The following is a 72,089-nucleotide window of genomic DNA, read 5'->3' as shown; positions in this document are numbered from 1 at the left end:
CCGCGGGGCTGGAGGAGGGCGGGCTCGCTCCAGTTTCCGCCCAGTGGGCTTCCCGGCGCCTGCGCGTCGCACGCCGTTGCGGCTGAGTCGTGCATGTGCGGAAGCGACCCCTTTGTGAGGTGGGCGTTAAAGGAGCAACCTCTTTATGAGGTGGGCTTGAAGGGAGCAACCTTTTTGCTGCGTTGGCGTGACGGGAGCGACCTCTTTGTGACGTCGGCCCCCGCCGATGCCCCGCGCAGCAGCCATTAGGTCCCGCGCTGGAGGTGCACCGGCCTTCCCGCGGCCTTCTGAGGCCTAAGAGCTCCAAGCCCTGCCCTTCGTGCCCTCTGCTAGGCGCGCGGCCGCAGCCCACAGTGGATACCTCATGGCGACTCAGAGTTGTCTCTTTAGCCTCTCGGCTACATTCTTCACATGACGTTTTCTCGGTAAAATAAGCGGTGTGACTCCCCTCTCCTGACCGGGCTGTGTCCCAGGGCAGAGCCGGCTGAAAACGCCCCACTTGACTGGACAGCACTGCGAGGGCTGCGGTGGGAGCCCCTTTAGCGGGAGCCGCTTTCACAGAAGCTGGAGCGAACCTCAGTGCAGAGATGGTGTGGCCGGGAAGGACTTTCCTTTCCCAGTCCTCCCCTTACATCACAGGGCACAAGAGCCATCAGAAAAGCGTTCAGAGAAATAATAGCTGAAAGCTTTCCAGATGTGGCAAAAGACATACAGCTGCAGATTTAAAAAGCTAAACAAACCTCAATAATCGTAAACCCGAAGAAGTTCATGCCAATCACATCATAATTAAACGTCAAAAACCAAAGACAGAATAGATTTTGAAAGCAGCTGGAGAGAAATCAAATGTTGCTCATGAGGCAACACCAATTCAAGTCAGCTGACCTTTCACCTGAAACTATAGGACGCAGAAGGGAGTGACTATTTTTTAAACTATTGAGGGAAAATAACTGTCAACTGTAGATTCAATATGTGGCAAAATTCCTCCAGGGAGTGAAAAGAATAGGTATTTATCAAACAAAGGAAAACTAAGAAAATTTGTTGTATCTTTAAAGAGTACCTAAAAGAAATTCCCTAAAAGGAAAGGAAATCAACAACAACAAAAGGACTTGGAACTTTAGAAAGAAAAGGAAAACATTAAAGTAGATTTTAGAAATTAGGAAAGATATAGTAAATACCCTTCAAATCATGAGTTTCCAAATTCATATTTGATGGTTAAAGCAAAAATTATATGACTACCTGATACGGTTCTCTATGCAATGAACACACTTAAGTTCTCTATACATAAAAGTGGGAAGAAGAAAAAGACCTGAATGACAGTAAGGTATCTAACTTCACTCAAAGTGGCAAACATTGATACCAATACACTATGAAAGGTTGCATACATGTATTGTAAAACCTAAAGCAACAACTAAGAAAATTACACAATAAATACTACAAATAAGATGGAATCCTAAAAATGTAAGTTACCCACAACTAGGTAAGGAAAGAGAAACAGAAGAATAAGAAACAGAGAAAACAAAAGGAAAGCAAACAATGTCAGATGTATGTCCTAACATATTACTTAAATGTGAACAGTCTAAATATGACAAAAGAGACTGGCAGAGTAGATAAAAACACAGAATCCAACAATATCTTGCCTGTAAGAAACTCTCTTTGAATTCAACACCACAGGTAAGATGAAAGTAGAAGGAAGGAAAGAGTTGTATTATGCAGACATTAATTAAAGTAGGAGTGGCTATATTAATATAAAAATAGTAGACTTCAGAGGAAAGAAAATTGCAAGTCAAAGAGCAACATTAAATAATGTAAAAGGATCAATCAATGAGGAAGACGTTGTGATCCTAAATGTGTATGCTACAGACAACAGAGCCCTAAAATATATGAAGCAAAAACAGAGTTGATAGGAGAGAGAAACAATTCCACAATTATAGGTGGGAAGTTTAACATCTGACTCTCAGCAGCTAATGGAGCTATTAGACGATCAGCAAGAATACAGAAGACTGAGCAAGGCCATCACCCCACAGGATGTAACTGACATATAGAGAACACTCCCACCAACAGCAGCAGAGCACACATTTTCCCAGGGCCATGGAACATTCACCAAGCCATATCCTGGGTGATTAAACAAACAACAACAGTTTAAAATAATTGAAACTATACAGAGTGAATTCTTTAACCATAATGAAATCAAATTAGAAATCAATAAAATAAAAACAATGGAAAATATCCAAATACTTGAAAAATAAAAGACTTTTAAATAATTCATATATCAAAGAGGAAGTCTCAAAGGAAATTTTAAAAATACATAGAATGGGAAGAAAATGAAAATATAACATCTCAAAATATGTGGGAGGAGAAAACTAGTGCTGTGAGGAAATGTATAGCACTAAAAACAGAAAATGTCTCAAATCAATAACCTAAGTAACTACTTCAAGTAACTAGAAGAAAAAAGAGCAAAGGAAGGAAATCATAAAGATGAAAGCAGAAATTAATGACTTTTTTAAAAAATGAAAAGGTAACCAGCAGCTTAACTCTATAATGCGTTTTAAAACTTTTTTCCCATTTATCTTTAGTCTCAAGATGTAACCTTGAAGTAAACTGCAAAAACCTTTTCCTTTAACCTTAAAATAGACTGTATGTCCCTTCCTTTCCCACTGTGTACTCCCTTCACATTCATCTAATTATGCCAGTATCTGTGTGCTTACTTAGGTGTTCAAGGGCTAGTCTTGAGACAGACAGACCGAGCCTAGACACCAAGCAGAATTCCAGAGATTACCTCAAGACAGCTAGTCACCAACCCAGCCATTGTTCAGATGATGTCAGCCCACACTCCAGGTAGATAGAGACCCAAGATAGCCAGTGAAAAAGGACACACACACCTTGCACTCAGCACAACTGCATGCGTCCCATACCAAGTTTATTTTTATAAACCCTTGCCTTCTCCCTATAAATTCAATGTGATTGCTTTGGATGGGAATCCAGCCACTTTCCTATTGCTAGTTTTGGTTAATGAAGTCACTTTCCTTTTACCAGACCTCACTCTTCTTGAGACTCTGCAAGCAGCAAATGGCTGGACCTGCATTCATTTACAAAAATAGAAAAAAATGAATGAGGCAAAACACCGTCTGTTTGAAAGAAAATAAAATGCACAAAGCTCTAGCAACACTGGTCAAAAAAAGACATAAAAATTAAGAATGAAAAAGAGGAAATCACTACAAATCCTTTGGCCATTAGAAGAAAAATAAAGGTTACAGTGAATAGCTTTAAACTCACACAGTCAACAACTCAAAAGAAACAAGTCCTTGAAAACCTAAAACTACCAAACCTCAATCAAGATAAAACAGACAAAAACAGACAATCTGGACAGTTCTGTAATCTTCAAAGAAATCGAATTTGTAAATAAAAGTTTCCACAAAAAGAGATCTCCAAGTCCGGATAGTTGTATTGAAGATTTCTACCATAAATTTAAAGAAGAATTAACACCAATTTTATACATTCACCTACAGAAATAGAAGAAGAAAAACGCTTCCCTACTAAGTTTATGAGGTTAGTGTTACCCTTATAACAAGCCTAGAAAAAACAATACAATTATATCACTCATCAATTTAGAAGCAAATATTCTCAACAAAATATTAAGAAGTTGAATCCAGCAATGTGTACAAAGAATTCTACACCATAACCAAGTGGGGTTTATTCCAGGTATGTAAGGCTGTTTCAACATTTGAAATCAATCAATGTAATCCATCATAAGTTAAATTTAAAAATTTGTATGATCTTAACAATTGACACACAAAAAAGTATTTACCAAGATCTGTGATAATTAAAAAAGAAGAGAAGGGAACTTTCTTGGCGTAATAAAGAGCATCTACAAAAAACCTTCAGCTAATACACTTAGCGTTAAAGGAATGCTTGCTTTTCCTTTAAGATTGGGAACAAAGCAATAATGTCCACTCTTATCACTCTGTTCATCATACTACTGGAAGTTTTAGCCACTGCAATAAAACAAGGAAAATAAATAACATATACCAATAAAAAAGGAAGAAATGAAACTGGACCTGTTTGTAGATAGTATGATTGTCTACATAGATGTAGGAAACTACAAAAAAAGAAAAAGAATCCTAGAACTAATAAGCATGAGGGCGTTCTTAAATTCAGATTAATGCATAAAAATCAACTTTATTTCTGTATGACATTACACATGACAATGAACATGTAGAAACCAAAATTAAATGTAACAATTTACAGTTATTTCATGAAATAGGGATAAGTCTAACAAATTGTGTACAGAATCTGTATGCTGAAAACTTTGAAATGCCAATGAAAGGAATTTTTTAAAGTCCTAAGTAAATAGGGAAACACTGTATTTATGAGTTGGACAACTCAACATAGAAAAGTTGTCAATTATTCCCAAATTGATCTACAGATATTAATTCAATTCCCATCAAAATCCCAGCAAGGGTTTTTGTAGACATAGAAAACCTTATCCCAAAATGTATCTGGAAAGCACTTGACCCTAGAATATCTAAAAAAAAAAAAAAGAAAGAAAAATTCTGGACTAAGAATAGAATGGGAGGAATTATTCTACCTGGTATTAGTTTTACTATGTAATCATAGCAATCAAGACAGTGCAGCATTGACAATGGGATAGACATATTGATAAATGGAACAAAATAGAGAACCCAGAAATAGACCTACACAAATATGCCCAACTGAGTTTTTTATAAAGATACAAACACAATTCAATGGAAGAAGGAAAATATTTTCAACAAACAGTGCTGGAGGAATTTAACATCGATAGGCACAAAAATGAACACAACCTAAGTCTCACAGCTCATAAAAAATTAATCAAAATAGATACAAACATAAATGTGAGACATAAACTTTAAAACTTTTAGAAAAAAAATAGAATCTTTAGGATCTAAGATTTCTTAAACTTTACACCAAAAGCATGATCCATAAAAGGAAAAACTAATGAATTTAACTTTATCAAAGTTTAAATAATTTATTTAGTGAAAGATTCCATTAAGAGAATGAAAAGACAAGCTATAGACTGGGGAAAATGTTTGCAAATGCCACTACCAATGAAGAATTAGTATCTAGAATTTAAAAAAAAAAAAAACTCTTAAAATTTAATAGTAAAAAAATCTGGTAACATGAGCAAAAGACATGCACAGAAATTTTGCTGAAGAGGAGATACAGCTGTGGAAAATAAACACACAAAAAGATGTTCAAAACCACTAGCTATTAGGGAAGTGAAAATTAAAATCATAATGATATATCACTACACATCAGTCAAAATGGCTAAAATTTTAAAGATAGTGACACCAACAAATGTGGGAATGGATATGAAGAATATAGATCATTTATATATCACTGGTGGAAATATAAAATGGTACAGCCAGGCTGAAAAATAGTTTGGCAGTCTCTTAGAAAATTATGTATGCAATTACTATACAACTTAGCAATTGCACTCTCTAGTATTTATTCCAAAGAAAGAAAAACCCATATCTACACAAAATCTGTACATGAATGTTCACAGCAGCTTTATTTGTAATAGGCAAAGACTGGAATCATTTCAGGTATCCTTCAACAGGTGGAAAATTAATACTATGATTCATCCATTCCTTGGAAAACTAGTCGACAACAGAAAAGAACAAAATGTTGATACACACAACTTAGATAAATACCTAGGGAATTATGCTAATTCTTTAAGAAAGCCAATTTCAGCTGGGCATGGTGGCTCACGCCTGTAATCCCAGCACTTTTGGGAGGGCAAGGAAGGCAGAGCACGAGGTCAAGAGTTCGAGACCAGCCTCAACAAGATGGTGAAACCCCATCTCTACTAAAAATACAAAAATTAGCCGGGTGTGGTGGCGTACGCCTGTAGTCCCCAGCTACTCAAAAGGCAGAGGCAGGAGAATCGCTTGAACCCGGGAGGCAGAGGCTACAGTGAGCCGAGATCGTGCCCTTGCACTCTAGCCTGGGCAAGAGACCAAGACTCCATCTCAAAAAATAAATAAATAAATAAAGGAAGGAAGCCAATTTCAAAAGGTTCCGTATTGTATTATTTCCTGTATATAACATTTTTTGAAAGGATGAAACATTAAATATTGAGAAAAGATCGGATGGTTTCTAAGAATTATGGATGATGAGAGAAGGAGTAAGTAACAAGGGAGAGAAAAGTGGAAGAAAGGAAAGGATGATGAATGTGCTTATTTAAGAGTGCAACCCGAGGCCGGGCGCGGTGGCTCAAGCCTGTAATCCCAGCACTTTGGGAGGCCGAGACGGGCGGATCACAAGGTCAGGAGATCGAGACCATCCTGGCTAACACGGCGAAACCCCGTCTCTACTAAAAACACAAAAAATTAGCCGGGCGAGGTGGCGGCGCCTGTGGTCCCAGCTACTCGGGAGGCTGAGGCAGGAGAATGGCGGGAGCCCGGGAGGCGGAGCTTGCAGTGAGCTGAGATCTGGCCACTGCACTCCAGCCTGGGCGACAGAGCGAGACTCCGTCTCAAAAAAAAAAAAAAAAAAAAAAAAAAGAGTGCAACCCGGGCTGGGCGTGGTGGCTCACGCCTGTAACCTCAGCACTTTGGGAGGCCAGGGCAGGCAGATCACTTGAGGTCAGAAGTTCGAGACCAGCCTGGCCAAAATGGTGAAACTCCATCTCTGCTAAAAGTATAAAAATTAGCCACGCATGGTGGCTCACACTTGCAATCCTAGTTACTCAGAAGGCTGAGGCAGAAGGATTGCTCGGACCCAGGAGGCAGAGGTTGAAGTGAGCCTAGATCATGCCACTGTATTCCAGCCTGAGAGATAGAGCAAGACACCATCTCAAAAAAAAAAAAAAAAAAAAAAGTGTAACGCAGGATCCTTGTGATGATGAGTGGTGGAACTGTCCTATTATCTTTACTTCAGTGAAGTAAATATACGTGAACAGGTATATATATACATGAATCTACACATGTGATAAATTTTATAGAACCAAATACCCAAATACACAAAAAATGAAAGCAATAAAATTAGTGGAACCTGAAGAAGAAAGATGTATTGTCTCAATGCCACTTTCCTGGCTATAATATTGTGCTGTAACTTTGCAAGATGTTATCATTGGACAAACTGGGTAAAGCGTACCTGGGATCTTTGTATTATTTCTCTTTTTATTTATTTTTATTTTATTTTATTTTTTGATACAGGATCTCACTCTGTCACCCAGGCTGGAAGGCAGTGGTGTGATCATAGCTCATTGCAGCCTTGGCCTACTGGGTTCAAGCAATGCCCCTGCTTCAGCCTCCCAAGTAGCTGGAATTACAGGCGAGCACCACAACATCTGGCCTTTTTTTTTTTTTTTTTTTTTTGTAGAGATGGGGTCTTACCGTGTTGCCTAGGCTGATCTCCAACTCCTGGGCCCTAGTGATCCTCCTGCTTCGGCCTCCCAAAGTTCTGGGATTACAAGCATGAGCCACCGCACCCAGTCAACTCTTTTAATGGTTTTAATTGTGGTGAAATTTATATAACATAAAAAGTACTATTTTAACCATTTAAAGTGTACATTTGGTGGCATTACAATGTTATGTAACTATCACCACTATGTAATTCCAGAACTTTCTCATCATCCCAAACAGAAATTCTGTACCCATTAAGCAATAACTCCTTTATACCCTAAATCAGGTATAAAGTAGGATCCAGTTTTCCCTTTACCCAGCCTCTAGTAGCCTTTACTCTACTTTCTGTCTCCTTGAATTTACCTATTCTAGATATCTCCTATAAATGCAATTATTCAATATTTGTACTTTCATCTCTGAATTATTTCACTTAGCACAACATTTTCAAGCTTCATGTCATAGCATCTGTCTGAATTTTAGTCCTTTTTTGTGTGTAATGCCACATTTTATTTATTCATCTGTTGATAGACACCTGGATTGTTTCCACCTTTTGGCCATTGTGCACAATGCTACTATGATCACTGGTATACAAGTATGTGTTTGAGTCTCTGTTTTCAATTCTTTGGGGGTATATACCTAAGAGTGGAATTGCTAGATCACATGGTAATTCTATGTTCAGCCTTTTGAGGAACGACTGAACTGTTTTCAAAAGCAGCCACACCATTCTACATCTCCACCAACAATGCTTGAGGTCTCTAATTTCTCCATATTTTTGCCAGTACTCATTATTTTCCAATTTATTGACAATAGCCATCTGAATCAGTATAAAGTGTTACCTCAGTGGGATTTTTATTTGCATTTCTGTGATAACTAGTGATGCCGAATAATTTTTCATGTACTTATTGTCATTTGTTTATCTTCTTGTAGAAATGTCTATTTGAGTCCTTTGCCCATTTTCCAGTTGGATTGTTTGTTTTGTGGTGGTAGTGATCGTTGAGTTGTTGGACTTTTATAGAGACTCTGGATATTAACCCCTTTTAGACGTATGCTTTGCAGCTATTTCCCTATTCTGTAGGTGGTTGTTAAGAAATCATTGCAGAATCCAACAACATGAAGATTTTCATTTGTTTTCTTCTAAATTTTGTATAGTTTTTGCCTGTCAATTTAGGTCTTTAATTCATTTTTAGTTAATTTTTGTAAATAAGGTATAAGATAGAGTCCTGCTTCATTCTTTTGCATGTAGAAATCCAGTTTTTTCAGTACCATTCATTAAAAACACTGGCCTTTCCTGTTGAATGGTCTTGACACCCTATGTCAAAAATTATATGACCACATATGGGAGGGTTTATTTGGGGCTTTATACTCTATTCCATTGTTTTATGCCAGTACTCCACTGTTTTGATTACTGTAGCTTTGTAGTGTGTTTTGAAATCAGAAAATATGAGTTCAACTTTATTATTTTACAAGATTGTTTTGGCTATTGAGGGTCCCTTAAGATTCTTTAAAACCTATTTTAAAATAGGTTTCTATTTTCATAAAAAATGCCATTAATATTTTGATAGAGATTGTATTGAGTTGTTGTTGTTGTTGTTGTTGTTGTTGCTGCTTTTCAGACAGAGTCTCGCTCTGTCACCCAGGCTGGAATGCAGTGCCTGATCTCGGCTCTCTGCAAGCTCCGCCTCCCAGGTTCACGCCATTCTCCTGCCTCAGCCTCCCGAGTAGCTGGGACAACAGGTGCCCGCCACCACGCCTGGTTAATTTTTTGTATTTTTAGTAGAGATGGGGTTTCACCGTGTTAGCCAGGAAGGTCTCGATCTCCTGACCTCGTAATCCTCCCACCTCAGCCTCCCAAAGTGCTGGGATTACAGGCATGAGCCACCACGCCTGGCCGAGATTGTATTGAATTTATAGGTTGCTTAGGGCAGTATTGGCATCTTAATTACATTAAGTCTTCTGATGTATCAACATGGGATGTCTTTCCATTTATTTTGTCATCAATATTTTTTAGTTTTCAATATACAAGGCTTTTGCCTCCTTGGTTAAATTTATTCCCAAGTATTTTGTTCTTTTTGAATATTATTATAAAGGGAATTTATTATTATTATTTTTTGGGGGGATTGTTCATGGCAAGTATTTAGAAATATAATTTGCTTTTATCTGTTGATTTTATATGCTGCAACTTTGCTGAATTCATTTATTAATTCAAGCAATCTTCTGTGTATTCTTTAAGGATTTCTACTTATAACACACTTCAAGAAAGCTACAGACCACTATCCCTTGTGAATATAGATGCAAAAATCTCTAGCAAAATACTACCAGACAAAACTCAGCATATTAAAAGGATTGATTACATAACAGGACCAAGTAGGATTTGTTCCTAGAATGGAAAGATGGTTCAACAATAAAAATTAATGAAGAAAAAGCTACATGATTATCTCAGTTGATGCAGAAAAAGCATATGAAAAACGTTAAAATCTTTTAATGGAACACATACTCAATATAGGAGAAACAGAAAGAAACTTCCTCAAAATGATAGGGCCATAATGAAAACCCACAACTTGTATCATAGGACACAATGAAAGACTGAAAACTTTTTCCCCTTAGGTGAAGAATAAGACAAAGATGTCTGCTTTGGCCACTTCTATTTAGAATCATTCTAGAAGTTCTAACTAGACCAATGAGGCAAGAATAATAAACAATCCAAGTTGAAAAAAGATGGCATTGGCCGGGCGCGGTGGCTCAAGCCTGTAATCCCAGCACTTTGGGAGGCCGAGACGGGCGGATCACGAGGTCAGGAGATCGAGACCATCCTGGCTAACACAATGAAACCCCGTCTCTACTAAAAAATACAAAAAACTAGCCGGGCGAAGTGGCGGGCGCCTGTAGTCCCAGCTACTCGGGAGGCTGAGGCAGGAGAATGGTGTGAACCCGGGAGGCGGAGCTTGCAGTGAGCTGAGATCCGGCCACTGCACTCCAGCCTGGGCAAGAGAGCCAGACTCCGCCTCAAAAAAAAAAAAAAAAAAAAAAAAAAAAAAAAAAAAAAGAAAAAAGATGGCATGAACTCTATTAAATAATTTCTTACAACTGCATGTGAATTTATAATTATTTCAAAATAAAAAATTATTTTTTAAAAAAGGTCTATGGGCCATGTGATCCTCCAGCAAAAACCAAAACAGTCTTTTCTGTTAAAAATAAAATTAATTGGCAGGGTGCGGTGGCTCACACCTGTAATCCCAGCACTTTGGGAAGCCGAGGTGGGCAAATCACAAGGTCAGGAGTTCCAAACCAGCCTGATCAAGATGTTTGTGAAACCCCATCTGTACTAAAAATACAAAAATTAGCCGGGTGTGGTGGCACGCACCTGTAATCCAAGCTACTCAGGAGGCTGAGGCAGGAGAATTGCTTGAACCCAGGAGGCAGAAGTTGCAGTGAGCCAAGATAGAGATCATGCCATTGCATTCCATCCTGGGTGACAGAGCAAGATTCCATCTCAAAAAATAAAAATTAAAAATTAAATTAAATTAATCACACCCATAATCCCAGCACTTCAGGAGGGTGAGGCGGGTAGATTACCTGAGCTCAGGAGTTCGAGACCAGCCTGGGCAATGTGGTGAAACCCCGTCTCTATTAAAACACAAAAATTAGCTGGGCGTGGCAGCATGTGCCTGTAGTCCCAGCTACTTGGGAGGCTGAGGCAGGAGAATTGCTTGAACCCTGGAGGTGGAGGTTGCAGTGAGCTGAGATGGTGCCACTGCACTCCAGCCTGGCGACAGAGTGAGACTCCATCTCAAAAATAAAATTAAATTAAATTAAAGAGGACTGTGGGTTGACAATGGCAAGGTCTGATGATTCATGGGTCAAACTAGCAGGACTTGAGGGGTGGATCAGAATGTCTACCAGGTTAGAAAGGACTGCTTTAAATTACAGACAAAACAATGCACCTTTTTCCTTCCTACCATATGGCTGGTTGTCCTTTCTGAGAACAATAATCCTATCCTAGTTGATAGATTATTTTCTTGATTTGTCCTCTTTATTGGTTTTTATTTGGGGGTCAGCTGAGCCAAGGGGTCAGAAATGCTGCCCTTTGTCCACACCATGCGGCATTCTGGTTTTGGTTTACGTATAGGTTTGAGTTTTTCTAAGCTGGTTGTAGTTCTATTAAACTCTGGTTTATAATACAAATGAGTAAGGCATGGTGGCCCTTGCCTATAATCCCAGCTACTTGGGAGGAGCCAGAGGCAGTAGCCCCCTTAATGCTTTGCTTATGTTAAGCCCCTGAAGTGGTCCTGGGCTCCTTTGTTGTCAGCCCACGTGAGGAATCTGAAGGCAGGGAGGCTCGTGTGAAGGGGCCGCCCCTGGGACCCACTTGCTCATGAGCGCTCTGTGCATTGCCAAGTATTGCAGACTGTGTCCAATCACATGTGTTTACAAGTTTTAGGTAAACTAGTGCCCCCCAAAATGGACATGAATTTTATAACGATTCCTGCAAGAAACTTTATCGCAATTTAAAATAGTGACATGCGAGGCCAATTATGCCATACCTTATTTTCAGAGCTGACATTTTTTATACTCCAAGTACAGAATCTGTCAACCAAATCATACCAAATAATTAGTGAAAACTACAGCAAATTAATCACACCTGGCATGAAGCAGCTCAAGTTAGAAATTGTCATAAAGACAACATGATACATAAATTATGTCCATTTTTGAGGGTGACAAACTTTTTAAACATACAGTGTGGCTTAGGATGTTAGCTAAGAATATTGGTGCATGCACTCATATTTATAAAAAATAAATGTGTATATTTGGAAGTGTTGACAGTTTTTCAGTGATGGAGTAAATGATCGAAGTATATTCAAAACATCCCTTTTTTTTTTTTTTTTTTTTTTTTGAGATGGAGTCTAGCTCTGTCGCCCAGGCTGGAGTGCAGTGGCACGATCTCGGCTCACTGCAACCTCCACCCCTCCAGGTTTAAGCAATTCTCTGCCTCAGCCTCCAGAGTAGCTGGGATTATAGGCGCGTGCCACAATGCCTGGCTAATTTTTTTGTATGTTTAGTGGAGACGGGGTTTCACCATCTTGGCCAGGCTGGTCTTGAACCCCTGACCTCATGATCCACCTGCCTCGGCCTCCCAAAGTGCTGGGATTACAGGCATGAGCCACTGCGCCCGGCCAAAACTTCCGATTTTTAAAATACTTTGTTGATCTCTTCCAAGAGTCCTACTATCTGAGTTTACCAAATAATTCTTGATTAAAAATCAGAATTTAGTTTAGCAGGACATTACTTCTCATTTTCCTTGCCACACCCACCACCTTTATCGCATCCCCTATCTCCCACGTGTTATTAGAGGAAACCAGGCCAATAGGTCTATGAGCCATGATTCCAACGTGACTTCTTTGGCATGATTAAAGGGAGAAGGCCCAGCAGAATTATTCTGTGGTTCATACTCAGAACACATCACACACTCATTGATGTGACCTGGGAGCTGAAGAAAATCACACAGTGCAATCACTGGTTTTTTCTTCCTTTATTGCCATTTTTTCCTTTTTGTTTTTGTTTGTTTTTTAGTTTTGGGATTTTGTGTGTGTGTGTGTGTGTATGTGTATTGTTTTGTTTTTTTTTTACTTTAAGTTCCAGGATATATGTGCAGATTGTGCAGGTTTGTTACATAGGTATACATGTGCCATGGTGATTTGCTGCACCTATCAACCCGTCATCTAGGTTTTAAGTCCCGCATGCATTAGGTATTTGTCCTAATGTTATCCCTCCCCTTGCCTCCGACCCCCCATCAGGCCCCAGTGTGTGTTGTTCCCCTCTCTGTGTCCAGGTGTTCTCATTGTTCAACTCCCACTTATGAGTGAGAACATGCGGTGTTTGGTTTTCTGTTCCTGTGTTAGTTTGCTGAGGATGGTGGCCTGCAGTTTCTTAGTTATTTCTTGTCTTCTGTTAGCTGTTGAATTTGTTTGCTCTCGCTCCCCTAGTTCTTTTAATTGTCATGTTAAGGTGCCAATTTGAGATCTTTCCAGCTTTCTGATGTGGGCATTTAGTGCTATAAATGTCCCTCTTAACACTGCTTTAGCTGTGGCCGACAGATTCTGGTACCTTGTCCGTTTGTTTTCATTGGTTTCAAAGAACTTCCTGATTTCCACCTTAATTTTGTTATTTACCCAGGAGTCATTCAGGAGCAGGGTGTTCAATTTCCAAGTACTTGTGCAGTTTTGAGTTAGTTTCTTAATCCTGAGTTCTAATTTGATTGTACTGTGATCTGAGAGACTGTTATGATTTCAGTTCTTTAGCATTTGCTGAGGAGTGTTTTACTTCCAATTATGTGGTCAATTTTAGAATAAGTGCCATGTGGCAATGAGAAGAATGCATATTCTGTTGATTTGGGGTGGAGAGTTCTGTAGATGTCTATTAGGTCCACTTGCTCCAGAGCTGAGTTCAAGTTCTGAATATCCTTGTTGATTTTCTGTCTCATTGATCAGTCTAATATTGACAGTGGGGTGTTAAAGTCTTCCACTATTATTGTGTGGGAGTGTATGTCTCTTTGTAGGTCTCTTAGAACTTGTTTTATGAATCTGGATGCTCCTGTATTGGGTGCATATATATTTAGGATAGTTAGCTCTTCTTGTTGGGTTGTTCCCTTTACTATTATGTAATGCCCCTCTTTGTCTTTTTTGTTTTTTTATTCTTTGTTGGGTTAAAGTTTGTTTTATCAGAGACTAGGATTCCAACCCCTGCTTTTTTGTGCTTTCTATTTGCTTGGTAAATTTTCCTCCATCTCTTTATTTTGAGCCTATGTGTGTCTTTGCACATGAGATGGGTCTCCTGAATACAGCACACTGACGAGTTTTAACTCTATCCAATTTGCCAGTCTGTGTCTTTTAATTGGGGCATTTAGCTCATTTATGTTTAAGGTTAATATTGTTATGTGTGAATTTGAACCTGTCATCATGATGCTAGCTGGTTATTTTGCACATTAGTTTGACTGAAGCTGCTGTATTTCCTGCAGTTTGTTCATAGTGTCATTGGTCTTTATATTTTGGTATATTTTTGCAGTTGACTGGTACTGGTTTTTCCTTTCCATGTTTAGTGCTTCCTTCAGGAGCTCTTGCAATGCAAGCCTGGTGGTGACAAAATCCCTCAGCATTTGCTTGTCTGTAAAGGATTTTATTTCTCCCTCACTTATGAAACTTAGTTTGACTGAATATGAAATTCCGGGTTGCAAATTCTTTTCTTTAAGAATGTTGAATATCGGCCCCCACTCTCTTCTGGCTTGTAAGGTTTCTGCTGAGAGATCCACTGTTAGTCTGATGGGCTTCCCTTTGTGGGTGACCTGACCTTTCTCTCTGTCTGTCCTTAACATTTTTTCCTTCATTACAACCTTGAAGAATCTGACGATTATGTGTCTTGGGGTTGATCTTCTCATGGAGTATCTTAGTGGTGTTCTGTGTGTTTCCTGAATTTGAATGTTGGCTTGTCTTGCTAGGTTGAGGAAGTTCTGGAAAGCATCCTGAAGTGTGTTTTCCAACTTTGTTCAAGTCTCCCTGTCACTTTCAGGTACCCCTATCAATACACATAGTCCCATATTCCCATATCTTTTCACATAGTCTCATATTTCTTGGAAGCTTTGTTCATTAATTTTCACTCTTTTTTCTCTCATCTTGTCTGCATGCCTTATTTGAGCAAGGTGGTCTTCAGTCTCTAATATCCTTTCTTCTGCCTGATCAATTCAGCTATTGATACTTGTGTATGCTTCACAAAGTTCTCATGATTGTTTTTCAGCTCCATCAGGTCATTTATGTTCCTCTCTAACCTGGTTATTCTACTTAGCAGTTCGTGTAACCTTTTATCAAGGTTTTTAACTTCCTTGTATTGGGTTAGAACATGCTCCTTCAGCTCAGAAGAGTTTATTACCCACCTTCTGAAGCCTACTTCTATCAATTCGTCAATCTCATTCTCTGTCCAGTTTTGCGCTCTTGCTGGAGAGGTTTTGCGATCATTTGGAGGAGAAAAGTTATACTGGCTTTTGGAATTTTCAGTGTTTTTGTGCTGGTTTTCCCTCATCTTCATGGATTCATCTACCTTTGATCTTTGAGGCTGATGACCTTTGGATGGAGTATTGGGGGTGGGAGGCGTCTTTTTTGTTGATGTTGTTGTCATTGCTTTCTGTTTGTTTTTCTTCTAACACTCAGATCCCTCTACTGCAGGTCTACTGCAGTTTGCTGGAGGTCCATTCCAGACCCTGTTCATCTGGGTATCACCAATGGAGGCTACAGAACAGCAAAGATTGCTGCCTGCTCCTTCCTCCGGAAGCTTTGTCCCAGAGGGGCACCAGCCTGGTGCCAGCCGGAGCTCTCCTGTATGAGGCGTCTGTCAGCCCCTGTTGGGAGGTCTCTCCCAGTCAGGAGTCAAAAGGGTCAGGGACCCACTTGTGGAGGCAGGTCTAGTCCCTTAGGAGAGCTGGTGCACTGTGCTGGGAGAATCCTGCTTGTCAGGATCCACCACTGTCTTCAGAGCCGGCAAGCAGGAGAGATTAAGTCCGCTGAAGCTGCAACCACAATCCCCCCTCCCCGAAGGTGCTCTGTCTCGGGGAGATGAGAGTTGTATCTGTAAGCCCCTGACTGGAGCTGCTGCATTTCCTGCAGAGATGTCCTGTGCAGTGAGGAGGAATCTAGAGAAGCAGTCTGGTCACAGCCGCTTTGCCGTGCTGTGGTGAATTCTACCCAGTCCAAACCTCCCAGTCTCCTTAGCACTGTCAGAAGAAAACCGCCTACTAAAGCTTCAGTAATAGTGGATGCCCCTCCCCGCACCAAGCTCAATCGTCCTAGGTTGCCTCCAGACTGCTGTGCTGGCCGTGAGAATTTCAAGCCAGTGGTTCTTAGCTTTCTAGGTTCTGTGGGAGTGGGGCCCCCTGGGGGAGACTGCTTGGTTTCCTGGCTTCAGCCCCCTTTCCAGGGGAGTCTACGGTTCTTCTGTCTTGCTGGAGTTCCAGGCACTGCTGGAGTATGAAAAAAACTCCTGCAGCTAGCTCAGTACCTGCCCAAACAGGCGCCCAGTTTTGTGCTTGAAACCCAGGGCCCTGCTGGTGTAGACTCATAAGGGAGTCTCCTGATCTGCATATTGCAAAACTCTGTGGGAAAAACGCAGTACCCGAGGCAGGTAGCACAGTCCCTCACCACTTCCCTTGGCTGCAGGAGGGAGGTCCTCTGGCTCCTTGTACTTCCTGGGTGGAGCAGTGCCCCACCCTTCTTCTGCTCACCCTTTGTGGGCTGCACCCACTGTCTAACCAGCCCCAGTGAGATGAACTGGGTACCTCAGTTGGAAACGCAGAAATCACCCGCCTTCTGTGTTGGTCTTGCTGGGAGCTGTAGACTGGAGCTGTTCCTATTTGGCCACCTTGGCTCCTCCCCTGTTTTTCAGTTTTTAATGAACTTTCCATTTTAGAGTAGTTTTATATTTACAGAAAGGCTTCAAAGACAGTACAGAGTTCCCACACACCTCACACCCAGTTTTTCCTATAATTAGTATCTTATATTAGTATAGTACGTTTTGCACAATTAACGAGTGAATACAGTTAGGTATTAACTAAAATGCACTCTGTATTCATATATCCTCGGTTGTCCCTGCATGTCCTTTTTCTGTCCCAGGACCCTACATTACATTTTGTCGTCATGTCTCCTTAGGCGCCACTTGGCTGCGACAGTTTCGCAATCTTTCCTTGCTTTTGATGACCCTGCGAGTTGTAAGGAGTACTGATCAGGTATTTTGTTGAGCATCCCTCAGTTGGGATTTATCTGCCGTTTTTCTCATGATTAAACCGGGGTTATAGGTTTTGCAGAGAAAGATCACAGAGGAAAAGTACCATTCTCATCATGTGATATCAAGGGTGTACACTATCAGCTTTACTAACCACTGTTGGTGTTGACCTAGAACACCTGGATACAGCAGCTTCTGTCAGGTTTCCCCACTGTAAAGGTATCCTTTGCTCTCCTTTTCCACAGAGTACTCTTTAGAAGGAAGTCACAACACATAGCCCACATGTACAGGGCTGGGAGTTACCTTCCACCTCTTTGATGGTGGATTCTTCTGCGTGGAAGAGCTGTCCATTGTCTCCCATTTGTTTATTTGTCAATTATTTGTTTATATCATAATGGACACATAGATATTTAGTTTATACTTTGAGTCATAATTCAATACTCTCTTACTTACTTTTGTTCTCAGTTTTCTCCAGCTTTGTCCATTGGAGCTCTGTCAGTTAGCTCCTGTGTGTTTTGACATTTTCCCATCATTGTTGGGGTAATTCAACTATTGCTTTCATTGAACTTCAGTCTGTAATGAAGTCACTGTATCCCAACATTATGTAACAAGGGCATATGTTTCTTCCCAAACTGCAAGTTTAAACTTTTCCGACAAGCAGCGATAGCATCGACTTCACAGCAGTGAGTCATCCAGCAGCAGGTGAATGCAGACAGCACCATCATTTCTTTAGTTGTATTAAAGATCTGCTGTCAGAAGTGAATCTCTCCCCCAAATCAGCCTGGATGTGCAAACCACGAGAATGTCCTATGCCCAGGGACACCTGCACAGCAGAGGAGCGTTTGCAACATGACGCGTTTGCTGCTGGAACCTCCATTGAGGCAAGTGTCTCAGCCACGGCCACAGAGAATGAAAAGTGCCAACTGGTTCACAGAGACAATTACAGATCACTGGATTTCTGGAAATGCAGCAATTCTCACTGCCTCAGCCCAACAGAGGAAGTGCTTGTGAAGCAAATTTGCAAATCCCACCCCATCCTTGCAGGACCACAAATGTTTCCCCATACACTGAATGCAAGTGGTGTTTTATGTAGGGTCAGGAGCTTCCTCTCAGCCTCTGCAGATGCAGAGAGGGTGAGCAGGAGAATGAGAGACTCGGAGTCTTTGGTGCTTTTGAGATTGCTCTGGGGTAAAAGGAAATTTCGCTAGGTCTTCCAGCACTTTTGAAGGCATCCCATTCACTCGGTTAATCTTCAGCACAGTATTCACTGACTACCACTTCATGCCAGGCATGCACGAGAGTGCAGAGAGCCCAGCCTGCAGGGAAGGCTGCCACAGTGCCCTCCACAGAGGGCAGCGCTGTGCTTAAAAATGAACAGATGGACTGCCATGGAAAACAGCATGCATTTCCTCAAAAAGTTAAAAATAGAACTATCATATGATCTAGTAATCCTGCTTCTGGTATATTCCCATAATATTAGAAAGCAAGGTGTCTAAGAGATTTGCACACCCCCGTGTTCATAGCAGCATTATTCACAATACCCGAGGCATGGAAGCAACCCAAGTGTCCATCCACGGAGGAATGGACAGGCAAAGTATGGCGTGCAGTTCCCTGCAGCTGAAGCTCCTGCTGGAGTTACGGCAAAACAGGCGGCAGGGGAATTCCCACAAGGGACTACCCCAAGCCATCCCAAGATGGAGCCAGTTGGGATTTGGTAAAAGAAAAAAAAAGAGCACTAAATGTGAGGGGATGCATCCAAAGCTTTCGTTAGGGGAACTTACACACAGAGGGCTTCAGCATCCTCGGGATGGAGAGTAAGAAAAGAGATGATCTACCGGGTATGTCTGAAAACAGGTGTTTTCGCACACCAGCTTCAACAGCTTTATCACTGATGCCTGAGCAATTCAAGGCACCAGCTTGGGTACAAGCCTACAAGGGAAACACGCAGCTGCCCAGGCCACACAGTGGTCAAGGCCCTCAGTGTTTCTCAGGCAGGACAGAGACAGAAGTGGGGAAAACTGTGGGACCCCACATGCCACATGCATACATACAACAGCATATCATATCATTCAGCCTGAAAAAGGAAGGAGATTCTCATACACACCACGACATGGATGAACCTTGAGGAGATCGTGCTAAGAGAAAGACGCCAGACACAAAAATAAAAATACTGTGTGATCCCACTTAGATGAGATACCTCCAGGAGTCACATTCACAGAGACAAAAAGTAGAATGGTGTGTGCCAGTGGCTGGGGGGAGGAGGGACAGGGAGTCATTGTCTAGTGGGTTCAGAGTTTAAGTTTGGGAAGATTAAAAAGTTTTGGAGGCTGAGCGTAGTGGCTCACACCTGTAATCCCAACACTTTGGGAGGCCAAGTTGGGTGGATCAGGAGGTCAGGAGTTCAAGACCAGCCTGGCCAAGATGGTGAAACCCCATCTTTACTAAAAATACAAAAATTAGCTGGGCGTGGTGGCGGGTGCCTGTAATCCCAGCTACTCAGAAGGCTGAGGCAGGGAATTGCTGGAACCTGGGGTGGAGCTTGCAGTGAGCCGAGATCACGCTGCTGCACTCCAGCCTGGGCAACAGAGCGAGACTCTGTCTCAAGAAAAAAAAAAAAAAGTTTTAGAGAAGGAGAGTGGTGATGGTTACACAACAATGTGAATGTACTTCATGCTCCCGAACTGCACACTTCAAGATGTCAAGATGGCTAAGATGGTAAATGCCCTGTGACATGTATTTCACTACAAGAAAAATGAAGGAAGGAATGGGTGGATGGACAGCTGAATGAGCACCGCTCAGGACCTGTGCCCTCCTGTGGGGCATGCACTGGTCCCGGAAATACCCTCGTTTCTTCTGGAGAAGACCCTGGGGAGTTTGCTGGAGTGGTGGAGGTAGAACTCAGCCACAGAGAAGATGAGGCCTGAGCTGATGAAGAAGGTCCCCCATAAGAGGGAGGCAGCCACACAAGGAGCCCCTGCAAGCAGACGACGGCTGAACAGGCCAAGGAGGATGACAGCCCAAGTTCCTCGCCTGACCTCAGGTGTCAAAATTGGGTGGATGGACGGCTGAGTGAATACATGCACACGTGACTGAATAAACAGGAGAATGAATAACGTGGCATGGGAGAAAGTCCACAGCCTGCAGGATGATGTGTCCCAGCCCAGTGAGAACAGGAGGCCCCAGGAAACCCTCAGGGTGCACCCAGCCTGGCCTGGGCCAGAGATTTTCAAAAGAAAGAGGAAGATTCAGTCCATCTAGTTTTGGTCCCATTCAGAGCAACTCCACCAAACCAGGGAGAGACCAGCAGTACCTGACACAGTGACCACGCTCCGACTCATAGCATTCCTTACAACTGACCCAGGAGCTGGAACCCAGCCTGAGAGCCCAGGCAGCCGTCCCCTCAGGGACCCACACCCCCAACCACCTCTCTCCTCTGGACATCCCCTGGCTTCAGCAAGGAGATGGGTCTCAGTAGCACAAAAACTCACAGGGAAAAGGGAGTGTTATGAGACACGAATGATGTAAGTGTGAAAATACTTTGAGAAAGATCCAACACTCTTAATCATGTAAACCATCATGTGCCATAATCATTTTATTAATATTTAAGTCAGTGGTCGTGCAACTGGTCAAACTCCTCTCTGCTAATTTTTTCCCATTGATTTGTACTGGGGCTAGGATGAAGAAATGAAGTAAAAAGTGTATGAATCCCAGAACTAGCACACACTTGACAGTCACCCCAAACCAGAGGATGCTGTGAAAAATGGCTACCGTGCATTAGCCGTCAGCCCCGATTCCGGGAGTAACTTATGGAAAAAGAAGTGCTGGAACAGAGTATGCAGTAAAGTCTCCTGAAATGAGATAATTCATGCAAAGTACTTAGAGCAGTGCTTGCACATAGTAAGTGCGCAATAAATGCTCGCTATTATTGTCGTAAATATTAAAGTCATTTTTTTACTCTCGAGGGAGCCTCTATTTCCTTATATGACGCTGAGCATTCCTCTGGAGAACAGTAAGTAACGCTTTGCTGTGACTTAGATTTGCTGTCTTCTGCTTTTTTCAGCCGGCATGACTTTTGGCGTTAGGCCAGAGCGGGATTCTAACCCCAGCTCCCTGGCCCACAAGCCCTGCCACCCTGGGGGAGCTGCTTAATAGCAATGAGCATTTACTCCTGGTTTGTGGCAGGGGAGTAAATGCAGGCAGCCCCAGAGCTAAGGTTGCAGTCCGTCACCTGCTTCCTCTGCATGTCCACTGCATTCTCCTCTCTGCCAACCCATCTTCCCAGCTTACCCCTTGTTGCTGCTTCCCGATATTTCCAACCCGTCTGGGTTCTCAGCTCACCCCCACCAGCTCTTCCTGACCATTATTCCTGAGATAGTTTCTCCTTCTGCCTCTCCGCACGTGTCAGAGATTCCTTCTGAGCCTTTGGGTGGGCGCCTTTGGATCATGACTCCCCTGGGTACCAGCGGGACTTGGCTGGGTGCGGGGGTGGCATTTGGCGAGGAACACAGCCATCCAGGGCAGAAGGGCTGTGGCCTCAAGGCAGAGAGCTACATCGAGCTCACTCTTCACTTGCCACAGCCATGTCACTTCTGTTTCCTCTGTCATCGGTGCCCTTCCCTGACTTTCTGCCTTGGAAACTCCCACTTTTCCCTCAATGCCCAGCTCTGATGTGCCTTTCTCTCTGAAATCTCCCTTGAATTCCCCTCCCTGGTTGGTTGAGTGGGTGCATCACCCTCTCTGTCATTCTAGAATTCCTCCCACAAGACACGTGTACTTGTGTCCCCCAGGAAGCTGTGTGCCCTGTCATGGAGGGTACCACATATGTGTCTATCATGTCATACATGATTCCCATCACTCGCTGGCTCCAGGCCGCCCAGCAGAGGCTCCAGTCTTGCTCCACATCAGCACTCCCTAGGGACCGGGAGGCTTTAGGAGAGATGTGAATTCCGGAAATGGCTGGGTGAGGAAACCCCAAGCGTGTGAACAGGAAGGAAATAGCATGAGAACGCTGAGAACACAGCAGGAGAGAGAAACCCAGGAGAAGACAGAATGTTCAGTGCTAAATTAACAGCTCTCCAGCTAAGAGTTAGTGAATGCAGGCTACAAATCAGGCAGCACGCCAGGTACACGGAATTTTTTTAATTGCTTTGTTCTGGAGATATACAAAATATGAAATAGGCCATTTCCTCAAAGGCTCATATAGTCTAATAGATGAAGGCCAAAAGAGAGTATTGGCAAGAACATGGACGATGGCTTAATGGACTCGGGTGGGCTACCCTGGGGCCCAGGTCCTAGCACACAGAGGTCTCTAACCTGCGGCACACATTCGGCCTCACTCCTTGCAGCCTTCTATTTCTCTTCTGACACAGTGGGAGGAGACACTGAGTTCCCTGTCATCATCAAGCTTTGCCCAACTCCCTGAATGATTAGGATAGAACTGGACAGAGAGGTGGGCGTCTGTGCCTCTCTCTTTAGTGCTGTGAGGATCTTCTTGATCTGGCCCTTGCTGAGGCGGTGAGCAGTGTTCCCAGACGCACCTGAGAGCCCGCCTGGAACTTTCCTGGGGCACTGCCCACCCCAACCCAGCAGGGGCCACAGGCTACCCTGTGAGAAGCCTGGGGACAAGCACAAGGTCCTTTCCCCTCCTTTGTTGATTATGGTCCCCAACAATTATTATGGAGTGTGGGTTACTATGGTGATAAACTGGACACATGGAAACTGACTTTAAAAATCACCGTAAGTTGACAAGTGGGACCCAATTAAACTGAAGAGCTTCTGCACAGTAAGACAAACTATCAGCAGAATAAGCAGACGACCCACAGAATGGAAGAAAACATTCAGAAACTCTGCATCTGACAAAGGCCTAGTATCCAGAATCTGTAAGGAACTTAGATAAATCAACAAGGAAAAAAAAAAAAACATTAAAAAGTGGGCAAAAGGACATGAACAGACACTTCTCAAGACACCCAAGTGGCCAAGAAACATGAAAAAATGCTCAGCCTCACCAGCCACCAGAGAAATGCAAATCAAAACCATAGTGAGACACCATCTCAAACCAGTCAGGATGGTTTTGTTAAAAAGTAAAAAAAAAAAAAAAAAAAAAAAAAAAAAAAATTACATGGGCGAGGTTGAGAAGAAGGGGAAAGCTTATGCACGCTTTATACACTGTTGATAGGTGTGTAAATTAGTTCAGCCTCTATGAAGAGCAATTTGGAGATCTCTCAAAGAACAAAGAGTTGAACTACCATTCAACCCAGCAATCCTATACTCAGTGTGTACCCAAAGGAAAATAAATTGTTCTGCCAAAAAGACCCATGCACCTGTAGGTTTAGCACAACACAATTCACAATAGCAAAAACATGAAATCAACCTAGGTGTCCATAGGTGGTGAACTGTGTAAAGAAAATGCGGTCCATATACACCATTAAATACTATACAGTCATAAAAAAGAACAAAATCATATGCTTTGCAACAACATGGATGCAGCTAGAGGCCACCACCCTAAGCCAACTAATGCAGGACCAGAAAGCCAAGTACTGTGTGTTCTCACTTATAAGTGGGAGCTAAACATTGAGTACATACAGACACACAGAAGGGAACAACAGACACTGGGAAATGTAAGGGGAGGGAGGAGAGGGGGGCACGTGTTGAAAAACTACCTATTGGGTACTATGCTCACTTCCTGAGTGATGGGCTTAATCGTACCTGAAACCCCAGCATCACAAATATACCTTTGCAACAAACCTGCACATGTACCCCCGGAATCCAGAATAAAAATTGAAAAAGAAAAGAACAAAACTCTTTTAAAAATAGCAGTGTAAACAGTGCCATGCTATCAGGATGCATAGATGAAGGCAGAGTGATCAAGCCTTGCCTCTCTAAGCTGGGCTCAGCTGGCACATTAGTCACACCCATTAAGCATCATGAACCAACAATGCCTGGGAAGAGTTGATAAGTCAGATCTGTCTCTGGCTTTCATGGCCATGACCTCTGGGTTGGCTTCTGATATCACTAATAGTAAAGAGCACAGGAAGGCGACCCCAGGGTAGAGGATGCACAAGGAGCTGAGGAAGCACAAAGTGGGGACCACCCAGCCAAGCAGAAGAGAAGAGTGGAGAATCATACGTTGGAGACAGGACCTGGGCTGAGTCTAGAAGAAGGATTGATGAATAATCCAGATAAATCCACAGCCACAAGATGTTCTAGGATGACTGCAGGGCCCATGTGAAGACATTGCAACAGGATGGGGCATGGTGAATTGGGGATCTGCAAGAGCTTTTGCGTGGACATTGTTTGTGGGGGTTTGGGGGCGATGAGGAGTGAAGGTAAAAAAATAATCTAGTGATGGGGACATGAGCTGGATCTTAGAGGGCCTCCTAGGCCACACCCAGGAATTTGAATTTTTCTAAGGCATTAGAGGATCACTGGGAATGTTAAATACAGTAAGTAACAATAATCAGTTTACCTTTGGCATAGACTACTATTTTGGATTCTTCTGCTGAAAGCTATAGAAAATCCTTATTTATTTGGTTTAACTATAAAGACAATATTGTTCCGCCTAACAAGAAGTCTGAAGTTAGTAGTTAACTCAACAGCTCAAAAATATTATCAGAAACCAAGATTTTTTAATCCTACTCCATCTCATAGATCGACATTAGTTTTATCTTTTTACCCTTCATGCCGGATTGTTCTTGTGAGATAATTCCTCTTGATTGCAAGATGGCTGCAACAGTTCCAAACTTTCATCCAACATCCCATGCTGTTTATCCCTCACTTCTTTCTATTGGAGGAAAGAAAACCTTCCCAGGCACACTGCACCACCACCCCCAACACAGTACACTACCCCTGTGTCTCCCAGCCGGATTTGCAGCCTACTCTCCTGCTTAAATGAATTGTTGGAAAAAAGCCTGAGGTCACTGGGCTGATTTATACCAATGCAGATGAGCTCTCTGAGGCTGGACAGCTCAGGGCTCACAGAAGGTACCTTAAAAAGTGGAATTATGTTGAAAAGGAGGAAGGGATGGGGTGGATTTTGAGAAGACAGCTAGCTGGGTCTGCCATAATCACTCAGGGTGCAGGTGAAGACCCAAAGCAGGAAATCCTTGCTCGTGTTAAAAGGCCTCATGTGTGGTGATGAGTGAAGAAAATGCAAATTAGGGCGACTTTAGGGATAAAATAAAAGCAGCTTTGTGCGAGGATTGTGAAGACCTCCCACCAAACAGCAGTGCCTCCCCTGGATCTGCTTCGGCGTCCACCAGCCACCAGCCCCATATATTTTCAGAAAACTCAGGAAGATAGAAATATGGCCAGAAGCTGCATCAGCGTGAAACCCATGGTGGCAGCCTGGGGCTGGAAGCTACTGCAAAGGTTGAAAGGTGCTCAACCTGGCTGGTGCTAAATTACTGTTTGTTTGATTTTACACTTTGACAATAAGGATCTTGGAGGAATCACAGCTAGATGACTTCCAGAATAGAGTGCATACTCCTTCAAAATCGGAGTGCGTTCGTAATGAGTGCATGCCCTGCGAATTCAGGCAAACACTGTTTACACACACACAGGAAAAACAGAGTTTTCACTGCATGCAATTTACATTAATGAATATAATTTTACTAATACAGTCAAACTCTAACATTTACAAGTGCAAATAGCTTAACCAAGGTCAGGTGCATCTGCCTCCCAGCTGTTTGAATAAAGCAATATTTGGAACATCCAACTCTCACACAAACCTAAATATTTTTTAAAATACCTTTTCTGCAATTTTTTTCGCTTTAAACTATATTCAGTCAAAAGTGTAAATATGGCTGACCTTTCCCGTGTCAGGCAGCATGGACTTTCTTTATTGGAACTGTGAGAACCTTGAATCCAGAGGAGGTTGTGGAGGGTGCTGGAGAGGTCAGAATTCTAGGCAGCGTCAAGGAAACCCACAGTCAGGGTTAAGGGACACCGTCAGCTTGGAAAGGAAATGAATCCACCAGGCTCCTGGTGTCTGGTATAATATGGTGACACAAAGACTGAAATCAGTCCATACAAGTTAAAACAACAGAAGCTGAGACATTTCTAGCATAATTCTCTTCACCTTTGCTTTCACTGCAGAAAAGACATAGCCCCTGTTTCTAACAGGCACACTTTTACTTCAAAAATGCTGTTTTGCTTATGGACCCAAGCGAGGGATGAGCAATGACACACAGGTGCCGTCACCCAGGGTGGACGCGCATCCCACCACCATCTGTGGAGCCCTCCTCGAGACGTCGGCTGCAGCCCTGCCAGACAGCTATAATTGGCTCCTCTCCACCCTGGGCAATGACGTTTTGTCAGGACAATATGTTTCTCCAAAATTTCATCTCATTTCTTCAGCCATGCTCAGATACAGTTGTTAAATACTCAATTTGCTTTCAGTGGAAGCGATGGCTTATTTTTGGAGTTAGTACTTGCCATGAAATGGAGAATGCCCATTAGGAATAAATGCTTGTGTTTATAACGCACCATCAAGAATGAGAACATTTTAGCCCTGGACAATAACGGAAAAGGGAGGCTCAATTCACTCTATGAAGTAGGTTTCTGGATAAAAGCACAAGAAAGATGCTGGGGCAGGGTTGGAGGTGGGGACACCTCCTCAACTCTAGAAAAATATACCCAGTGGCCCCTACATCTTAGAGCCAAGGGTGCACTGCATAGAGGCGGGGTGCACGGGCACCATTCAGACCTGGGGTACAGATTATCTGCTTCTCTTATTCTTCAGGTGTAGAGTTCTGTTGGGAACTATGTCCCCCACCCCCAAGCACGGGAACTAGTGGCAAGAAAGGGATGATTACCCATCGCCCTGGGTCTTCTGCAAAGACTGGAATCCCTTCGTTATTCCGGGTCATGATTCCACTCAGCCTCTTCTACAAGCTCCACACCCTCAGGCAGGCACATCGCATCACCCGCCTCAGCACAGACAGACGACAGCCAGGCCCCAGCTGTGAGCTTTTGCTGTTCCCACCAGATGCACGTCTGTGTCTCTGTGAGAAAGGTGAGCCTCCCGTGCAAGGTAAGTCTCACCTGTGGCCTAGACATATCCCTCTCCATCTGCTCCACGCATTGCCCCGATTTCCTCTGCTTCTTCGTGTACTGCCTTCGGTGCTTCCCATCCTATCTGTAAACGCACTCAACTCTCCTCATCATGAAAAGGGAATTTTCCCTTTACTTTGGGTTCCTTCCAATTGCACTCCTGTTTCATCCATCATTAAGTCCACGTTATTCATTTCTTTTCACATTCAATAAATAATTACTGAGCACCCACTATGTGTTAGACATTTTTCTGGATTTTGGGAATACAGAGAGAAGCACCTGCCCTATGGAACTTATGTTCTAGAGAGGAGACAGACACCACACCACCCACTCTCAACTACCAACGAGGGTAATGATTCGATAGATATGACATCCAAAGCACAAACAGAAAAAGAAAAAATAGATACATTGAACTTCATCAAAATTGAAAACTTTGTACTTCAAAGAACACAGTCAAGAAAGAGAAAGACAAGAGAGAGAGATAAAGTGGGGATGGTTAATGGGTACAAAGATACACTTAGGTAGAGTGAACAAGATCCAGTGTTCAGTAGCATAATAGGGAGACTATAGCTGAAAATAATTTATTGTATGTTTTAAAATCACTAAAGGAATGGAATTGGAATGTCCCTAACACGAAGAAATAATAATACTTGAGGTTGTGGATATCTTGATTACCATGATTTGATCATTAAACATTGGAGGCCTGTATCACAGCATCACATGTACCCCATAATACTTTATATTTATAAATATTTACAACTATTACTCACCCATGATAATTAAAAATTATTTTAAAAAAAGAAAAAAAAAAAAAGCTTTACTCCCCTAACAGGAGGAATGATGAAAAGATAAACAATGAAGGACACAGAACGATTGGCAGGTGTTTGGCCAGATATTTGGCAGTCTCTGCCTACCTTTACATGGGGAATTGGTGGCCTCTTTTAATCCTCAGCATTGAAAATTGGCCCCTCCCCCATTTCCCTGCATTCCTCGGGAGTCAATAACATCAGAGTTGTGTGGGTACATAACAAAGACTACGATACTTTAAAAAAGAAAAGAAGAAGACAACAAAGAGAATGAGGAAATATATTTTCAAATTGTATATCTGATCATGGACTTGCATCCAGAATATATAACTCCTAAAATTTTGTAATTTTTTTTTTTTTTTTTTTTTTTTTTTTTGAGATGGAGTCTCGCTCTATCGCCCAGGCTGGAGTGCAGTGGCCGGATTTCAGCTCACTGCAAGCTCCGCCTCCCGGGTTCACACCATTCTCCTGCCTCAGCCTCCCGAGTAGCTGGGACTACAGGCGCCCGCCACCTCGCCTGGCTAGTTTTTTGTATTTTTTAATAGAGACGGGGTTTCACCGGGTTAGCCAGGATGGTCTTGATCTCCTGACCTCGTGATCGGCCCGTCTCAGCCTCTCAAATTTTGTAATTTTTTAAAATTTCAAAATGGGCAAAGGATTTGAGTATTTTTCCAGAGAAGATAAATAAATGGCTATAAGCACATGAAAAGATGCCTGCAATTATTAGTCATCAGAGAAATGCAAATAAAAACCACTAGGTGATACCACTTCACAGCTCCTAGGATGGCTAACATCGAAAAGACAGACAATATGCAGTGTGGCTGAGGATGTAGAAAATTGGAAATTTCACACTTGTTGGTGAGAATGTAAAATGGCACAGCCACTTTGAAAAAGGGTTTGGCAGTTCCTCAAATTGTTAAACATAAAGCTACCATATGACCTGGCAATTTCATGTCTAGTTACATACTCCAGGGAAATAAAAACATATGTCCACACAAAGACATACGAAAATTTTTATAACAGTATTATTCAAAAGAGCCAAGACTTACAAACAATCCAAATGTCCATCAAAAGGTGAATGAATAAATAAAATGTGGTATACCCATACAATGGAATAATATTTGGCCATGAAAAACAATGGAATTCTGGCCCATGCTACAACCCAGATGAACCTTGAGAACCTGATGGCAAGTGAAAGAAGACAGTCATGAAAGACCTCATATTCTATGGTTCCATTCACATGAAATATCCAGAATCAGCTCATCTATAAAGACAAAAAAAATAGATTAGTGGTTACCTAGCGCTGGAGGTGGAGGCCATGAGTAACTATTAATTGGTGCAGGGATTTTGTGAGGAGACTAAAATGTTCTAAACTGAGATTGGGGTGATGATTACACAAGTCGGTGAATACATTGAAAACCATTGCATTGTACCCTTCTATATATCAATAAAGCCTTTATGAAAACAGAAACCTAGAGTTCCAGCTAGATTGCCCGATAGAATGCAAGATGCCCAGTTAAATTTGAATTTAGATTTTTTTAAAATGACTTTTCAGTCTGACTACTCTTCAGATATTGCATGGGGCCTACTTATACTAAAAAAAAATTCTTGGTCTATCAGAAATTTAAATTAACTGGTAATTATGTGTTTGATCTGCAACCTGTTATGGGGAGCGGACCGGTACAGGGTTGATGTGTAGGATCCCAGCAGGAGTGCGGAAGTTGGCTGGAGGCCTTAGTGCAGGATTCGCCTGGAGAGCCAAGGAGAACTCAAACAGTGGAGACTTTGGGTAGTGGGGCTGAAGAGTTTGCCCTTCCTTTTGTATTGAGTGGCCTCCAGTCAAGATGTTGTGCAGGGGATTGGGGTAGGTGTTGGTGCTGGAAGAAAGTGTACAGCAGGCTTATCCAACCCGCATCCCACAGGCCGCATGCAGCCCAGGATGGCTTTGAATGAGGTCCAATACAAATTCGTGAACTTTCTCAAAACATGAGGAGATGTTTTTGTGATTTTTTTTTTTCTTTTTTTGCTCATCTTCTGTTGTTAGTGTTAGTGCATTTTATGTGTGGCCCAAGATAATTCTTCTTCCAATGTGGCCCAGGGAAGCCAAAAGACTGGACATCCCTGGTGTGCAATCACCTGGATCCACTCATGCCGCTGACATGGACCCAGATGTCAACAGCAGTCTGTGGCCTCCTGGTGGTCACGTTTGAGGACTGCGAGTGTGAGGAACAGATGCCGGGAGACCAGGTAAGTGGTATTCTCACAAGAGCTTACCCTGGGGCAATGGTAACTGGACGGGAAAGAGGAGGCAGTGGTGTCAGCCATTTCAGTGAAGAGATGAAGGGATGACTGGTGGATGTGAGAGGCCAGAAGTGGGGAGCCTTGGGGGTTCCAGCCTGAATGACAAGGAGGGCACGGTGGCCCCTAATGAGATAGGAAAACCACAAGAACAGGAAGGAGGAGGGGGGAGAATTGGTTTTGCACACCAGTTTGAGCGCATCAGCAGTAAGAAACTGGATGTGACTGTGGTGACAGAGAAGGACAGGAAAGAACATCAGGGCTGGACTTGGATGTGCTTCCATCTGTGGCAGGGCTGGAGAAACGTTCCCCATGCAAGTAGCCAGAGGGACCATCAGAAAATGTAACACAGGGCAGAGGATCAGGGAAGTTGAAGAAAAATGAGTTTTTAAAAAATGCCATATCCGCAGTGACATAGGTCAAAGAGAAGTCTCACAAGTAAGGGTGGAAACATGTCCTCTGCCTTCAGAAGCTGAGGGCTAGCTGGGTGTGGGTTGTTGGCAGGGGCTGAGAAGTCTGTGCAGGCAGAAGGAGAGGCCAGGAAGACGTAAGTGTTTGTATGCAGAAGAGACAGAATGCCAGACATGCGACGGCCAATAACAAGTGTCTTTCCTCTCCTTGGTGTGCCCAGAGGGCTGCAGGCCTCCTATTCCTCTCTCGTCTGCTCTCACCAAGGCTGCCAACAAGATTCTGGGTCTAAAGTGGTCTCCCCTGCATGTCTGCTGCCCTTCCTGGTGCCCTAGACCTGAATCACAGCATCCTCTTCTGATGCTGACACCCTGGGGGGATTCTGGATCAGAGAGGGTTTCGGGACGCTGACCACATCCCCAATGCTGCAGGGATCATCCTCAGCTGTACTGCTGAATACTGCAGGGACCACAGGCTCACTTCACCTGTGTGGTCAGGTCTGCCAACACCCCTGCAGAGTTGTAAAGAATCTTAGGCTGATTAGACAAAAAAAGATGATGTGCAAAACGGCCAACAGATATGTGAAAAAAGCCTCAGCCTCGCTCACCACCAGTGAAATGCAAATCAAAATCCCAGTGTGAGGTTACCCTACCTCAGTTAGAATGACTGTTATCAAAAAGGTGAAAAAAAAAAAATAACAGATGCTGGTGAAAACAAAAACTCACGCACTGTTATAGGAATGTAAAATAGGACAACCACTATGGAAAAGAGTAGGGGGGTTCCTCAAAAAACTAAACAATAGAACATTTCACCCAGCCATCCCATGATTGGGTATATATCCAAGTGAAATAAAATCAGTATGCTGAAGATATATCTGCATCCTGTGTTTACTGCAACACAGTTCACAATAGCCAAGCTATGGAATTAACCCAAATGCCCATCTACAGCTGAATATATAAAGAAAATGTGGTATATATACACAATGGAGTACTCTTCAACCATGAAACTGAATGCAATCTTGTCATTCATGAGAACATGAATAACCTAGAGGACATTATGGTAAGTGAAACAAGCCAGGCACAGACAGACAAATATCGCATGTTCTCACTCATTCTTTAAAAAGTTGATTTTGTAGAAGTAGAAAGTAGAATAGCAGTTACCAGAGGCTGGGGAGGGGAGGGAAAGGCAGAACGGGAGAGCCTCGTTAACAAGCACAAAGTTAGATTTGAGGAGAGTAAGTTCTGGTGTTCTGCTACACAGTAGGGTGACTATGACAAATAATGATGCGGTGTATATTTTAAGAAAGCTAGATGAGAAGATTTTTAAGGTTATCACTACAAAGAAGTGATAAAAATTTAAAGTGATGAATATGGTAATTGCCCTGATTTGATCATTACACAATATATGTCTACACAGAAACATCATTCCATCCCATAAGTATGTATAATTATTACGTCAACTGTAACTTTTGACAGAGCAGGAGCATCACGCCATCTTGGACAAACACCGCCATTTTAAGTGCTCTTTGGTTAAAAAAAATCTAAATCCAGCCCCAAAACATCAGCCTAATGGCTACTGTCAGCACAATCAGAAACATTTCAACCCTAAGATAAACCCCCCTCCAACCAGAAACATGCCTACCCTGAGAAAACCTCCCCTTCAAACAGAGATTCCCACCCCGCAATAAACTTTCCCTCACATAGAAGCATTCCGAGCCTGCAAAAAGCTCCCCGCATTTCCTAAATCCTTAAACACCCTCAGCCTGTGAGAAAGAATGCTCCTGATCGAAATCAGCCAGAAGCCTGTCTCTGGTTTATTCTCCAAAATAAACCTGTCTTTGACTGTTGAGCTGCTTTCCGTGTTTCCTTCCTACTTCTTTAACTCTTACAATAATTTTTTTTTAAAAACGCTAAGTCGGTGGCTCAAGCCTGTAATCCTAGCACTTTGGGAGGCCGAGACGGGCGGATCACAAGGTCAGGAGATCGAGACCATCCTGACTAACACGGTGAAACCCCGTCTCTACTAAAAAATACAAAAAACTAGCCGGGCGAGCTGGCGGGCGCCTGTAGTCCCAGCTACTCGGGAGGCTGAGGCAGGAGAATGGCGGGAACCCGGGAGGCGGAGCTTGCAGTGAGCTGAGATCCGGCCACAGCACTCCAGCCTGGGTGACAGAGCAAGACTCCGTCTCAAAAAAAAAAAAAAAAAAAAAAAACGCTAAGTCGGAGCATGTTTCTTCAGAGATGCGTTATGCTCTGCTTTATTGCAGTGCATTGAATGGGAAAGAAAAGATGGTTTTATTGCTGGTAATATCATCAGGCAGAAATGACAGCTTCCAAAGTTCTGAATAGCAGGGGTGTTCCATCTTTGTTGAAGGTTATCATGGAACTCAGAAAGAGAAGTGGAGCCTGTTCTGACAATGTTCCTTACAGACGAGCAGTCTAATATTCTAGGTCCAGTTCCCATGAGGTTTACAGAGTTGGGTTTATTTTCAAATGATATAGATTTGCTTGGATTCAACTTACCTCTGAGGTTGGTGAGAACCTTCCAAATAAGAACACCAGTGTGTCTGCAATATGGGGACATTTTGGACTCAGAAATTTCAGCATTTTAAGTGACAACTTAAAATTAATAATGACGTTTTACTGCATTGCTTTTTAGCTTAATGTCATTTTTAAATTAACTTTATTATGTAAGGTCATGAATTTTATTTTTTCCCTATTTTTCCTGCCCGTCCCCAGAGCCCCAACTGAAGCACGTGCTTCAGTCATGCATGTGCAGTGGGAGAGAGGAGGCAGGAGGAGAGGTGTCCAGCTGTTTTCACTCACACAGAAACATTCTTGATTTGGCCAACTCTGTGCGGGGAGCTAAGGCAAGCCGGCAGCACATGCAGGTGCAGCACACGGGCAGCGAGCATGGGAGGGCAACATGGGGCTGCGGCGATGGCAGCCACACAGGTGTGCACAGATAAGGAGAAATATGACAGGATCTGGACCTACGTTTCCATGTGAATAAACACTTCATCTGCTGAAGAAAAGTGAGGGGCCCTTTGGATCTCAGGCTCTCCCCAGTGTCTAAAATGTAGGGTGACCGGCCAGCCCAGTTTTCCTAGGACTGTCCCAGTGTTAGCACTAAAGTTTGGTGTTCCAGGAAACCCCTCAGCCCTGGGAGAACTCATGGGACTGGCCACCCTATACACCCACCACTTCTCAGACTCTGCACCGTGGGACTGAAGGGCAACTTCCCATTTATCATCGGTGAGCACACCTGTACTTTTCTCCCCAGTATTCTTCCATGGTTACTCCTCCTCCTCCTCTTCTAAGGTAGAGAAATAATTCTCTCTCTCTCTGTATCATAAGAGGCACAGTGAACCTGAAGTCAAATTTACAGAGACAGAAAGTGGGAATGGTAGTTGCCAGGGGCTGGGGGAAGGCAGAATGAGGAGTCTGTGTCTCATGGATACAGAGTCTCAGCTGGAGAAGATGGAAAAGGTCTGGAGCTGGGTGGTGATGATGGTTGCACAACAACGTGAATGTATTTAATAGCACTTTAAAATGGTTACCATGGTAAATTTTGTGTTATGCATATTTTACTGTAACAACAACAAAAAAAAATAGAATGGAAAACAAAAGTGGTACTGTGAAAGCTAGACTAGAAGAGAGTCTACGCCAAGGCTAATGGAAGAGAACACCTTTCCTTACAGAATCAAGAACTTGCCCCACTTGTTTTCTCTCATTCTTCACATGCAGCACATAGAACCCATGTAGGTTCCTCATGTTGCTCCTGTAACCATTTGAGTTTAGAGATAGGAAAATTGAAAGGATGCTTGAGCAAGAGGCAGCATACTCAGGAAACCTGAGGGCGGGTGTGGAAAGTTCCATGTCAAACCCTTTTGAAGGAGAAGGTTGGACAAAACTGGCTCAAAAGCCACTAGTCCAGGGTGCTGAGAACTCCTGAGTGTGGACACACCTGTGACCCATCGCATCCTGGCTCTCAGGGCTCCGGGCAGAGCTATCCTCAAGTAACTTTAAGTCGCATTGTCTAAAATGCACCCCACAGAGCAGAGAGAATAACATGCTTTGCATAGGGGTAGGAGTGTGACATTTTGTACTTCACACCTCCAGAGGCACCAGCCAGCCTCGACAGGAGAAGAGGAATTACTAGCTGCGCAGATGACTCCAACAGAGAGAACGTAATTTCCACAAAAAATAATGCCACCCCTAACTCTCACCAACACTGACTCACTTAGCCCCAAGTGTTGAAAGCGTTTACATAGGTGCTTTGTCAAAAGTATGCCGCCACGTTTCTACTCCTACCATCCCTGAGCAGTTTCATTTTAGTGAGTGCTCCCTCATTTGAGAGGAATATGTCCGTAAGTGGTCCCAAGAGTACCGTAACTTGCATAAGCCACCACCCTGCCTTGGAGGGTCACTCTGGGCTCCTCCAACTCATCCTCTGGTGGGGGAGTGTGGCCATCAACCATGGGGGTGCCACAGCATCTAGAGTCTGGGGAGTATTCTGTGCTCCCACCTTAGTGGTGAGTCTGGAGTCACAGATCTTGCAGGACTAAGAAACTGTCCAATAATTGTGCATTTCTTTAGGTGTTAAACACAGCCATGCAAAGTGCAGCCTCTTTGTCTTGGGGTACTGTGCCTTCTCCCCTCTGGCGATGCACAAGGTCCTTGGAGTTTCAGCATCTGCCTAAGGGATGCATTGATGCTGGATGGGAGACAAAGGTCTCAGGGATCCACTGATGCCTAGAGTCATCAAGGCACACAGCCCCATGAGGCCAGGAGCCCCAAAGGGGAAGCTGAAAGGGAAGCTACCAGGGGAATATCTCGTGCTAAAACATCAAGCTGACCTGGATCTTTCCATCCTGCCCTGGAGTGTCACCTGAGGTGGGAGGTCACCGTGCTGAGAGAGGGCTTAACACTTGAAGCAACTGAGAGATGTTGGGGGAACGGGAGCGGAGTTTTTCTTATTTACAATCTACTCAGAACGCTCCTGTGGTGCAGGGGTAGAATTATCTTAGACTAGTCTGCATTTTCCTTCCCAGCAAAGTCAACATCAAGAAGCAAAACAAACAAACAAAAAAACACCTCCAAATATTCTACGTGTCAGAGGGATTTTTGTTTTGTCTCAACTTTCCCCAGGAGTGCTGAGATGGGATCCTGGCACTGGTAACAGGGGGCAGGTGCTTAAACTGCTTTGCGCCTGCAGGAACACCAGGCATTCAGCGGTCACTTAATGAGCACCGCTGGTTGCTGGTTGAGTTGTGCTTGAAACACCTGGCAACAGTCCCAGGCACTGGAGCAAGGGCAGGAAATGCCTTTGCAAACCCAGAATGCCACTGATATCTTGAATGCCTGGCAGTCACTGAGCTCATGGCCAAGCAATCTCAGCGAAACATGGGGGCTCAGGAAACGAGGACGTCCAGGGGCTCAAGAACCTGATGCAGCCTCATTCCTGCATGTTTTATCTCAATGTCCCTTTATATACATTTGCAACTTTACGCAATGTGGCCTTACCGAGACCTGTGTTAATATGGTCATCACACCACAGGGCATGAAATGAGTATATGTAGGGTCAGAGGATTTTGAGGGTGGGATGGTGGTGAACATTCTGCAAAACTCTGGGGTTCTAGTAAGAAATACTTGTGGATAAATTCTTCCATGACACCACAGTTGGGTTCAAGAGGCAAGTCTGCAGTCCTAGGTATGGAGGGATGACAGCCTCCCTGCCTCCTTCACTGCTGTAGGGTGGTGAAAACGGAGGGCAGCCCCCTCAAGGTGCCTGGTCTTTCTGCATAAAGGAGAACATGGCAGGTGGAGGGGGCGTGGAGAGGGTGCCTGCCCGGCATCATTCTGACCTTGCAGGATGGGCACTCTCACAGGATGAAGCACAGGAGTTGGGGATTTAGGGTATATAAGTGAATTTTCTCTTTTTTTATAAGGGGACTAAGCCTTACGGGATTGTTCTGAAGATGTCATGAGATCATATAAGACAGTGATTCAGATGGTGGCTGGAACACCATTACACCAAAGGCATGTAAGCCCTTGTTTTCACACTCCCTGTTTTATTGATGATAATTCTGAGGCTCAAAGTTAGAAGCCGAGCAGCATCTGGAAAAGCACTGACTCAACCAGATCTGCCTATTCCAAAAGCCCATCTCTTTCCCCAGCTCCCTGCTTCCAATCACAGCACAACACAGCCACAGCTAAGACATCTGAAATCAGAGGGCATTTCTGCCAGCTCAACAAATATTTCAAGCTTATTTAGCATGACAAGTCTTGCTCTTTGTTTAGTGTAGATATGCTAGAATTAGCGACATTAAAGCAATTATCTGTGAAATTATCCCCAAATTATATTAGCGTGCCCATAGAACAGTATTTTGCATGTAAATTGATAGCAGGTAAGTTCAACAGAACCGCCTTTAAAATGAGTCCCGAGGAATCCATAATGAGTGACTATTTATTTTAGCAATTCTGAAAGTATGCAATGCGTGTGCAATTACCAAAAGCGTCAGCAAAAAGGAAAAGAAATCGACCTATAAGCAGGCTACTTACAAAAAAATACATAAATAATTCCCTGAAATTCCCACGGCTTCAGTTTTAGGAACAGGCACTCTTCTTTACCGTCTTTGCCTGTACTGCCTCATGCTGTGGTCACTTGCTATCCAAACACAATGGACATTAGCTGAAGCACCCCTCGTTAATTTAAGCCTGAAAGTGCATTCGAAAGTCCATCCTCCTGTGTGATTGTAAGGCTGATGGTCACTTTGGCATCTGAACCAATGGGGAATGTAGAGAAAACATGCTCCGGACAAGCCAGAGGTACTGGCCAGGAAACCTTGCTGCTATCTCTGCTTTGCCAGTGCAGCACCTAAAGCCAGGTGTGGCAAGTGGGGACGGTAGAGTCGAGATGAACATCCTCCATAGCGTGAGTATTGCCCTTTGAAATGTGTATCAGTTCCCATGTTGATCCTTGCTATGAGGTGAGCAAGAAATCTGAGGCCCAGAGTTTAAATGACTGACTCCAAATCTCCCAGATGTGGGGGCTGGAACTGGGATTTGATCACAGACATACTAAATTCAACTCTCTATTTCCATTATGAAGAGGCCTTGGAGCTTATTCAATCTAACTCAGCGTCTGGTGGAGAAATCCCCTGTATAGTAAAGTGAGTGTAAAAAGGCGAACAACAGCAAGTGTTGAGAGAATGTAGAGAAGGGAACCCTGGCGCACCGTTCCTGAGAATGTACATTGGTGCAGCCGTCACAGAAACCAGTATGGAGTTTCCTCAAAACACTAAAAACACAACTACCTTATGATCCAGCAATCCCACTGCTGCGCACATACCCAAAGGAAATGAAATCAATATGTCAGATGAATGGATATAGAAAGTGGTATATATATATACACACACAATGAAATATTACTCAGTCTTAAAAATAAGGAAATGCTGTCATTTGGGACAGATGAGCCTGGAGGACATTTGGTAAAATAAGTCAGATGCAGAAAGACAAATACTGCATGATTTCACTTATATGTGGAGTCTAAAAGCATTGAACTCACAGAAGCAGAGTGATATGGTGGTTACCAGGCGCTGGGGGTATGGTGGGTAGATGAAGTGGGGAGTAGGGCAATGGAACTGGGGAGATGGTAGTGAAAGAGTACGAACTTTCAGTGATGCAAAATGAATACATGCTCAGGTCTGTTGTAATGCATGGTGACTCTAGTTAATAATACTGTATTGCATCATTGAAAATTGCTAAAAGAATAGATGTTTTTACTACAAAAAAGTAAACATGCAAGGTGGTAGATATTTTAATCGGCTTGATTTAATCATTTCCCAATGTATACATATATCAAAACATGAAATCATACACTATAAATATATAAAATTTGTATTTGTCAATTATACCTTAGTAAAGTCAGGGTAACCGTGAGAGAAAACAAGTAAAATTAAATGCATTGCATTACATTACATTAAAAAGTCAGCATGGGCCAGGCGCAGAGGCTCCTGCCTGCAATCATAGCACTTTGGAAGGCTGAGGCAGGAGGATCGCTTGAGAACGGGAGTTCAAGACCAGCCAAATCAATAGAGTGAGACTCCATCTCTACAAAACTAAAAATAATTAGCTTGGCAGACTGGCACATGCCTGTAGTCCCAGCTCCTCGAGAGGCTCGGGGGGAGGATTGCTTGAGTCAAGTTCAAGTAAGCCATGATCATGCCACTGCACTCCAGCCTGGGTGACAGAGCAAGAACCCGTCTTAAAAAAAAAAAAAAAAAAGAGCACAGTAAGTAATACTGGTTGGATAAAGAGTGAGACAAATTGTCTGACCTAAAATAACTCTAGTTCCAGCAGGGGAGACAGCAAGAGGACAAAGACCTAGAGGATGGCTCAGTGTGGGCTGCAGGTGGCGGGTGCCTCCACAGAGCGGAGCAGGGGATGGGGCCGTGGGCAGCTGAGGGAGACTGCGATGTTTCAGGGAGAAGATGGCACCCAAGGTGTGCCCCAGAGGAGGAAGGGGCAAACACCAGGCTGAGAAAGGAGAAGTGCGTTTAGCAGAGGGAAGAGCAAACAGAAATGTCAGAGGCTAAGAAACGCGGGCGTGCTCAGCAAGGGTACATAAAGCACCGTAAGGAGACTCACACAGAGGGGAACGGCAACCAGCCTGAGGGGTGTGAGGAAGCACTCCAAGCTCAGACAGGTACACTCTATTCTGCAGCCCAGGAGTGGCAAGTAACAGTTACCACCAATAATGAGGGGACAGTCATTTGCAGAATCCTTTCATAAAGTAGACCTTATAATCACACGTAGCAAAAGAACACTTTGGTCAGTGACAGACTGCATATACCACAGGGGTCCCATAAGATTATAATACTGCATTTTTACTGTACCTTCTCCATGTACACACAATACTTAGCAGTGTGTTAAAACTGCCTACAGCATTCAGTGCAGGAACATGCTGTACAGGTGTGCAGCCTAAGAGCAGCAGGCCACCCCTCTTAGCCCAGGTGTGCAGCAGGCTGTACCGCCTAGGTTTAGGTGAGTATACCCTATGATGTTCACACAATGACAAGATGGCCTAAGGATGAATTTCTCAGAATATATCCCTGTCGTTCAGTGACGTGTGACTGTATGAAGGAATCCCATAAAATACAATCACACGTTCCGATACTTTTCTTCACTGGGAGAAAACTAGGGAGTTGTACATACTCCTACTGCAGCTGGTAACGAACAATTGATACCTGTGATTAATAAAGCTTGTCACGTTCTTCTTCTTCACAACATTTTGGAAGGCTTACGTGAATATCAGAGTAGGTTGGCAGTGGTATAGTGCACATGAGAACATTACTCACCATGTATGTTATAGACAAACTCAGGGAGCTACTCAGACAACTGATGTAAACAAGGGGTTTGATCATGGGGCACTGGTGGCACTAAGATGACCTGGGATCCAGGGGCCAGAATTCCCAGCCAGGCTCAAGTCACTCACATTAGAACGTACTCTTCACATTAGAACGCTGATTATCCCCATTTGCCTGGAATCAAGGGCATTCCTGGAATGTGGGACTTCAAGAGCTAAACCCAGGACAGTTCCAGGTAGATCAAGGAATTGCAGTCTCTCCACTCCCCACATATAGCAAATAGGAATCAGCAACTTCTTAATGACTGGGAGGCTGTTTTCTAAAAACTTCAATCTAAAACTCAACACTCACGAGTAAACAGGCGTGGGGTGGGGAGCTGAGGTGAGCCCACTGCGTTGGTGTCTGCCGTGCTCAGGTGCACAAAGGTGCAGCACATGGGCGGGAAGCACCGAGGTGGGGGAGCAACATGGAGCAGCAGTGACAGCAACCAGCCAGGAGTGCAGACTTAAGGGGGAGTTTGACCAGGACTGGACCCACGTTTCCATGTGGAACAATCCACTGAAGAAGTGAGGGGCCCTTGGACCTCAGACTCTCCCTAGTGTCTAAAATGTAGGGTGACCAGCCAGCCCAGTTCTCCTAGGTCTGTCCCAGTTTTAGCACCAAAGTTCGATGTCCTGGGAAACCCCTCAGTCCCAAGCCTTGCAAAACTAAAATAATTAGCTGGGCATGCTCGCACAGCCCTTCCCCACCCCCTGCTCCACACACGTTTACTCAGGAGTACTGAGTTTAGACTCAGCACCTAACGTGGCACCCAGCAAGGTTCTTCCTGCGTAACTCCCAACACCAGCTGTCCCGTGGGCAGCCTGTCGAAACCAGAAGGGCTTCGTCTTATCCGAGGCCTCCCAAGAGCAGAGTGTAGAGCAGAGCTCGCCATTGTAGAGCAGAGCAGGCCACTGTGAGGGTCTGGCTTCCCTTCACATCCATGGGGAGGAAGTACCCGACTCTGCCTGCTGTTTCAAGGGCTTTGAAGAGAAGTGACTGGGAGGTTGTTTTCTAAAATCTTCAATCTAAAACTCAGTACTCCTGAGTAAACAGGTGTGGGGTGGGGAGCTGAGGCGAGCCGACAGTCGGAGGAACAGTCGGAGGAGAAGGGAAGGGCACACCAGCACATGTGGACATTCAGCCCATGGTGACCCTCCCCGTGAGGTGTACGTCCTGGACATTGAACCCGTCTTCACAGTGTTCCCGTCTCTTGAGGAGGAAGGATAGGGAATGAGGTGGAACTTTTTGTTCCTACAAAATCCATTAAAGGGTTTTTTTTGTTTGTTTTTTTGTTTTGTTTTGAGACAGAGTCTTGCACCATTGCCCAGGCAGGAGTGCAGTGGCACGATCTCGGCTCACTGCAATCTCCACCTCCCAGGTACGAGCAATGATCCTGCCTCAGCCTCCCAAGTAGCTGGGATTATAGGCATAAACCACCATGCCCAGCTAATTTTTTTTTGTATTTTTAGTAGAGACAGGATTTCACCATGTTGGCCAGGCTGGCTTTTTGAGACAGAGTCTTGCTCTGTCTCCCAGGCTGGAGTGCAATGGTGCAATCTCGGCTCACCGAAACCTCTGCCTACCATGTTCCAGCGATTCTCCTGCCTCAGCCTCCTGAGTAGCTGGGATTACAGGCATGCACCACCGTGCCTTGCTAATTGTGGTATTTTTAGTAGAGACGGAGTTTTGCCATGTTGGCCAGCCTAGTCTCAAACTCCTGACCTCAGGTGATCTGCCCACCTTGGCCCCCTGAAGTGCTGGGATTACACATGTGAGCCACTGCACCCGGCCCCATTAAAGGGTTTTATGCTAGGAAACAACATGATGATGGAAAACGGCCCTTCAGAAACCCACGCATTCATCATTTCCTCGGTGAGTATGGGTAACGTATCTAGTAGATGTCAGGTACTATTCTACACACTGGGCATAAGGCCCTGAACAAACAGAACAAGTCCTGCTGCCATGGAGCTTCCGTTCCAGGAACACAAGACAAAACAAAGACATCCATATAGGGGTAGGTGGGCATCCGTGCTCAGAGGGAAAATTGAGGGTGGCACTTGGGGATTGTCATTTTAAGCAGGGTGGTACGAGTAGCTCTGACTGTGAAGATGCTACCTGAGGAGAGGACAGAGCAGGAGTGTGGGGCTGAGCCACCTGGCTCTCCAAGAGAAAATTTTTCAGCAAACAGAGTGACGAAAGTAAAGATGTGGAGGCAGATGATGCTGCCTGTCCCAAAGCAGTAGGGTCCAGTGTGCCGGGGAGAGTGACGGTGAGAGCCGAGGGGGGCTGGCGCCCACCATGCAGAGGCCTTCGGGCCACTGTGAGGGTCTGGCTTCCCTTCACATCCATGGGGAGGAAGTACCTGACTCTGCCTGCTGTTTCAAGGGCTTTGAAGAGAAGTGACTGGGAGGTTGTTTTCTAAAAAGTTCAATCTAAAACTCAGTACTCCTGAGTAAACAGGTGTGGGGTGGGGAGCTGAGGCGAGCCGACAGAGTGGGTGTCTGCCATGCTCAGGTGCACACAGGTGCAGCACATGGGCAGGAAGGAAGGGCATGAAAAGAAGAAAAAGACCAATTTAGTCTAGATGAAAAATGATGGTGGCTTGTAGCAAGGTGGCAGCTGTGTCTGAGAAATGGCTGAAGTTTGGGTTTGGGGGAGGCTAAAGTCGACAGGATTTGCTAATGAAATTCACATGGGGCATGACAGAAGAAATGCCTTGCAGGTGACTGGAAGGCACTAAACAGAAGGAAGCGTTACCATCAATGGAGGTGGCAAAGGCTCAGGCAGTGGGCTGGAAGAATCAAGACATGAGCTTGGGATATTTTGAGTCTGCAGTGCCTAACAGGCATTCAGATGGAGATGTGGCATAGGGAACTGAATTTTCAAGACTGAAGTTCAAGGGGAAAGGACAGGTGAATAAGTCAATCAAGAATCCTTAGCACACAGACAGGATGCAAACTCATGGGAACTGATGAGATTATGAAGAGACAATGTCCCGGACTGAGCTCCAGGTAACCCCGAGTTTAGAAAGCAGAGGAAGGAACAGGAAAGGAACCCAGAAGGAAGTCGCTTGTGAGGCAGGAATCCAGCAGTCTCAGGGAAAGGTGTGCTGTGCTAGGGAAGAAGAGGCCCGCTGGGGGGTGAGAAAGAGGAGGACTGACAACCAATGGTCCAGTTGGCCATGTGGAGGGCTCAAGATAAAGCAATGAGAGTGGGCAGCTCTTCTGACTGGCAGGTGAAAGAAATATGAAAGTAATATGTTTGTCAGGGAATGATGTGCTTGGAGCCCAGCAGGCCTTCTGGAGCATCTGTTGACAGCCCTTGCCTGATTCTGGTGGTTGATGAACAAGTGCGACAATGGTGGCCTCTGTCCAATCATGCTCCCCTCACCTGCTCACCAGTTTGTCTGGAGAGCATTTCCCAGTACACTTCCTGTCTACAAGCCCCGGTCTCAGAACCTGCCTCCCATGCAACCCAGCTGAAGACAGCAGGTGGACAAGATAGCAGGAGGAACAGCAAGAGATGTGAGGATGTATGTGAGAGAGCAATTAAAAAGTCGAATTGCAAACTCTAAGCAGAGCATGGGGAGAGGTGAGAACCTTCTAGGCCACAGGAGAGTGAACAGGGGCTAATTCATTGGGTTAGAATCCTCGGGGTGCCGGAGTGGTTTTGGTAGGAGTGCTACAGAGTGTGCACCAGAAAGCAACCGCCAGGTGCACTGCTCAAAAGCAGGATAACAGAGTTGTTGGTAATGAGAGTCTAAGATTAGACAGTGGCAGAGGTGGCTGAGAGGGGTGGAGGACAGGATTATGGGAGGTGGGAAAGTCGTGGAACTGAGAGGCCAGAAAGTTGCCTGAATCGTCTAAGCAGTCATTAAACTCATTAGGAAGAATTGCATCTACATTGGTAGAGAGGAAGCCAGGGGCCGCATCCACAAGGAAACAGGACATCATCCAGCGGCGTGGCTGTGGTGAAGCCTGATGCGGTGCAGTTCCGAGGAGCAGGGCATGATTTTAGGGAACCTGAACACGGCAACACCCTTTGCTTCTTTAGGCTAAACTCCCTTGGTGCTTTCAGCAGGGGTTTGCATTCACAGTTCCCAAGCTTTCCCACCTCTGCGTGTTTATTCTTCGCTCAGACTCTGCCCGCCTGTGTATGCCTCAGGTGAGCAGGTGTATTAGCCCACAGGGCTCTCTTTGCTGTCACCAACAGCACTGAATGTGGCTGGTCCTTAAAGCTGCTTGGAATGACAGGGCCTGCTGCTGTGAGATGAAGCTACAACATGAAGGGACTTTTTAATGGGCAATTAAACCTACAGAAATGAATCTTTTTTTTTTTTTGAGATAGAGTCTTACTCTGTTGCCCAGACTGGAGTGCAATGGCGTGATCTCGGCTCACTGCAACATCTGCTTCCTGGGTTCAAGTGATTCTCCTGCCTCAGCCTCCCAAGTAACTGGGATTACAGGCACCCGCCACCAGGCCTTGCTGATTTTTGTATTTTTACTAGAGATGGGATTTTGCCATGCTGTCCAGGCTGGTCTTGAACTTCTGACCTCAGGTGATCCACCCGCCTCAGCCCCTAAAATTGCTAGGATTACAGGCGTGAGCCACCACACCCAGCCGCAAATGAATCCTATCACTACAACAACAAAAACAACAACAACAAAACCTCACTTTGGAAGTCTACCCTCCACCTTTGTTCAAAACGCTTTGTTTCTTGTTGAGGTCTTCTTCAGCCCTCACTCTAATTATCTGGATAGTGAAAGACAATCTTTAGCTCACCAAGATACGTTATTGATATGGCTTGGATATTTGTCCCCACCCAAATCTTATGTTGAAATGCAGTCCCCAGGGCTGGAGGTTCATGGGGGCAGTTCCCTCATGGCTTGGTGCTGTCCTGTGACAATAAGCTCTCATGGGAGCTGGTCGTTTGAAGTGTGTGGCACCTCCCCACCCTCTCTGTTGCTCCTGCTCTCACCATGGGATGTGCCTGCTCCTGCTTCACCTTCCAGCAAGAGTATAAGCTTCATGAGGCCGCCCCAGAAGCCCAGCAAATGCTGGTGTCGCACTTCCACAGCCTGCGAAACCCTGAGCCAAACACACCTCCTTTCTTTATAATTTACCCAGCCTCGGGTATTCCTTTAGAGCAATGCAAAAATGGCCTAACACAGTGATATGCAATTTCTATAAATGTTTAACTTAGAATCACTTCAGATTTACAGAAAAAAAAATTTACAAAAGGTGATACAGAGTTCCCACAAAACCCGTGCCCAATTTCTCCTGATGGTAACTGCAGTGTGGCAGTACTCACAGCACAACTCAGGAGCCAGTGTTGACGCGTTATTACTAATTGCCCTCTACATTCTTTCTGCCTTCCTTAGTTTTTATCTAATGTCTTTTATCTTTCCACCGTCCCACATTATGTTTTGTCATCACGTCTTCTGAGGCTCCTCTTGGCTGTGGCAGCTTCTCAGCCTTTCCTTGTCTTTGAAGACCCTGACAGTTATAAGGAGTGCCGGTCAGGTATTTTGTAGAATGTCCTTGAGTTGGAATTTGTCTTATATTCTCTCCTGATTAGACTAGGATTCTTTGAGTTTTGAAGAGAAAGAACACAGAGGTAAAGCGCCACTCTTGTTGCATGATATCAAAGGTAAATGCTATCAACATGAAATTTCACTGTTGATGTAACCTTGATCCCCTGGCCGGAGCAGTGTTTGACAGGTTTGTCCAGTGTGAGAAAGTCACGATGCGCAGACTAAGGTTAAGGCCTGGGGCACTGTGTTCTACCTCCTTGAAGACAGAGTATCTGCAATGAATTACCCAAAATGCTTTTGCATAGGCTGTTCAGCTGTTGTCTTTCATTCCTTTATTTATTCAAGCATTTATTTATATCAGTGTGGACTCAAGGATGTGTATCCTACACACTGGATTACAATACAATACTACATTTTTGTTGTAGCTTTACTTTTCCAGCTCTGTCCATGGGGAGCACTGTTAATTGGCTCTGTGTCTCACTGTGATACCCACACAACTGTGGGGGTTTGTTTCTTTTTAACCACTTTCTTAGCTTTCTGGAACTATGAGATGTGCTAGTCTCATCTTGTATATTTTGCCCCCAGTCCCAGAATCATCCATTTTTTCAAAGAGTTCTGGTTTCTTTAGTTAGAGAATGGTATTAAAAACCAAGATCTGGGGTCTGGGTGTGTTCAGTGCTCCCAGAGTGTTGTTACTTCTAGGCTTCCTCAGTTGATGCAGAAAAAACTGTGTATATAATAACACAAAATGATACAAATATCTATGCCTATTTCTCTCTATATCCATGTGTATTTATATTAAGCTAAACATGAGTGCATCTTCTGACTTTGACCCACTGCCACACGCGCAGTCCAGCCTCTCCCTTGCCTATCTGTATTCTCCCCTGCAGCAGCAGGAAACCTACTTCTCAACGCCTGCCCTCCTTTTGATTAACTGTTCCACCCCAGTGAGTATAAACAGTGGTTTCAGAATTGTTAACCTGTACCCTGACTGGAAATAACCTCACCTATGAGATTCCAGTGCATAGGGACATTTTCTTCTGCCTGTACTCCTGCAATCTCCACTAGGTCAGCACCTTTTTCCCAGCCACCTCAATAAAGCCACCTCAATTTCATGTATTTGTAATGCAGTTGGATTATTTTTTCACACTATGCGTTCTATCCCACGTTCCTCTACCCACTACTTTTTAAATCTGCACACATTAAGGTTCACTTCTTCTTCTGTAAAGCTTTATGGGTTTTGGCAAATGTGTAGTACCACGTGTCTACCATGACCCTGTCATACAAAATGGCACACTGCCTTAACACTCCCCTGGATTTCACCTCTTCAACCCTCTCCCCCAAGTCCCCAGCAGCCACTGATCCACTTACTATGCCCATTATTTTCTCCTTTCTCAAATGCCATATAAATGAAATAGCACAGTAGGTAACTTTTTCCTACTGGCTTCTTTCACTTAGCAACATGCATTGAAGATTATCCACATTATCTCATGCCTTACAGCTCACTCCTCAGTCGTTTTCTTATTGTATGGATAGGCCGAAGCTTATCCAATCGTTTTCTTATGGTATGGATAGGCCAAAGCTTATCCATTCATCTACTGAAGGACATCTTGGTTGTTTGAGTTCTGTCAATTATGAATAAAGTTGCTATAGATATGTACTTGCAGATTTTTGTGTGGACCAACATTCTCCTAACAGTTGTGTAGATGTCTAAGAGTGTAATTACTAGATGGTATGGAAAGACTACATTTAGTTCTGCAAGAAACTGCCAAACTGTCTTCCAAGGTGGCTCTAACATGCTGCATTCCCACCAGTGATGAATGAGCGTTCCTTCTGTATTCTCAACAGAAATTGGTATTGTCAGTGTTTGTATTTTAGCCATCCTAAGAGGTGTGTAAGTGGAAGGTCATTATTTCAATTTGAATTTCCCTAAATGACAAATAAATTTCAGTGTCTTTTCATATTCCTACATGAATAATACAAACAGGTATGTTGTCCATTTTTTACACTGCATTGTTGGTTTTCTTCTTGTTGAAATTTAAGAGTTTCTTTTATATTTTAGATACAAGTCCTTTATCATACATAGATTTTTTTTGGAAATATTTTCTCCCATTTGGTGACTTGCCTTTTCATTTTCTTAACATCGGCTTTCATAGAGCAAAAGTTTTAGTTTTAGTAATGTCCAACTTATCTATTTTTTCTTTCATGGATACTTGGGAGCTGTGTCTAAAAACTCACGACCATCTCCAGTGTTACATGAATGTTTTCCTGTGTTTTGTTTCTAAAAATTTTATGACTTTGCCTTTCATATTTAGACTTATGACCTATTTTGAGTTAGCTTTGTGAAGCTGTAAGGTCTGTATCTAGTTTCATTATTCTGCACATGAATATCCAGTTGCTACAGAACCATTTCTTGAAAAGACCACCCTTTGGTCATTGAATTGCCTTTGTGTGTTTGTCTAAGATAAGTTGAGACTGCATTTCTATGGGTCTATTTCTAGGCTTTCTGTTCTTTTCTGTTGATATATGTGTCTTTTCTTTCTCAATAACATGCTGTCTTGAATCCTGTCATTTTGTAGTAAATCTTGAAATCAGATAGTGTGTGCCTTTCAACTTGGTTCTTCTTTCACCATTTTGTTTTGGCTGTTCTGTGTCATTTGCCTTTCTACATAAATGTTAGAATCATTTTACTGATATCTACTAAGTAGCTTGATAGGACTTTCTAAATTTATTAAATCTATAGGTTACATTGATAAGAATTGAAATCTTAACAATATTGACTCACCAATTTGTTAAAACAGTATGTCTCTCCATTTATTTGCATATTTTTATTTTTAATCAATTTTTATAGATTTCCACATATAGGAAATCATAAGTATTCAATTTTGGAGACTGTTATTGTTTTCTTTAAATTTTACATTCTAATTGGCCATTGCTGATATACAGGGAAGCAACTAACTTTTCTTTTTTGCATCTATTAAAAAGAAACCCCATATCCACTAGCAGTCTTTTCCCATTACCTCATCTCCCCATTCTGTGGCAACCCCTAATCTATGTTTTATCTCTAAGGATTTGCCTAATCTGGACATTTGATATAAATTGAACTATACAATATGTGGTCTTTTGCATCAGGCTTTCTCACTTCACACAATGTTTCCAGCATTCATCCATGCTGTAGCATGTATCAAGACTTCATTCTTTTTTATTGACAAATAATATTCCATTCTATGGACAGGCCACCTTTTGTTTTTCCATCCACTTTTTGGCTACTAGGAATAATGCTTCTATAAACATGTACAAGTGGAATTTTTTGTAATCCTGATGACATTTTATTTTAATTAAAGCCCTGTATAACATTAAAAGACAGAGTATTTTAAACACCATTAGTTCCACTATGACAAAACCAACTGATTCCAAGAAGGAATCCAGGAATATGAGCTTGTCTGTTTTAACTGAGAGAATCATAGAGTTATCTGCAGTTGTAGGAAATAATAAAGATCCTTTGTATACTTTTCCCGGTTTCTTCCAATGGTAACATTTTGAAACTCTATAGTATATTGTTGCATCCAGGATATTGACATTTTTATCATCTGAAAATAACAATAAGGGAATACAGCACTGTATAGAGTGGTTAGGGACAGAGAGAAGGAAGGTGAACAGAGGAGAGGAACCCACGTGGTGCTGGAGCTCTCCAGTATCTTACTAATGGTGGGTGTCACTAACAGGTGATAAAACTGTATAAAGTTAATATGCATACACCTGCTCTCCTCCACATAAACACACACACACAAGCAAAGCTGAGTGAATCTGAATACGATTAGTGGATTATATCAGTGTCAATATGCTGATCAGGGGTGAAGATCCCTCTCTCACGTAATACTAGTAACTTGTACCTTCTCTCTTTTTCTTTGTAAACCAGGCAGATGACTACCAACTGTCTTGATCATTTCAAAAACCAAACAGGTTTTGTTGATCTTTTCTATTGTTTTCCTGTTTTCAATATCCTTGATTTCTGTTCTAATTTTTACTGTGGGCTTTATGTTTACTTTCTTCTTCTTTCTCTAATTCTCCAAAGTGGAAACTTAATTTTTTATTTCATGTTTTTCTTCTTTACTAACATATGCATTTAATCTATTCATTTCCTTCAAGATACTGATATACGTTTCATATGTTTTCATAAGTTATATTCATTTTTATTTTACTCAAAATATTTTTCAATTTATCTTGAAATGTCTTTGACCTACAGATTATTTAGAAGTATTTCCAAATATTTGGGGATTTCCAGGTTATGTTTCTGTTGTTTATTTATAGTTAAATTTCACTGTGGTCGGAGAACATACCTTGTGTGATTTCTGCTTTACTTTTATGTGTTCAGGTGTGTCTGTGGCCAGAGTGTGGTCTATCTTGGTGAATGTTTCCTGTGAGCTTGAGAAGAATGTGTATTGTGCAATGGTTGGCTAAAGCATTCCATAAATGTCAATTAGATCTTGTTGATTGATAGTGCTTTGCAGGTCATCTATATCTTTACTGATTTTCTGCCTGCTTCCTCTGTCAATTACTGAGAGAAGTGTGCTAAAGTAGAGTTGGATGAGTCAATGTCTCCATGCATTTTTTTACATCATGCATTTTGATGCTCTATCATTAGGTACATGCTATTAAGGATTGTTATGTCTTCTTGAACAATTATAGTTTCTGATTCCCCTCTACTCCTGATAACTTTCCTTATTCTGAATTCTGCTCTGTTTGAGCTTAATATAGCTACTCTAGCTTTCTTTTTATTATTGTTAACACATGTATCTTTCTCCATCTCTTTGCTTTTAACCCATTTGAGTCTTTATATTTGAAGAGGTTTTATTTTTAAGCAGCATGCTCTTTGGTTTTTTTTTTTTTAATCCACTCTAATAATATCTGTCTGTTAATTGCTGTGCTTAGACCATTCACATCTGAAGTAATTATTGGCTGGGTGTCGTGGCTCACACCTGTATGCTCAACACTTTGGGAAGCTGAGGTGGGAGGATCGCTTGAACCGACGAGTTCAAGACCAACCTGGGCAACATAGTGTGTCCCTGTCTCTACAAAAAAATACAAAAATTAGCCAGGTGTGGCACATGCCTGTAGTCCCAGCTACTTGGGAAGCTGAGGTGGGAGGGTGGCTTGAGCCTGGGAGGTTGAGGCTGCAGTGAGTCGTAAGCGTGCCACTGCATTCCAGCCTGGGTGACACAGTGAGACCCCGTTTCTAAAAACAAAAAATTATTAACCATTGATATATTTAGACTAATATGTTATCTTTTTAACTGTTTGCCTTTTGTTGTCTTTGTTTTTTTAACCTCTTTTTAGTCCCCTCTCATTTTAATTGAACCATTTACATGATTCCATTTCATCTCCTCTCTTAGTGTATTGCCTAACATTCTTTTAAACAATTTTTGTGGTCAGCCTAGAGTTTACACTGTACAAAAAGCTTTATTTCTTGGTCATATTCCATGTCAGTTGCAGATCAGCTCTGGGTAAACTGCAGGTTGGCTGCAGCTCTGTGCCCATCTTTCTTATTCCAGGACTGAGGCTGAAGGAGCAGTCTCCAGTCCATGCTGGTCTCATGCTCAAGAAAAATAGCAAGAAACAGGGAAACACACATGTAGCCCTTAGAGCTACTGCTCAGATATGGCCAAGTCCAACGTCAGCAGGAAAGGGAACCACCTTCTGTCATGGGATGTCACTCGGCTCTCCCAGAAATTGGAGATCCCAGAAATCTCCAGATGGAGATATAGAATCCTCTTACGGGGCAGGCAGAATAGATGCATGTACAGCCTGCACAGGCTCTAACAGAAATGGGGGTTAGTCGGTTGGCTCCCAGGAATGTAGGGTCAGGGCCTTGGCTCACGCTGTGGGCCAAACTCATGGTCCACTCAACAGGCAGGCCCATCAGCTCTGCTCTGCCCAGCACAGCAGCAGCAGCCTGCCACCGACTCCATCATTGCAGGGCAGGGGAAGGTTCTTTCCTTTTCTCTTTCCTCTTATCCCAGGAGTTTCTGTGCATTGAAGCGTATCTTGCTTCTCCATTGCCAGATGGTGAGACTGAACAAACAAAACAGATTTGAACTTGTAAAGTTTTATTCAAGGCTAAAGAGTTTGAGGGCTGTTCTGATTGTGGTTCTCCTATCAAGTAGAAGTCCCTCACTGAAATCCACAGAAAATTTTGGAGTCAGTGCTCCTCAGTTCCTCAGTCTGCCATTGCCTCACCAACGCTGATGCTTCAGTGGATATGGGAGTCAGCCAGGGTGCTGGGAAGGAGTATTAGTGACTCCAGAAGTTAGGAGAAAAGGAAAAAGAGGTCATCACAAAAGTAAAAGGAAGAGAGAGAGAAATGAAGACAAAGTCACCAGTCAATCCTTTCTCTCGATGCTCTGAGTATAGCACAGGGCCCCTTTCTGGGAGGTTGTGCAGTCCGAGACAGGGAGACTGGTGCACCCATCCATTCAGCACCGAATGCCTGTCATGAGGGCAGAGGAGCAGGAGCAGCAGCCTGGGCGTGCCGCTGCAGGGGGGTGGTTAACCACTCAGTGACAGCTGCCTCCGTGAAATGGTAGAAGAAAAAGCCAGACTACAGGAGTTTCCAGAGGGACAGGGTAGGGAGAAAGGGGCAACTCCACTGGGTAGACACAGAATGACAACACCTGTGCCATCCGCCCTCCATGACCACCCTCCAGTCAGCCCCCACTGTCCCCACACCAACTCTGTTGGTGAGACAGGCCCTGCCTTTGTTCAAACTCCCTTTCTGTCAGCCACAGTGTCACTTACACAGGGCTACAAATTCACATATACAAAAGCAAAGTGCTTGAGTCTGTTTGGGCCACTTTAATAAAATACCATAAACTGTGCAGTTTATAAACAACAGGAATATATTTTTCACAGTTCAACAGCCTCGGAAGTCCAACATCAAAGTGGACCTGATTCAGTATCTGGCGAGAGCCCACTTCCTGGTTCACAGATGGTCCCCTCTGTGTCCTCACACGGCAGAATGGGAAGGCAGCTGCCTGGAGCCTTTCTTTTTCCTTTTTATCTTTATCTTTTTTTTTTTTTTTTTTTTTTGAATGAGTCTCGCTCTGTCACCAGGCACGATCTCGGCTCACTACAACCTCCGCCTCCCAGGTTCAGGCGATTCTCCTGCCTCAGCCTCCCAAGTAGCTGGGACTACAGGCACATGCCACCAAGCCAAGCTAATTTTGTATTTTTAGTAGAGACAGGGTTTCACCATGTTGGCCATGATGGTCTCCATCTCTTGACCTCGTGATCCACCCACCTTGGTCTCCCAAAGTGCTGGGATTACAGGCATGAGCCACCACGCCCAGCCTGGGTCTTTCTTCTGAGGGTACTAATCCCACTCAAGAGGGTTCCACCTACAAAACCTACTCACCTCCCGAAGCCCCACCTCCAAATACCAGCACACTGAAAATTAAAGCGTCAACACACCAATTTGGGGGAGACACAAACCTTCGGAGCCTAGCACAGAGCTATGCCTCCTGTCCTGTAATTGAACTTAAATCCCTGACTTGCCTGGGGTAGAGTGACACTTCGCTTCTACACAGCTGAGCTGCTTCAGAGCTTTTGGCTTGCCGATCATTTCCAGCTCAGTTACTGGGCCTGGGCCATACCCCCCTTCCCCCCACCCACCATGCAGCTTATGCAGTGCTGCCCATTGGCAGCCCAGCCTGTCCTCTGCTGGCCCCGTTCTCTCCGCTGTGGCCCACCCTGGTCTTGGGATATTGCTGACACATGGTGCACAGCCTGCAAGGCCTCTACAGAAATGAGCTCCTTTGCCTTCCCCAAAACCTTCCAGGGACATAGGAATTTCTAAAGTGGTCTCCACAGCAGACAGGGACCAAATAATGTTTCAGAGATGGCGCAGCCCTCCCAAGTCCCCTGCCTTCAGGCACCCTCTCCCACAGCAGCCTGAGCCACTCCCACTCTGACATCATTCACCTTATGGAGAGATTTCCTCTTAGCTCCCCACAACTCAGTTTCCCAGAACTCAGGCCACACCTCACGCAATCATCTGGCCTCTGCCCTCTGGCTCTCCGGCAGCCCTTCCAATCCACCCTCAACCCTGCTCAGAATGTCTTTCTCCATTTTCCTGCCAGAGACTTTCCCTCTGAGATCATGGTACCCTTGTCTGGCTCTCTAACCCAGAGGGGAGGCCCTCAGGATAGAAAGGAACAAACTCAATGGAGCAGAGAGAAAACACGTCTGTTTGTTGCACAGCCATAATGGAAGTGCTGCCACTGACAGATCACCTGTCACACACTGGGGCTTTTAGCATCTCGTCCTATTTCCTCCATGGTGTGGTCAAGGTCGTGTCCAGGCAATCCTGAGTCCACCCTCCATGCGCTACGTTTATTCAGTCCTCCCGATGTCTTGCAGGATTCCTGTTGCTTCTGTTCCTCCTAGTTTGAGGTTGTTGTTTTTTCAAACCTTCGACACATGTCTAAATTCTGTTACCTGTAGGGTCCCTTAAATTGCTGCAGGAAGAAAGCCCTGGCACTAGTTTCTAGGACAGTCTATTTGAGCCCAAGGTCAAATGTGGATTCTGGTTCTGAACCGTAGAATATGGTCCTGTCATCCCGTAAACTTGCTGTGGCAGAGACACGAGCGTTCTGCAGGCAGAAGCAGGCATCTCCTTTGAGCTACCTGGGTGGGAGGTGGAAGAATCAGAGGCCCCCTCTTGAGAAAGACTGTGAGGCCTGCACAGGCCAGCCAGGCAGGGGAAGGGCTGCTGGGGAGGGGCCCCAAGTATTTCACCACCAGGCCTGTGTCCTTCTTGGGCTATTCACTTCATTGTTTTAAATGTTAAAGATTTTACTTTCTTTATTTTTGGATAGTAAATGCACTCGTTTTTCAAATATTAAATGATACAAAAAGATGTGATTAGAAAGAGGTTCACGCCACTGTGCTTCCTTACCCCTCCCTAGTTCCTATTTTCCCATATGTAGTTACATTTCTTCTCTGCTATATAAACCTTTCAAACTTTATTTTTATTTTTTTATTTTTTGAGATGGAGTCTCACTCTGCTGCCCAGGCTGGAATGCACTGGCATAATCCCAGCTCAATGCAGCCTCTGCCTCCTGGGTTCAAGCAATTCTCCTGTCTCAGCCTCCTGAGTAGCTGGAAGTACAGGCGTGTGCCACCGCACCTAGCTAATCTCTTTTCATTTTCTGAGATGAAGTCTCGCTCTGTCGCCCAGGCTGGAGTGCAGTGATGTGATCTCGGCTCACTGCAGCCTCTGTCTCCTGGGTTCAAGCGATTCTCCTGCCTCAGCCTCCGGAGTACCTGGGATTACAGGCACCTGCCACCATGCCCAGCTAACTTTTTTATTTTTACTAGAGATGGGGTTTCACCATGTTGGCCAGGCTGGTCTCGAACTTCTGACCTCAAGTGATCTGCCCACCTCAGCCTCCTGAAGTGCTGGGATGACGGGCATGAGCCACCATGCCCAGTGGAGATTACTTTTCCAGTCCATTTTCTCTCTCAGTCAGAGTGGGACATTTCTATTGTCCTACCGTTGTGTAAGAATTCCCTCCTCTCTCCCCTTCATTCTGCTTTAAGACTCTCTAGCTTTGTTTTTCTTTTCATTTTTGGTTACTGTATTTTTCCAATAGAAAGTTCTAAAATTCCCCTTTGGTTCTTCTTTGTATCTTCTCTTTCTGGGTTTAGACTTTCTATTTGTTTGCTGAGACTTCCTATTTTTATCATTCGTTTCAAGTTTGTTCACAATTTCTCACCATTTTGTGATGACTGCTTTACCGTCATACTCAGATCACTATACCATCTCTGTTAACTCGTGTTCACATCTAATGATGTTTTCAATTCAGTCTGAGACCTGCCTGGTTCTTGGGGTGCTAGAGGATATGTTTATCGGAACTTGGGTGCTTGGGGTATGATGTTACAAGACTCTGGATCTGATGGTAGTTTGGGCCCCCACAAGGCTTCCTCGGGCACCATGGGCTGGAGCCTTGTTTGCTGGTGATGGTGAAAGTCCTGAAGCTCTGCCGCCACCCTGTGGGGCGGAGGCTCCATGCTGCCCCAGTGAGGGGGAGTCCATGCTCCCCGTGTGGTCTCCACTGACCCTGCAGGTGGGGGCCCTGTGACTGCCCAGGGGATGGCAGTGCTGGTTCCTACCCCACCTGCACTTCACCCCCAGGCTCAAGATATGGTGACCTCATTACAGCCTGGCCAGTGGGATATCCAGACCCTACTCATTTTTTTTGGTTGTTGAAGTGGGGTTGGGGCTGAGTGACCACAGTTTTTTCTGTGGTGTTTGGATGCAGTTTCTGTCTTGCTAGGCTGCCCCATTCCCAGTGGTGCGGCTGGAAGGTGCAGCATTTTCTTGCGGCTTTTTTTCTCCATGTTCATTGACATTCCTGTGTTGCCAGCTTTTCCATCATCCAGTCTTGGATGTACTCGGCACGAAGAAAACCCGGGGGACTCGCCCTGCACGCTTCCTCACATCCCGAGGTCCCCAGCCAGCCTGCCTTCTTCTCTCCACCTTTCGGAGTCTCCCTGTGTTTTATATCTAGTATCCGGGGTGTTAGTTGTACTTAATGGGAGGAACAGGGAAGAGAATGTCTGCTCCGTCTTCCAGAAGGGAACGTCCCTGGCAGGAGCTATTCGTGCAGTTCTTTGTTGAGTCTGGCTTTTTTGTGTTTTTGTTGGTTGCTGTTGTTACAGTGAACATGTATTGCTCTTATAGTTAAATAAAGTATACTCACACAGTTGTTCCACCCACCCCACCCCAGAAGTACCTCTGTGTATCAAAACGTTTGCTGGTTTTCTCCTGGGCATAGTCCTATGCAAGGTCTCCCCTGGAAAATGAGAGTAAAGCCATCCTCTGTGGGGGATTTGCTGTTTGGAATTGAAGACATCCCTAGATGTCCCCTTCCATCTTTAATTACAGCATTATAATTGAACATTTTAATTAAAAGCCAGCCTTGCTTAACAAGTGCTTCCCATGGCTGGATGTGAATAGCTCCACATCTGTGGCGAGCCTCCTTTCCTTCCCCAGCAGCTCCGACACCTGGTTTCACCGGCTTCACCTGTGTGGCCTCCTGGGCTCAGACCCTCCTTCAGCACTCAGTCACCTCAAGGCATTCGGAATTGTAAACTGCCGACCCGAATGAAGGAAAGCAGATGGCCTGAGCCCTCAAGCACAGCACCAGCAATGGAGCACCATGATGTGTGTGTGCGTGTCTGTGTGTGTGGTGTGAGGTTGTGTGTTTAAAAACTGTGGGCAGGTATAGAATTCTTGAAGCTAGTGTTTCCCACTGGCAGTGTTGCCTGTTGCCCCAGGGCCTTCCCCAAGGGCCCTCATGGCTCCCACTGTGGATGTAACTTTGTGCAAACAGAGCACAGTGGCCAACTGTAGACACAGCAGCAGAACTTTCTTGTGGAATGAGCCAAACTACTGAGCCCCTTCCAGGAGTTAGGGCTCGTGGCTAGATGCCTTAGAAAACAGGCCATGAAGAAGATGAGGTTCCATCCTCGAGGGGTTTGGTTTGGGAGGACTGTGTTCCCTCAATCCTCTCTCCTTGAGTTGTCCCTGTTCAGTTAGGTGTGCCTGAAATATAGGGACCCATTATGAGGCTATAATCTTGGGTCTCCTGTCAATTAATCTATAATTAAGGGCAGTTCCCATGTGTCGTCCGTGAAACAGTAACCATGATTGGTGATTTGCTATTAACATTCTTTTGGGTACAGGGCCAGACATTTTACACACCTAATGCAGTTTGATCCATACGGAAACCTTGAAAAATCAGAAGTTTTTTACTTCCCATTTTACATACAAGGAAATTGGGATCCAAAGAGGATGACCTGTTCCTTGTCATGTGGCTGGTCAACCTCAGGTATGGTGGGTTCTAGGGCCAAACACTCTTTCTGCAACCATGAAACACTTCCTCTGCTTTTAGCTTTAGCATCTACCACTGTGCACAGCTTTGAGAAGACCTGCAGTTAAAGGTCTGTTGGCCAGGACTGTGGAAACAGGCCCACAATTGAGGAAGACGACATTTTTTCTAGAAGCAGCCATGCACCTCTCACAATGTCCTATTTCCCCTATAGATGAGCCATTTGACATGTTTCTTATTATATTAGTATTAATATTCATAAAATGATGCAAGTATGAAGATAAAGAAATAGAATAAAATAAAGGCTAACCATTTATTTCAGAAATAGTCAGTATTCGTGACTATACCAGTTATCTATTAGGTTTAAAATTATACTTTAAAAAAATCCAAGAGCTAAAATAGCAGTCATTTTATTATATCTCACTACTTTGCGGGTCAGGGAATTGAATAGAGTTCATCTGGGAAATTCTTCTCTTCCATATGGGGCCACCCAACTTGACTTAATAGCACACAGGTAGCAACAGCGCTGACCTGTAGTACCCAAGGCTTCTTCAGCCACACGGCAGGGACAGCAGGAGGCTGACTCCAGCGGGCAGGGGGCCCTCTCCCCCTGCAGGTGGACTCGAGCCTCTCCAGCAGTTGAGTAGCACATCTCTCCTGGAGGAGGGCACCAGCATCCTGATGAACGTTGCCAGTTTCAAGTTATTCTCATGATAGCACACGACAGAATTCCTGAAATGTTAATGATGGGCTCCTATGTGTTGGTAGGAGCTGACTCTAGCACATTCCTGCTTCCAAGAGGCCCAGGGGAAGGGGCAATTCCTCACGAAGGCCTGGAACTGGCATCACATCATTTCTGCTGGTCTCTATCGGTTAAAGCAGGCACAGGCCAGCTCAGATGTAAAGAGAAGGACCATAGACCCCCACATCTCAATAAGAGGGATTTCAAATGATCCACAGCTATCTTGAATGCCTTGTGTGTATGTTTATGTTTATGGGTAAGGGTGTAAGTATGTGGATGAGAGTCTGTATGGGCTAGGGTTAGATGGCAAATACTGTTTTGTAGCCTGTTTAATGTGTCACGAGCATGAATCTTTCCATGTCAGTAAGTATTCCTTTGTAGTATTACTTTGGATATGGCAATAGCATTTCACCATCTTGCTTGACTATAATTATGTACTCACTGGTTACATTTTTTCCAATTTCCTACTCTAGCAACATTGCAGTAATGAGAAAAACCTTGGTGTCATCCTGATTTCCTGTGAGAGACTGTTCCGTCACCCCGCCAGTCAATCTCTTTGCCTGTGCTCTTTGCTGACAGTTTGCCTCTCACAATAGACCCTAAAAACATCTTGGAACCATTCAGTGGCCTCCCTTGCAGCTAGAGAATGGACATGTGATGTAGTTCGGGCCGACCGGATGAACAGCTAAGTTGATCAAGACAGTCTAGGAAAGCTGCTCCTCCATGAAAATGAAAGTTCAGATCGTCGGGAGGAAACCACCTCTTCCTCTAACCTTTGGCTCTGGTTGTGTATAAAGTGCCACTTCGAACCCTAGCAGCCACCTTGCTGTCATGAGAGGGGGTAGGGGGTCTGCACGGAGGCCCACCTGAGCCATCCTGTGAGAGTGCCATGAAGCCCTGGAGTTGCCTACCCAAGGGCGTCTCTCTGGATAAAAACAGTCCGTCTTTAGATAGAAATCATTTTCCATGTGTTCTATACTTGCATATTAGAGCATCCTAGTTTTTCTTAAATTCCTAGGTGAAGAAATAACAGGACAACAGAAAAGCATGTGAGATTTTAATCCTTATTGTTAATTCACTCTTGCCTTTGTTCATTTCCTTATAGGCTCATGAATATAAATTTTGCTGTATTTTTGCTTATGTAAAAAATGGGTGTCAATTTAATGGGCAAAATAATGGTGTCTCATTTACATTTGTATTTTTATTACAAAGCATTTGATGTGCTTATTAGTTATCTGTATTTCTTATGATAGGAATTAACCGTGCATATTCTTTATGCATATTTTTGTATTGAGGTGTTTATCTTTTTAATGATCACTCAGACCTCTTTAGGTTTGGAGAAGAGTAACCCAGTTCTATTTGATTGAAATTTTTTCCAGAGTTAAATTTTGGTTCTTAATTTTGTTTATAGTAATTTTTATGTGAATGTTGAAAATGTTTGCATAATCAAATCAGCCCTTTCCCTCTTCTGGTTTCTACTTCAGAAGTCCCTCTCCCAGGATTATGGAAATATTTACTTCTGTGTTTTTTAAATACGTCTATGATTATAATCTATTAAAGATGCAAGCCTTTGATCCCCCTGGAATTTATGGTGGTGCGCACCTAGCTTCACTTTCTTTCCCAGCTGTTCAGCAGTGCTGTCAAGGCCCCTTGAGTTTTGTAATATATCCTTTCTCCACTTAGGACCTGCCTCACACTGTGTGGATTGCTCCTGCTCCTGCTTCCAGCCATTTATTGACTTTTTCACATTATCAAACCGGTTATGAGATTAGCAACGAACCCGGCCAATGTTGATGAAAACGGCCTGCTGAAATTGTAAATGTCTAACCGTTCCCCACTGGGAAACAAAAGGACTCGACTGCATCAGTGTGTGTGTTTCTAAAGTGTAGCCTGCCCGTACCTGGGTGGTGACGTTGCCTTGTAGTACCAGATGGCATTTTCTTTATTGACTGTGGTGATCCTTGACCTCAGTCATAAGAAATGGATAGGGAATTGTAAAAACATACCCATATTTCACGGGAAGATGAGAAGTTAGCACTCTTCCCTGTGTTCACCTGTTCCTGTCCCAAACACACACCTCTGCCTGTCCTTTTCCCAGATGTCGTGGAGTTCAGGATTGAAGTATGGACCAGTAACTGTAGAAACAGGCTGTTGAAAAGAAGAGAATATTGACTATCTCCTCTTAAAGGAGGTACTTTAAAGCAATGAAACAAGTCACTTCTAACGAAAATACTTTTTGTGTGTGTGAGATGGAGTCTCGCCCTGTCGCGAGACTGGAGTGTGATCTTGGCTCACTGCAACCTCCACCTCCCAGGTACAAGCGATTCTCCTGCCTCAGCCTCCTGAGTAGCTGGGACTACAGGCGCATGCCACCATGCCTAGCTAATTTTTGTGTTTTTCATAGAGACGGGGCTTTACCATGTTGACCAGGATGGTCTTGATCCCTTGACCTTGCCATCTGCCCACCTTGGCCTTCCAAAGTGCTGGGATTACAGGCGTGAGCCGCCACGCCCAGCCAACTAAAATACTTTTATGTACAGATCCCGTGTTCCAATAACATACCTTACTCTGTGTTGATGAAGGATATGAATTTGCACTCTCATTTGCTAAACAGTGAACGAATTAATGGACCATTTAGGTTGAGAAAAGTGTCTCATGTTCTGTGGTCTGGCGTGGACTCCATTGCGCGTAAAGAGAAAAGGACTCTCTCCATGCTGAGATCTTATATTGTTTTGTTTTCTACAGAGTTGGATATTACCTGTTCGACATGTAAGCTTCTGTGCTTCATGGTGTTTTAGTGACATCCAGTCATATAGTGTAATGTAGTGTAGTGTAGTGTAGTGTAGTGTAGTGTAGTGTAGTGTAGTGAAATTCATCCAGTGTAATGTAGTGTGGTATAGCGAAACATGTTTTAAGTAATGGTAAAAAGTCATCAAATGTGAAAAATGTAGGAAATACCGATCTTTCATAAAATTTACCTATTAATCACTTGAGATATAGTTTAAGGTAAAGTCACTAAAGTTTTTTAGCCTTTGTCTTTTCTTGCCCTTATCAAATCTCCTTTGTGTAGTTTAACACAAGTGCCTCCAAGCAAGTGCAATGCCTAGAGGTAGCCACGAGGAGGGTTACATTTCTCTACAATAGTGCAATGCCTAGAGGTAACCACGAGACAGGATCTCGTTTCTCTACGATAGTGCAATGCCTAGAGGTAACCACGAGACAGGATCTCGTTTCTCTACGATAGTGCAATGCCTAGAGGTAACCACGAGACAGGATCTCGTTTCTCTACGATAGTGCAATGCCTAGAGGTAACCACGAGACAGGATCTCGTTTCTCTACGATAGTGCAATGCCTAGAGGTAACCACGAGACAGGATCTCGTTTCTCTACGATAGTGCAATGCCTAGAGGTAACCACGAGACAGGATCTCGTTTCTCTACGATAGTGCAATGCCTAGAGGTAACCACGAGAAAGGTCTCGTTTCTCTACGATAGTGCAATGCCTAGAGGTAACCACGAGGCAGGGTCACATTTCTCTATGATAGTGCAATGCCTAGAGGTAGCCACGAGGAGGGTCACATTTCTCTATGATAGTGCGATGCCTAGAGGTAACCACGAGGAGGGTCTCATTTCTCTACGATCAATGCTTTCCAGCTGGATCCAATCAAAAAAGAAACAGAACATCTCATCACAGAGTTCTTTTCTCCTCTGTGTGGGATTTTTTTTCCTGGAGCTGACTGCATTTGACCTTTTGGCTCAGTTATTATTGATATCCATGCACGTCGCTTTCTACCATTTGTTAAGAAAGCTATGAAGGCAGTGAGTGTGAGGTTTCTGACAGCAGCCCCCGCCATGCCATGGAAGTGGGTTGTATAGATGCCCACATAAATGGGTAAGAGAAGCAAATCCAGCTTCCTGGGTCCATTATGTGAAATCTTAGGTCCTAAAGAGTTCTGCATCTAGTCAACCCCCAGTGGAAAGACAGCATAAAATACACAACAATTTTACTCTCATTCACCAACTATCTTGTTTTTTTACTCCATTTTCATCCTAACATTCATAAGTGAATGAGCATTTTTATTTTTCTCACATTGGGTTTCTATCCACTATAATCTCCTGAAATTGGCCACTGAAGGCCAATATTCACCAGAACATCCTTTTTGCCAAATGTAGGCGCATTCCCTCAATTCCCTTTTGTGCTCATTCCGGGTCAGTCATTATGGATATTGTGGAGATTCTCTTCCCTGGAGAAGCCCTGTGTCCCCACCCCTGACTTCTCACAGTAACTCTAGTCAACGCTTCCAACACTCTACAGTCACACCCACTAATACTGAGCTGGACTCAAAGTCAGCTTGTCCTTAGTGATTATAACATTATCCGTATGCATTTGCCTGTCACGTATGTTGTGCAGCACTTTGGCAGGAGTGTGGCAGGTGTGTGGAGGTTGAAGCCATCCTTCCTCACTGTTGCCCAGGTGGTCGCTGTTCTCACCCTTCTTGTCTGATCCTAAGCCTTCTCCGTGGGTCCTTGCCATTCTCAGTGGCAACAAGGGCAAGGGAGCAATGGAAATCTCAGGATACCTCCGTTTCTAGCAATTCTAGCAAAATTCCTAAAGCCACTCACCACCAGGGTGAGGTCCACCTTCTCCTGGTCCTGAGGATTCTGACCATGCTGTAGAGCAACTTCCTGGCAGTGGAGAGGAGAGCCCACACCTCTAATCATCCGCCCCTATCTCATTTCTACACCAGTGACCCAGCATGGCTCCGTGTCTACACCAGCGACCCGGCATGGCTCCGTGTCTACTGCAGCGACCCGGCATGGCTCCGTGTCTACACCAGCGACCCGGCATGGCTCCATGTCTACACTAGTGACCCGGCATGGCTCCGTGTCTACACTAGTGACCCGACATGGCTCCGTGTCTACTGCAGCGACCTGGCATGGCTCCGTGTCTACAGCAGTGACCCGACATGGCTTCTCCACTCAGAACAGTCATCTTGGCCAATGGCGCAAAGGCCTCCTGAAACCCTCTCCTGATCTCAGACAGTGAGCAGTCACTGAAGACCATTTTCTCATGTTTGCAAGAATGAGGGCCATGTGACCGGCTGGGACTCCCACTGCCAGGCTCATTCCAACTCAGCTAGGCTCCAGAGTGGTCCAGGGCTCAGCTCTTCCTAGGAGCTGCAAAAGTTTGATTTAAAGTAATCTTCTTCGCCATGATGTTTTTTTTCTTCTGGAGAGCATGCAATTTTTAATCTTTATTGCTGACCAGGACAACTCAGCAAGGCTTGTAAATTATTCTTCAACACTAAATGTCCTGATGATTGTTCTCCTGTCTTCTAGAAAGGTCCTCATGAAATGCAGTGGGCACCCATTTTTCTATGTAGTACTGTGGTTCTTAGTCCAGCATGGTAAAATCTCTGTTCATTTGTCAGAATCCATCAGCAGTGTTCGGTGGCAGGTGAGGGGATCCTGATGCAGGGCCTTTGAGGGACCAACTGGAAGAAACTCCTCTTTCTCTGGGCTTCCTTCTCATTTTGCAGCCATCCCCCGGGTGACCAGGGGTACTGCACCACACACAGAGGACTGTGTAGTTAGGGAATGTGCTCATGAAGTGTTGCATTTATTAGACAGCAGAATAAGCACAGACTTAAAGGGGGCCTTTTTATGTGAACTGACTGTCATAAAATTGGGAGGGGTGAGAAAGACAGGGAGAGAAGGCGATGCCACCGTCTGGGTAGCAGGCAAGAATGGAACAAAACATGCCACACAGATTTGTCATCTCAACACGCGTCCCATAGCAGAGCAAGCCCTTCCTGTGGGTCTGCAGCTTAGCAAGATAGACACCAGAAACCTGGTCTCCCTAGCAGCAGAGGTGCAGGCATGTGACCTCGGCTCAGCAAGGTCAAGTCCATGAGAACAGGCTGTGGAGTCACTCAAGGCATCACTCTGCCTGCATCCCATCCGCCATCCTCTCCAGCCTCCCCAAGGAACTCGTCTTCCACCCAGTGTCTTCCACCACTTGCCTCTTCTGATTACAACAACCTAGGTGGTTTTCTACAACAGTAGAACTCAGATTTTAACTGGTGCAAATCAAAAGACATTCTCTCCCACGGATGCCTGCACTCAGAAGTAGAATTGTAAAAGTGCATTTACAGAAAGTTGATGTCACCCATGCACCAGAGTCACAAAGGGCTCTGGAGTGACTCACAGTCCCAAGAAGGCCTCCCAGTGGAAACTTGCTGGGGCACTGCTAGACTTTGGGCTCTGGAGGCAAGAGCTGTGTGCATACAGCAAGAAGGTCCCAGCACCCAGTGTGGAACCTGGCACAGAGGAGACGCTCAACAAAGAGTTGCTAAGCTAAATGACTGGGGCAGAGGGGAGATAAATGGGCATCCCAGCTGGGTGGGAGAAGGCAGGGAAGCAGGTAAGAAGCGAACTCTTTCCTTAGTAGTATTACTCTCCAAAACTTCATTTCCACCAAAGGGCTAAATCTAGTCCAAATTATTCTCTTCTACTACATTAGACAATGCAGGTGTAAAAAGGGTAGAAGGCAAGCCAAGGAATGAGGGGCTGAGTTTACTCTGATTCTTTTTCAATCATAAGCAATACCAATCCCACTGTTAGTAAGTCAACCAGTAAAGCCGTGCAGTGTATTCTCAGCACAGCACAGGGAGACATGTGCTGTACTGTGCTTTCACGATCATCAAGTTCATTACCTGTGATGCAGTCACAGAGATAGGCCTTTGGGAAGATTGAGAGCCCTCTCTTTCACTATTCCTGTTACTGTATTGGGTAACAATTCTCCCAGATGATCTGGAATTTTAAAACAGGCTGCAATGAAGACAGAGTATACAAGGCTCCTTCCTTTACCCCATGCCTATAAATTTAAGATTTCTACCTCCAAAGCTAGGAAGGAAGGAAGAAGAGACCATTTACTGGACAACATTTGTCGAACAAGCTAGTTTTGGACAGTTAATATCTAATCGTATTTACTCTTTCCGTGACTCTGTGATATCCATATCATCAACATCATCATCATTATCATACTTTTTAAGAGAAGTTAGAAAAGTTAAATATCCTATGGTTGCATATCTAGCAAGTAATTAAGGAAGGTAGATTTGAACCATGGCCTCCGGTCCCTTGTTCTGAGCACCACTGTGACTCCAGGCTGCTTCCAGAGGCATTTTCCAACCTGTCCGCCATTTTGTAATAGGCACCATGTCCCATCAGACTAAGCCTGGGACGTTCCTGCATTTTAATCCAAGCAATTCCAATCCTAGCTGGGGAAGGAGCATCTCTAGACATAGATGATGCATTCCTATGTTTAGTTCATTGTGTCAGGCTTTTTCTGATTGTCTGGAATACAGCTGTGAACGTGACAGAACGTGTTCACAGGTGAGGAGAGGGAGTGTGGGGTACATCTCCCCCTGGATCACTACTCCATCCCTTTACCCACAGCCATGGCTCTCGACAGCAAGCCCCTTACCCATGGCCGCAGGCCTCAACATGCCCACTGTCACCATTAACCCTTTAGGTCAACGGGTGGTGAAGGTCTCTTGCAGCTGCTAGGCCCTGGGTTTTCCCCTCTCCCTTGTTGCCCTCATTACCCACCCCACTCTATAAAGAGCCCCTTATTAAATTCTGTTCAGCTGCACCCACTGAGGGGACCCTGATTCCTGATGGGATCCACACACAACCTGGTTCCTGGACAACACCCAGGAACGGGCAGCTCTGACAGTAGGCTCACGGGCCAGGGCTTCACTCCACACTGTACTGGTCCCAGGACTCCAAGAGGACAGATCCCGTAGTTTAAAACCTTCCCTTTTAATTGTTATCTTTAGTTGACTAGTACTGATATTTTAGAATGTAAATTATCTTTACATTGAAGCATTAATAGTTTCTTCCTCGGTTCAGTGGGGACAATAAGAGAATCCACCTTTGGGGGTTGGTGTGGAGACTACACAAGGTAATGCACACGTACATACAAAGTGCTCAACAAATCAGCTATTCCTGCTCCTATCATTTATTTTTGAAATGATTATTTTATTGAGAGTTCTATTTCTTATATGGCATAGCTAAATCTTCAAAGAAAAATACCTGATGAATAAAATATACTGCTAGAACTCCAGGAACTAGGATGTCATTGGAGTACAGAAATCTATTTAATTGTGTTTAATACAACCTTTCCCAAACATTTTATGGATGCTATTAACATTTCCTGGAATCATTAACATTTTCCTGGAGCTAATGTTCTTCAGAAATAATTTGCAAAGGGTTGGTTGGTTTGATTGATGACTTTTGCTCCTTCTTGTCTACTCTTGCTAGGAAGTGGCCTCCTGGGTGGTGGCTGGAAGAAAGGAGGGACAATTGGAGGTGGCTACTGTCCTGAGAGGACAGCTTGAGTGATGCCGGGGACCTGTGCGTGGCGTGGGGCTCTGGACTTCCCCATGGTAGAGACATGGGGTGTGGGGCTGCCTCCACCTCCTTCTCTAGGAGGTGGGCGGGAAAGGAGGATTGGGACTGCATTTCTTACAAGATAGTTCTGTCAGATGACAGCTTGGCCTGCAGGAGGTTCGTTGTGTAATAAAATCTGCAACCTACGGAATTGAAGAGGCGACCCAGATGAGCATGAAGAGGGTCCATGAGATGAGAGGTGGTGGCGGGCAGGTGTGCAGGGAACACTTGTGGGCATGCTCATTGCTGTTGACTTCGATTTAGAGATGTATTTTTCAGCTTTCATTTTGAGCCCTATGTGACATTAATTCCTTCAGAATATCTTTCTTTTCAGCTGGGAATTCTGTTTTTCAAATATATATTTCAAGACAGGATTATTGGGGGAAGTCCAATTTCATTGCATAGAGTTTGTGGAGTGTGTCTTTCCTGCATTTTCCCTTTATCCAGTTTATCATAGAAGAAAATCAATACTATACCATGGTCTTTAATACAATATAGGACAGGGCTCTTTTTTTTTTTAATAAAATCTACTGAGACTGAAAACTGTATACATAATAAATAGGGTAGGTCATCGCCCAGAATGGATCTCTCTTTTTGTAAGAGATTTTTATTTGATTCCTCAGGTTTTATTCATGAGGAGGACAAGCAGAAATGTGAGAAATCCAGAAATGCTTTGATGTAGGGTGACATCCACTTTCACGGGGAAGAATGCAGAGTGATACCCACTTCTTCCCTGGAAGACTCCGGGCCAGTCCTGCCAGGACCTGGGTCGTGTTTGACTCAGGGCACACAGGCCCAGGGCTGCACAGTGCTGGATCCTAGCACTGTGGCCCGGAGTGTCACTGCACCAGTGCCAGCTACCACAGGGCAGCCTTACCACATCCAGACTTCTCGAAACACCTGCCTCTATGGGTGGGTTTGGAGGTTCTGATATACTACAAGCCTTTTCCTATTCTTAAACAAAATTCATTTATCCAACAAACATTTCTTGCCAATCTGATTTTTAAAATGAGATGAAGATTTGGGATCTTGCTGTTTTAATTTGCGTTTTCCAAATGACTAGTGAGGCTGAGAAGTTTTCACCTGATTATTGGCCATTTGTATTCTCCTGGGATCCCTTGTCCATTCTTTGAATGCATTCATCTGACTTTTTCTTATTATTTAAAATCTTTGAGGGAGCTACATTCCAGAGTAACAGGAATTCAGCTTATGATAGAGGATGTAGTAGGTAGAATAACGGGCTCCAAAAAAAATCCAGGCCTTACTCCCTCAAACCTGCGGATGTGTCAGGTTCCATGGCAAAGGGGAGTGGAGGTTGCAGGTGCAGCTGAGGCTCTGACTCAACTTACCTCACATAGGGAGATGCTCCTGAATTATCTCTCAATTATCTGGGTGGGTCAAGGTCATCACAGGGACCCTTATAAGTGGAAGAAGGAAGCAGAAGGGAGATCCGGAGAGATGGCAGCATGAGAGGACTCAACCCAACACTGCTGGATTTCACGACGGGGAACATGCCACAGCCAAGGAATGTGGGCCTGTCTAGAAGCTGTAAAAGGCAAGGAAACAGACTCTCTCCTGGAGCCGCCAGGAGGATATGCACCCCTGCGAGACATGTGTCAGACTTCCGACCCCTGGAACCATCAGATAATAAATCTGTGTTGTTTTTAAGTCACTACATTTGTGTCTATTGCAACGGAAAACTAATAGCAGAGAATCTTGTGAGAGCATTCATTTTCTCTAGATTTATCTCCAACATCTCAGGCTGCCTTACTGGAGGGTGTGCTCCTAAATACAGACTGTGCAATGATTCCTGCGTGATGTTTTCCTGCACAACCTGTGCAATGACTCTTACGCAGCATATTCCTAAATACACATTGTTCATGGCTATTGCATGGTGTATTCCTAAATACAGACTGTGCGATGACTGACAGCTCCACCTTTCGCACTTCTCAAGACAACCAAAGAGGCTCCCGCCAAGACCCCTGTTTCCAAACACAGGCTACTAATCTGGTACCTTAGGGTGCGGTGCTTACCCAGGATCTTGAAGAGAGACAGGAGAATTTCATGGTTAAAGGAATGAATTCCAGTATTGGAACACCAGGGCTCAAGTCCCAGCCATGTCATTTACGGGCAGAGCAACTTAATCGACAAGTATAGAAGAGTGAGTCGGATGATGACAGAACATTTGTCCTTTGTAACTATGCGTGGGACATGATAAAATTTGATCATATGCTGACTAACAAAGCAGGATTCAAAACATTTCAAAAGGTTGAATATTTTCTCTGATCACATTAAGAAACAAGTCACAAAAGTAAAATGGCAAGAAAATCGTAAGTTGTTTGACAATTAAGCCAATAACTTCCAAAGGATTCATGTGTGAAAGAAGATTACAAGTGAAATTAGAAAACATTTCGAACTTTAAGAAATGAATAAGATCATATTAAAGTTTGTGAAATGCAGCTGAAAATGCTTGAAAGAACACATATAACCTTAAATGTACAGATTTTTAAAAAGTAAGCTTCTATCTCAAGGTTCTAGAAACATAGCAGCAAATTAAATCCAAAAATGTAGATTAAAGAAAACAATATGTAAGAGTGGAAAGCAATGAAATTAGGATACTTTGAATATGTTAAATTTTCTGTTGGCTTGTTTTATTAATTTTTAAATAACTTTGAAAGGGAAAACGATAAAAATGACAGTAACATCTGTATCCAAAAGTGTGCACCTGAAGAACGTGTCCGGTCTCCTGGTCTACCACTACAGGAGAGCCCAGTGGCAACAAAATCGAGACAATAACCTGATAAATTAGAGACACAGGGTGAGCATTCCTAATCTGAAAATCTGGAATCCAAAATGCTTCAAATTCAAACACGCTGCTCAAAAGAAATGCTCATTGGAGCCTTTCAGGTTTCATATTAATGGAACAGGAATACTCGACCATAAGTAGAGTATAATGTAAATATTCCAAAATCTGAACACACTTGAAATTCAAAACACTTCAGGTCACAAGCATTTCTGATAGTCTCAGATGGTCGACCTGTGGTAGCATCAAAATCTCATCTTTTAGAGTGTTAATTTCTGATCACTTACCATGAAAATTCGAAAATAGATAAATAAAACAATGTTTTCTAAAGCAGGATAATTATATGGAGAAATGTCCAAAAGAGTTGCATATCTGACTTTGATTCTATTAATTGAAATAAGATAGGAATTTGGGGACACCAAAATACCAATGTATTCCCTACTTGATAAATAAAGAAATAATAAACGTTGTTTAGGTATTATTTTCACTTAATCATCTACCTACTCAAGGTGCTCTATCTCTGAATGTTCAGACAGGCAAGAAGGACAACATGGTAAAGCCTGTATGGCACAGACACAGTGACTCCCCTGCCACCAACACACGAATTCCGCGGACTGCTCCAAAAGAGCAAGGCACTTTGAGTCTCTGTCCTCTGGGGCAGACACCACGAGCCACTGCTCCTTATGTCACAGGTTAGGTTGTTTCCCTGAATGCCCACCCAGAGACAGAGATGTGCATGTAGGAAGTGGGTCCTTAGGATGAGTGCCCAGATGGAGGGTGGGGGCAGGGCTGGGCATGATATCCACCCAGAGACAGAGAGGTGCATGTACGAAGTAGGTCCTCAGGATGAGTGCCCAGATGGAGGGTGGGGGCAGGGCTGGGCATGATACCCACCTCAGGATGAGTACCCAGATGGAGGGTGGGGGCAGGGCTGGGCATGATACCCACCCAGAGACAGAGATGTGCATGTACGAAGTGGATCCTCAGGATGAGTGCCCAGATGGAGGGTGGGGGCAGGGCTGGGCATGATACTCACCTCAGGATGAGTACCCAGATGGAGGGTGGGGGCAGGGCTGGGCATAATACCCACCCAGAGACAGAGATGTGCATGTAGGAAGTGGATCCTCAGGATGAGTGCCCAGATGGAGGGTGGGGCAGGGCTGGGTGGAGAGAGAAGCTGTGTGGGCAGCAGCAGCAAAGGCCTCAGCCCATCCCACAGGCAACTCTGGAGCTGAGATGAATGTGCAGAGTCAGGGCGAGGAGGACCAGCCTTCCCGCCTCTGCACTGCTCAGCTGTTGCATTCAGGCTTCCCCTGAGGAGGGGCTGCTGCTCTCTTCACCCGAGAGCTCAGCTGCAAGATGTCGGCCTTCAAATTCCCAGACACGAGGAGAAGGAAGTCCTGAAGAGGAGAGGTTCTGGGCGGCACCCTGAAGTGTCCACTACACCTTAATCTGGAAAGGTTTGGTGATGACAGTCAATTACAATTCCTGTGTCATCTTTGAGACACATGAATAAAATGTATTTGTACTTGGAAAAATAAATATTGAACAAGAAATACATACCAGCTGTATCCATGTGGGGAAGTAATTTACCCTCTGTGTGTCTCCATCTTCTCATATACAAATGCAGACAAGACTACCTGCTTCCTAGTGTGGCTCTGAAGAATAAAATTAGCTATTGTTTCTGGAACTTTTTAAAACCTGCAGTCCCTCAGCAGCTGTCTTTGCTATTTTGCTGGACCAACTGACATTCTCAAAAGACTGCTTCAAAATTACAAATGCTTGTCCTCACAAAATAGATGCGCTATGTTATAAGCAAGGAACACACTGAACTTGTACTACGTTCTTTATTATTCATCATGGTTGACTTCGTTGTTACCTCAGAAGAAAAAAGGATGTCCTTGAATGACAGTGTGAGCAGATCTCCTCAAGGGCTGCCATAGATGACAGCGATAGAGCTCTGACCCTGTCCCCATGCGTCCACAGGGATATCAGACACAAAGCAGGTCCCCCTTCCACAGAGCCTGACCTGTCCCCATGCATCCACAGGGACAGTGGACACAGAGCAGGGTCCCCATCCACAAAGCCTGGCCTCTCCTCAAGTACCCACGGGGACAGCAGACACAGCACAGGGACCCCATCCACAGACCCTGACCTGTTCCTTGTGACCACAGGAACAATGGTCCTGGGGGAGTGACCCCAGAGACATTGTGGCTGCACCTGCTCTTCATAAAGCCAACTTATTGCAGGTTTCTTAGATCTACATATGTCCCAAGCATTGTCTGACTAACTTGCCTAGAAGTGCAGTTAACTTCCAAATGTATGTAGAGGTTGTCATGAATCAAATGCAAATCTATCTTTTAATTTATAGCTGCTTTTGTTCAGTGTAAAGTTTTTGAATGCAAATATGCTGAATATACCACTACTTATTATCTGTGATCCTGGGAAACTCGCCACTGAGAAGGATTATTCCTTTGTAAAGTTCTGGAGTCAACAACATGGGGGAAACGGATGGACTCTGGAGACAGGTGGACTTGGAAAAAGGTCCCATC

Source organism: Macaca fascicularis, chromosome 12 (assembly GCF_037993035.2).
Source record: "Macaca fascicularis isolate 582-1 chromosome 12, T2T-MFA8v1.1".
Lineage (NCBI taxonomy): Eukaryota > Metazoa > Chordata > Mammalia > Primates > Cercopithecidae > Macaca > Macaca fascicularis.
Note: the sequence above shows the minus strand (reverse complement) of the source record.